Below are 72,089 nucleotides of genomic sequence, written 5' to 3'. Positions count from 1 at the left end.
TTTCCTACAAATAAAATTTGTGCATTTGGATAAGCAACTATTTTTCTTTTTCTTTTTTGTCAGTCGTGGGGCCTGAACTCTGGGCCTGGGTGCTGTCCCTCAGCTCTTCAGCTCATGGCTGAGCTGAGTGAGCCAAGCACCACTTTTGGCTTTTTCTGTTTATGTGGTACTGAGGAATGGAACGTAAGGCCTCATCCATGCAAGGCAAGCACTCTACCGCTGAGCTACCTTCCCAGCCAGCAACTATTTCTTAAACAATCTTCCTAGAAATTAAATTCTTGTGTTCAGATGTGGGAAAATTTGAGAGGTTGATAGACATTACCAAATATTATTACAGTAAACATTCCTGTCTACTATGATTGGAAGTGCTTGTACCTTCATTAATACCAAATATTAGGAAGTATTTAAAACTTTTCCAATATGTGGGCATTGTTATTCCTTAGTTTGGATTTATTTAATTATGTATTTAAGAACTAAATGAGCTCTGTTAGAAGCAAGAATAATAATACATAGTACTTGCAAAGCATTTTCCATGTGCAAGACACCAACTTGAGCAGTGAGTCAATTGCTTGAATCAGACAGAGACAATGTTATATTTTTAATTTTACATAAATGTAGAATAAATGAGATATCAGCCCACTTGCTCATTTCAGCAGGAGATTGACCTTATATTTTACATGTCGAAACTAACCAGGAACAATACTAAACTTCCAATCCAAGGGATGGAATGAAAATTCCAGCTTCAGTTCTTCCTCAATTAGGGACTCAGTCAAATAATATACTTAATAATTCACTGGTTTTTAAGCACAAGTATAGTTTCTCATTTTTCTTAAATATGGATGATACCTGCAATAATTAATTTCTTTGTTGTGTCCCTAAGCACTAAAAACAAGTGCTCGATCAACTATCTAATGGGAATTACAATGATAAAGGGTTTCATTTACGGGCCTTTGTACGTCCAAACCCATCTCATTAAGGTCTGAAGGGGAACAATTAGAGCAGGGTGGGGGATGGTCTGGGGATGGGTGGACCCGACAGCTCCTGGGAATTGCCATTTAAATTTTAATTTGTGGGACTTCACTTCAGATTTCTTCCCTTTTCACTTCCAATCAAAAATGCAAAATACTTTTTACTCGCTTCCTGCAGTCTTCTCCAACTTCTCCAAGCAACTTACACTGCTTCTACTCTCAATTAACCTGCGATTTCTCCTCCCGTTCCTTTGTGTTCTGCTGTGGTGCGAAGTAATGGAGAACTCCCCATTCTTTTCACTCTGGTAAACAAGGAGATCTTTTTACACGCTGACAGTGGGGTCTCAGAGGCCAGACTCTGTTTGTTCCAGAAACTTGTTCGTCTAAACCTCAAAACATTTCACCATATGCTCAGCTCACATGTTCTCCTGGCTGGTGAATTTAACCCATGCAAGACTCTTTTGCTCTGGGTGAACGCTGGAGCAGTAGCCTGCTGGTGAATGATTATGTATGGGGATGTAAATTCACAGGTCATTTGTGATGGCCTCTGGGTGCTGCACTGAATTGTAACAGACACCTCTATGTAGATGAAAGGTATTTGGAGTTTAGAGATGAAACATAATACTCAAGTCTGACATCTAGAGTTTTAGTTGACATTCAGATCATAATTGTAAAGGAAAATATGCTCCTAAAATTAACTTGTATTTGTACAGATATACTCAAAATCATTCCAAAATATTATTTTATGCAACTACATATAATGCCACTAAATAACATTGTAATGATAAAAAGAGATTGCAATTGACAAGACAATTAAAACAAAGGATAAAAAAGTTGTTACTAAAATATATGTCATTGAAGTGGGCCCTGAGAGGAGACTTGAGCTGGTACAGCTTCTTTCCAGGCTTTGCCTTTGTTTTAGGGATTTTAGAATACAAAAACAAAAATAAACCTTTAAACAAGGTTAACTACGCCTTGGCTCCAACCAGCCCAGTTCCTGGAATGGACAGAATACCTCTAGGTCCTCTCCTCTAACAACCTAACCCACCTTGATTGTTGAGTAAAGACTGACCCATAAAACAGATAGGTTGTAATCTGACTCCAACTGGCGACAGAATGGACAGAATACCTCTAGGTCCTCTCCTCTAACAACCTAACCCACCTTGATTGTTGAGTAAAGACTGACCCATAAAACAGATAGGTTGTAATCTGACTCCAACTGGCGACACCACTTGCTTACAGTAAACTCCTCCTATTGGCCACCTGTGTGTGCTATGGTATGACCATACAATCCTTTTGTGTGGTACCATCCTATTGGTCACCTGTGCATGACCAGGCTCGACCTCATAGATTTTGCCTTTAAAAGCCAAAGGATGGGGGCCGCTTGGGGTCACAGTATCAGCTCAGAGCCTGTGCTGCGGCCCAGGCCGGTCAGTGTAGGAACCTTCTCAATAAAGTTGCTTCTTTGTTAACAACTTTGTTGTGGTGGGCTCTGTCACTCTGGATGACTAGGTGGGCTTCCCTGCCTGAGTAGGGGGTCTTCCTACTACACCATGTGATTCTATTTTAATGCTAGAGATAGGTCACATGTTTGACTCTAACTTTCCTGGCAGCCAATACAAAGCCAAAACAAAGGAAATTTTAGAATACATATAAGGTGCAAACTGTTTAGCTTCTTCATAGTATTATACAATAACGTAATGCAACATTAATTTCTCCTGGAAGGAGATACTGCAAAGCTTTATAAAAAGATATTTTATGAGATTACAGTGATTAATTTCTTCAATCATTCTCCAGTAAACAATATTTTATTTTTGTGCTGCTACACCTCTTGAACTCAGGGCTTCATCTCATTTACTTGGCCTTTGTGCTCAAGGGAGAAACTCTCCCATTGAGCTATGCTTCCTGCATTTTGCTGGTTAATTGGACAGAGTCTCACAGACTTTTCTGCCCAGATTTTGCTTTGAACCACACACTCTAGGACTCACTTTTTGGAGTAGATAGGATTACAGGTGTGCTCCATCAGCTCTCAGCCTACAACTAATTCTTAAATATGCCTCCATAAAATATAATCTTTTAAATATCCATTACAATTTATTTTTTTAAAAAATAGGTTAGGAAGTGGCACTGTGGCTCAAATGGTAGAGCACTTGCCTTGAGCTGAAGAGCTGAGAGACAGTGCCAAGGCCCAGAGTTCAAGCCCCACCACCAACCAAAAAAAAAAATTAGGCTAGAGGGGTCAAAATACTGTAGTTATTCATCTTTCAAACAATTTTTTTCCTTCAAAAACAAAATGTGAACTGAATCAAGGTAAACAATGCATGTAATATTACTAACGTAATCCTCTGGAATGATACATGACACATAAGCTTCTGCTTGTGCCTGGGAAGTAAGAGTTCTCGCTTGTACTATCCAGCATAAATCCAGAAGACAGGTATGTTTTAGACATCAGCTAAACAGAAAGTAGAGCCACATTTTTTTTAGTGTCACTCAGAAATGTGTTGTTTATTTTGGGTTTCCATTATTGCTCCCAGACCTAAAAGCAACAACAGGCTACAGGGAGCAGGAATGAATCTCCATAGTGTAGAGGCAGTTGTAAAAGAAGTAGAACTATGAAAGAGATCTACCAGAGACTGATGGGATTACAGAGGCCAAGTGCATAAATTCTGTTCTTTCATATGCTATGGTCAGACAAAGCAGCCTCACCCCTATTTTTCACCATAAACATTGATCATTCCAGCATGATTAAAGCCTAGGCTGGTTTAGACTTGCCATTCTCCTGCTCTATTTCTTCAGTGCTGGGATTACTGGCATATGCTACTGTGTCCAGAAATTGCTTCCTTAAGTAAAGGAGGTTTTCACAGCCTGAGAAAGCTCTCCATGCTCAGCTCTTCTCCCACTCCATATATTACTCTGAGCAATTCTGGAGTATTTATATAATTCCTAATAACCACAATGAGAATATTGCCTTAAAGACCCTTTCCATGGCCATCTGTTCTTTTCTAGCAGAGCATGCGTGTCACAACCACTCTAAACCATCTCTTGCCATTTTCCTAGTCCACAGAAAGTCTTTAAATATTTGTTTGGGAAATGTTCATGCCTCAGAGTATTAGACTGTCTTCATCATCTGCCCTTCCTATCTCATCTTTCTGGTGGACTCTGACAGAACCTTTTAAAGCCATTTTTGAAAGCTGCATACTTCTTAATTTCCTTTCTGTGTCCCAGGACTGCTGGTTTACTGCTTTATCCTCATATTGTTTGTTTACTTTCTATTCTAATTATGTTTACATTGTTTTCTTACATAGGACACTGAAGTTTAAGACTATTAATGGTTTCTTAATCATCTCTACATACTCCTTGAATTCCTAAAAGATAGTTGTTTAGGAAGTTAAGATTCTTAGAAATGACCCACAGCCTTATCATATTCCCAATCATGAAGTAAAGTCTCTGAGATATTGATGGAATTGTATCCTTTCTGAGATAATTTATGATATTTTGAGCATGAATTAGATTATGATCAAAAGATTTATGATACTTTGGATCATGTTTCTGTGTAGAAAATGGTTTAGCCAAACATTTCAGAGTCTAGTGAAAGAGATATTTACAAGGAATCTGACTTAATTAAAAAATCATTCCCCCTGGCTAAATGCTAAACACTAAACTTGCTGATTTGGAAGCATTTCAAAAATATCGCAAAAGAGGAGCCAACAATGCTGGATAAGAAATGTATTCATTACCTTGCTCATGTAACTGTAACCCTTCTGTATAGTATTTTCACAATAAAGACTTGAGAAAAAATATCTAACATCACAAGATTTTATAAAATGTCTTATTTTTCCCATTCCCCAAATATTCAATCATTAATCAAATTAGGTATTTTTTTTACAAGTGGATCATGAATTGATATTATATTTTCACAGTCTTGAGAAATGGGCCTCTTTGCTGAACTATTGCCATGTGCTGGGTGATGTAATTTAAAGAGGAAGAGCTTAAACCAATCTTGTCATCTATCAAGTGGTTTTAACATCTTGAGATCTTCAACTATGAAGTAGGCACAGGGGAGTGGTAAAGATTCAGTGAGCTAGAAGATGGAAAGAGGGATGCGATATTTAGAAGGACAAGTTGAGAGACATACTGTAGTTGTTTATTCTGCATGCACGTGAGAGTTGGGAGCCCAGGCTCTCTGTGTCAGGCAGAGTCGCCTGATGGTGATAAAATCTGACATTAGCCTGTAAGAACAGAACAACCTCTACCTCTTTCTGCAAAATTACCCAAATGCTTAAATTCTCTCAGATACAACTGCACATGTAGACAGAGTCTGTAGTGTAGAAAGAATAGAACACTACTTTGAATTCAACTTTCAACCCTGCCCCAAATTGTAATCTACCAGAATCTGTGGTACTGTGTACCATTTCACTTCATTCTTCATAAATGTTATTTGATTACAATTATTCTTAATACATAGTTAAATACAATAACACTTATTTGTGTGTCTTCTGTTTTTACCTTTTACTGTTTTGTTGTTTTGAATGTAACATTTGTCTCCCACCCAGAGGTGAAGGAAATATCTTCTGCCTCTTCATTTCATCATCATCTTTAATGTAGATTTTAACATTTCACTTTGGATTGCAGAGAAAAAGAAATGGTCCATGCCAAAGTGCTGGTGCCTTTTCTGCTTTCCTCTCCCTGCAGCATAGATGCTGCTCATTACACCCTCTGACTCCTTAAACCTCTAACTTGACTGTCCCATGCTTTCCTCTTGGCTGACCTGATGATCAGTTTTTCACTTTTTCAACCTTTCCTTTGTGCTTTGTTTTTTGGATCCTGACACATTATCATGCTGGCTCATCAGTCTCAGATGGAACCTTCATATCAGTCAATATCTGAGAGGATAAGCACAGAGATAAATCAAGCTAAGCAGTTCACAGCCCATGGGCCTATGAAGAATGGAGTTCAATCTCCAATTTTAACTAAAAGGAAGGAAGGAAAAAAGGAATGAAAGGATGAAGAAAGGAGCGTAACAATTTTTCCTGAAGAGTAAGATGTAGAAAGGTACAAACTTAAAGGGATTCTTTAGCAAAGAAGGTAGTAGCTTTCCATAGAATGGGTAGAAGTGAAACAATTAAAGAGACAATGCATGTGATCTGCCTAAGCGCCCATCAACAGATAAATGGATAAAAGATTGGAAATGTGGTGTACCATATGGTCAGCTATTAAAAAGAATATTTATTCAGTCATAAAAATGAATTAAATTTTATGCCATTTTCAGGAAAAAGAGGTAACTAGATATCATCAAGTTAAGTGAAATAAGCTAGAAGCAGAAAGAAAAGTAATGCATTATTTCTTCTCCTACATGGAATCTCTATATCTTAAAAATTTTAGACCATAAAAAGGGACTAGGGAGAGAAATCAGGAGTGGGATGAGGGGGGGAAGAGAAAGGCAGGGAAGAATATTATCAAAGTAAATTATATATATATATATATATATATATATGTATATATATATATGAAAAGAATATATTTCAAAACATTAAAATATGTAAGATAGATAAAAGGGAACTGGAGAGAAAGGGATAAAAAAGAGATAGAAAATTTGGATGCCAGTGGTTCATGCCTTTAATCCTAGCTACTCAGGAAGTTGATATCTGAGGATACTGGTTTGCAACCAATCTAGGCAGGAAAGTCTGTGAGACTCTTATCTCCAATTAACTACCAGAAAGGCAGAAGAGGAGCTGTGTCTCAAGTGGTAGAGTGTAAGACTTAAGTAAAAAGAAAAAAAAAACCTCGGAGATAATACCTAAGCCCTGAATTTGAGCTCCAGAAAAAGAGAGAGAGAGAGAGAGAGAGAGAGAGAGAGAGAGAGAGAGAGAGAGAGAGAGAGAGAGAGAGAGAGAGAAAGAGAGACAGAATGGCAGTCACAGCACATTATATTGTGTGGACAGAAATATCATCATGTAATTTCACGTTTTAAAATCAATGTATACAAAATAATTTTTATTAAAATATCAAAGTAGGTTATTAAAATATCAAAGTAGGTTATTAAAATATCAAAGTAGGATAGAGAGACAATATAAGGAGAGAAAAGACACAGTGATGGAGGTGAATGAAATACATACTCTGCAAATGTCATAATGACCCTACTATTGCATAGAATTAATGATAGTAATAAATTTTAAAGGAAGAAATCATCTTTATAATAGACAGCTAGGCTACATTTTTTAAAACACATTTCTCCATTCCTGGGTTTTCTACTACTTTGGTCACTACTGATTAACCCTAATGAAGGAATCTCACTCAAGCTGGGACAATGAACCCTTGCCCCTAGAATTTAGCTTGAAAAATAAAGTGCAAGGAATGATCCTCATGGGGCTGAAGGCTTGCCAAGCAAGTGTGAGACCATGGTTTTGCTTTCCAGCTGTCCAAGTAGGAAAAGGGAATGCTCAGGAACTAGCTTACATAAGTTTCTTACTATAGACATGAAGGAGGAAGAAGCCTGTTATATATATGACCAGGCATCTAGCAATAGGTAGATGAAAGATGGTGAGGGTTAGATGTACTGTGGTAAGATCAGGATCCCATGGGATATCCCAATATATTTAAATGAGACTTTTATTTAACGTAGTTGATGTTAAATTAGGTCTTTGAAAACAAAAAAGCTGCCTAGGTCTACACATGCTCCAAAGAGACTTTTGAGGCTTTGCATATGTTATCCTCTTACGTGAGACTGGGTTCTTTCCTCTTCCACTTTTCCTTTCATGAGCCATCTAGCAAAACTCCGCTTCATCAGAGATGCCCACCCCCATCACCACTGCTGATATCAACCTCTTTCACAAGCCCTGGTTTCCACAGACATGGTTAAACCAAGAAGCAGCATCTCTTATTTTCCTTCATTTTCAATTAGGACAATGCTTTAACTTCTTTAGGCAAATTGCACCCAATTAATTTGGAGTCAGATTTGTTATATAGTAAAGCCACATAAATCATCATGTAAAGAATTTCATTAAAAAGTACAAACAAAATCATCAAAAAGTAAGAAAGAATATGTTACTAGAAATATTTCTTTTTTTAGATTTTAGAATTTTTATTGTAAAGGTGATGTACAGAGGGTTACGGTTAACATAAGTCAGGTCATGAGTACATTTCCTTGTGAACAGTCTCTCTCTCCTCGTCTTCTCCCAGGTTTTCTTCTCCCAACTTCCCTTCCCCTCCTACAAGTTGTATGTTAATTTCCAACGTAGTGTCTAGTGGGTTTCACTGCTGAATTTGTTCATCCTCTGTCCCTGTTTCTATGTTTCCCCTTCCCCTTCCCAAATCAGATAAACTTATATGCAAGACAAAGGGTACAGAAATCAAAAACAGTGACAGAAGGAATGAACCAAAGAAAAAAGGAAAGAAAAAAAGAAAAGAAAAAGAACCATAAACAGTAAAATAAAATAAAAACAACCTCTTGCTTCCATTTCTTGGAGTTCATTTTGATAATATCATTTTATATGATCATCTGCATATGGCTATTGAACCCTTGGATCCTCTCCTAGGAATATCCTTTATTCTCACTGTGTGAATTTTTAGACCATATTCATTGCAGCTGTGTTTGCCATAGCCAAGGTATGAAATCAACCCAGATGCCCCTCAGTGGATGAATGGATCAAGAAAATATGATATATATATATATATATATATATATACATGTATGTATATTAGTTCTATGCTTCCATCAGAAAGAATGACATTGCCCCATTCATAAGGAAATGACAAGACTGAGAAATATTTCCACTGACCACCTGATCTAATACTACCTAATAGGCATAAAGACAAAGAAGAGGTTGAGACAGGGGATCACCAGTTTGATGCCATTCTGTGTTTCATAATATGACCTTATCCAAAGGAAGATAAACAGACCTCAAATAATGTGCTGGGTTTCAATATCTAAATAAAAATAAATTTATAGCTAGTAGAATTCAGAATAATAATTGTGTCTTGGCCTGGGTTTTAAAATACTAAAAGCACTAACCTAAGCAAAAGAACATACTCCACCACACACACACACACACACACACACACACACACACACACACACACACACACACACACACACACACACACACACACACACACACACACACACAGAGCGCAGCTCAGCTCTGGCTTTTCTGTGGTAGCATCATGAAAGCAGCTGCTGGTCCCAGTGGTGAGTACTGACAATAGGAGAGGCTACCCAGCAGACGGTCAGCGCATTCACTCAAATGTCAGCGGTGTCATCATTAACACAGTACAGAGTGCAATAACTCCCAGCTCCCCATGGATAAGACTGTGCAGAAATAATTACTTGGACATCACATGTACTTCATCACTTCCAAATTAGATTTTACTAATCCACCGCTTTATTTTCAGAGTAATCTCATTAGTAGAATGGTGTTTCTTTTTTCTATTCCCTCTCCCTTCAACATCTTGGAAGATTTATTGCTTTAAACCAATAACAAGATTTAGTGATTAACAAAGAACATATTATTTGAAAATTTAGAGTGATGTAAGTAAAGCGATGGACATTGATTCCTCATTCTGTCTCATTCTCCACACCTCAATAAAGATTTTAGGGCAAAAAAGAAAAAGAAAAAGAACAAGTTATTTCTCCATCCTTTGATGTTCCTTTTGTATAATAAAAAACAAAAAAAAACATGAAATGATGCTGCTGATTGTTTAGAAAGGAGAGAAATGGTTAACTGATTACTATGCACAGATTTCCTTGTAAAAATCTAGGAGGAAAATGTCATCTAAGCTCAGGGGAATATTTGAGTTATATACTACATATTTATTGCTATCAATACTAAGATAAAGTGAATATTCTTGGTGCTTATTTCATTCATGCAGATCCAAAAGAGATGAAGTTAGAAAATGCTGAATTCATTGTCTTTCCTGAAGACCCTAATCTACAAATTCTAGACCATGAAAAAATAGAAATGTCTTGGTTCTTCCTCGAGATAAACCAGCATGGTATAGTTATTTAATTTAAAAAAGCCTTGACAGAATTACTGGAAAAATCCCAAGTTATGATGGAAAAGGCTACAAAAAAATGAGTGATTGATGATTGTTTGAATAAATTAATGCTGATAGATACAAAGTGGTAGTCTCAGGTCTTTTGCTGCTGTTATTGTTTTTGCTGGTCCTGGAGCTTGAACACTGGGCCTTGGCACTGTCCCTGAGCTTCTTTTGCTCCAGGTAAGCACTCTACCATTTGAGCCACAGTGCCACTACTGGCTTTTTTGAGTAGTGTATTGGAGATGAGAGTCTCATAGAGTTTCCCACACGGCCTGGCTTCCAACATCAATCCTAAAATCTCAGCCTCCTGAGTATCTAGGATTATAGGCAGGAGCCACCTGTGCCCAGATTTAGGTCATTTATTGTGTTTTGCTTTTTCTTTTTACAATAAGGGCATCTGAATGACCAGAAAATAAACACATATTTGCCTCTACTATGATATCATTGATGTGTTATGACTTCTACTCTTTTTTTGTTCCAGTTGGTTGTGGGGCTTGAACTCTGGGCCTGGGTGCTTTCCCTCAGCTCTTCAGCTCAAGGCTAGTGCTCTACCACTTGAGCCACAGCGCCATTTCCAGTTTTCTGAGTGGTTTATTGGAGATAAGAGTCTCACAAACTTTCCTGCCTAGGCTGGTTTTGAACCACAATCCTCAGATCTCAGCCTCTTGAGTAGCAGGCAGGAACCACCAGCACCTGGCTATGACTTCTATTTTTAAAGATTCAATCCATCATCTGGGCTATGCTTCATTCCTGATATCCTAGAATTTGCTCACTACCCTTATATCCTCTGTACTTGGATGCTGAGCTAGTTAACTTCTCTGCTCAACGAAGAAATCATAGAGCTTGGAAGATCTGGCTTTGTGTAGTAATTGATGCTGTGATTCTGAGAAGAGCTGTCAGCATCTTCAGGCTTTTATTTTCATGGGTATATGGTACCAAGTTGAACTAAAGCATTTCTATGGATGTTTAGAGTTCTAAACACTCCAGTTCTTTATTAACTCTCCAAATTATTTTCCCTGTTTTTTACAGAGTACATTTGAAGACCATCAGAACTCAAGAAAAAGAAAAGCAAATTAATAATGAATACCAATTGTGTGCCACAGACATAAAGAAAACTAGAGGTGGAGACTAATCCCAGCAGCATTCTATATGGTTTACTAGCTAGCACAAGGAATCTGTAAATAGTAGAATTATGCATAGTAGGTCTAGTCATGAATCCAAAAGTATAACTCACTAATTAGGACATTTAAAATACCTAATGGTAGAAATAGAAGCAACAATTGAAGGCCGTGAAGACTTCCTGGATACTGTAGACTAGGAAAAGTTTAATTTCTGGCATTGTACATATGAAATAGCCATATATGAGGAGATTTTAAAAAAAACTAACAAGCAACAAAAAAAATCAAAGAAAACAACAAAGAAATTCTGAAAGGTGTTTATTTTAACCTCTGAACTGTAACCTCTCTATATCTAAGTAGATAGCAACTGATGCTGGCATCATGGTATATATCAGTGCACTGAATGGCATCAGGTGAGGACTGAAGGATTATTCTCACTAGTTTGGTGACTACATAGTTTCTGGACACTCTATTGCCCCAGTGAAAGACTGCATTTTCATATCTGTCTGGTTGCCATGGCAATATGGCTCAGCTCTTTTCTAATTTTCTACCTTGGGTCAGTAAAACATGTCACATAAAAAAAAAATGCTGTTTTGCTGAAAGTTGTGGGAGATGGTAGAAACTTCTCTCTGACTTCCACAGTAACAGCAAAGCCACATCTGCCAAAGAAGCAGAGGACAAGAACCCCATAGGAATTTTTCCAAATATTTAGCACTTAGACATGGCATCTGATTGAGGTGTTAAATCTGGGGGAAACTACACAGGAGATAAAAATCAAGGAATCAGAGCCCATGATCAGGGGCCTCACAGGTATTTGAGGTCAGTGTGTCTTTAGGACAGAAAGACTCTTGAATAACTGTAGCCTTATAAATGCACCCAGACTTTTCTTAAAGAAGCTTAAAAATGATTTTTGGTTGTATTGATTTGAGAATTATAAAACACTCTGGAAGATAACATATAAAAAGTTATTGCATCAGTGTTTTATGAATTTCCTAATGCTGTTATGACAATGAAAACAAGCTGGGTGACTTAAAACAACATGCATTTATTCCTGTATGATTCCAGAAGTAAGGGCCACAAAGTAGAGTTCACTGGGTAAAATGTGGGTGCTGACTATGTGCCTTCTGGAGGATCTAGAATAGAACTTGTGTCTTTGTCTTTTCCAGCTTTAAAAGCTTTCTTCTCTCCTTGGCGTCAGCCACCTGCATTCTTCAAAGCCAGAATGCATGCTGCAATTGTATTTTGCTTCTCTAGTCCCTCTCTCTTTCTCATGTAAAAATCTTTAGCATCCTATTATGAGCCAATGTTCTGACATTCTCCAGAGCCCATGATTCTACCTATGATATCCTATATCCAATTTCCTCCATTGTTAAAATTTTATAGCCTGGTTCATTTGTCAAAACTAAGAAACTGACATTAATAATCAAAACTCCAAACATCATTTTTATTTCACCAGATTTTCCCCTAATGTGGTCTTATTTTTCCCAGCTTTACTTGGGGATACTACCAAGAAGTTAGTTATTGTGTCTCCCAGTTTCCCCTCGACTGGGGCAAATTGTCAGGGATTTTTATTCCCTGAGTCTCATGATTGCCCCCCTCCCCCGTTTGAAGAGTACCAAAACATGTAGGATCATAAGACAGCTCATTCCAGTCCGAGTATATCACATTTCTTCTTTCACTCTACAAGCAAAAACAGGGAGGCTTAATCTCTGCTTGAGTTGCCAGAGTCTTGTATTCTTATTTTGTTAGGGAACCCAAGTAAACTGCTATCATTGTATTTGAGTTTCAAAGCAGTACAAATTGTTGGTTCCATGGAAAAAAATGGAATAAACAAAAACCCATGAAGCCCTAGTTGCCAAAGCTAAGTAGTCATGGATTTCATTACAGAAATACATAGTCTTATTCATTACAGAAATATATAGTCTGATTAGTAATGATGTAATGTGATAAAAAAAATAGTATGATGCAAAGGAAATAGAATGGGAATAAGACGTGTAGGACTTTGAGCATAAGCTGTTATCATTGCTACTTTTTTCTATTTTTATATCTTTAAATTTTACATAAATCTTATAATTTAATATATTATTATAATATAAAACTATTTTATTGTAAAGAAACTTGGAAAATGTCAGTTAAAACTAAACATATATAAAACATAAAAATAATCCTGTTTTATTTAAAGCCCTAGTTTAAGATTGTTTCTGAAGAAAAAAAAGGCAAATGTAATTATATAATACTTAGTTTAAACTTTATTCATCTAGAATATTTCAGCAAATGTTCCATCTTTTAGGTGTACTAGGATGTACATAATTTATTTGAATGGTTTCTGAGTAGGAGTTTGAGTTTTATCCAAGTTCACTGACATAAAGACATCTTTAATTAAAATCTTAGTGAACATACTTAGCGATTTATGATTAATTTCAGTGGAAAACTTCCAGCTAATTTAAGCAGTATGAATGGACAACTAAAAATCTCAAAGGTCTAAGTGTAGTTCATGGTATAAGACATCAGTGTTGCTTGGATCCCACTTTATGCCATTTTTCATCTGGTCCTAGCTTGACTTTAGGCTGGTCATCCTCTTTGACCAGAGGGTTACACAGGCAGTGAAGAGACATTAGTAAGTAATGAAAAAGGAGCTCTTCAAGTTTCATTTGAGCACACTCAATTTGTTCAAATCAAGTAATATTTCAAGTTGATCTTAAAGGGGGTAAAAAGCATAGCCACCCCATAGACAGAGATGTACTGTCACATGGTCCTCAGAGATAAATTTACCAGTTAATATTTCCACTAGAATATATAAAAGTGACAAATGTCACATTGGTTTTAAAGATTATGTTTTCAAGTTTTTACATGTACCAATTGAACAGTAGAGAATGGTATTTACTGTTTTTATTTTACTGTTATTGTTATTGTAGAGGTGATATAAGGAGGGTTTACAGTTACACGAATCAGTTATTGAGTACAGTTCTTTTTGAATCATGTCTCTTCTTCCCTTGCCTTTCCCCATTTTCCCTCTGGGTCCCACCCACAAGATGTATAGTTCATTTTCACACAGTCTCTAGAGAACACCACTTTTGTATTTGTTAACCCTTTATTCCACTTTGTCTCCCCTTATTTCCAAATACAAACAAACTTTCATCTCATCAAATACTATTTTGTATGATCATATGCACATAGCTATGGAACCTTTGTCAACTACTCCATTGCATAAGTTATATTTAGTTTGATTATTGAAGAAGAGCTCAGTTTAAATTTAGTTTTATATTTAAATCTTGTGACTCTTTAAGCAAGCAAAATACTTCTCTAGCCTGTTTACTTATCTAAAGCAATAATTTTGTTCTTATCAAATTATTGGAAATTCAATACCTAGTATAGTAATATGTAGGATTACTTTGTAATTATAAGTATTTACTCAAAAGAGGAATTCCTTTCCTATTCATTTGAATGGTTGTCTAATCCAGCAGAGTAATAATAAGAGCTATGACAAGCTTAGAGACTGAAGTATGTAGAAGTATTCAGGATACCACATTCTAGAAATTTCTGGTACTATGGGTATCTCTCTATTAAAGGATTTTAAAACAAGCAGAAAAGGTCAGATAAGTTGATGTTAGGTGAAATGAACCCCACGATAAGTATTCTAATGTTTTTTCTTTCTTGCAATTGTTTCTAACATATTTATAAGATGATTTTTTGTTGTTTGTATGTCTCTCCCCAGCAGTATAACCCCTGCTTTCACTGTATTTGATGTTGGTACAATGTGTGGAGGGGAAGGGAAAAATCGTTTAAATAGGGATACAGGTGGACCCATTGAAACAATGAGATTTACAAGTTGTTATGTCGAAAAACGAACTTTACAACTTTGGCCGGGGTGCAGGTGAGGGGTGGGGGTGGATGGGAGATGGGAAGGGGTGGGAAGGGGAAACAAAGGAGGAGGCAACAATGCTTGATATGAAATGTACTCATTACCTTGCTCATGTAATTATACCCCCTCTGTACAGTATTTTCACAATAAAAAAATTTTTAAACACATTCTACAGGATGATAGGTGATTCAAATAAATAAATTATATATTGTAGACAGTAGACATTGATAAACATTTCATTAATGGAAAATTATATTCAATAAATATTTACTAATTTGAGTCACATCACCATTGTCCTTTGAAAGCAAACATTCAACTTTTAAAAAAATCAATATTTCAAGTTTAAAGGTTTTAAGCATTTTCTTTCACTATCTTGCAACTATTCTGACTTGGGGGCTAAGTATGCCTTTGTAGCTTTGATTAAAGTATCCTTTTTTTTTTAGCCATTATGTCCAACATGTCTTTGAAGGATATGAAACTTGTAGTAGTTTCATCTATTAAACGTATTCCTGAGTTGAAAAAGGACTATTGAATTCTTCATGTACAATTTGACCTTAGAAACTTTCTACTAGTGTACAAGGACATTCATGATAACTTTTGTGCTTTTATTCCTTTTACTATATTAAGAAGTGTTAGTTCTGATCAAAGATGTCAAGACTAAAGAAGAAAATGGAATCTGTTAATTTTGGTTAGTGCTCCATTTCTTTATTTATGTAATCAGCCCATGTGGATCAAACACATTTTAGGTACAAGCTGCACAATAAATCTGATCCATGAATTTTTAAATAACATTCCAATAAAACTTCACCAAGTACATTGATCAAGATACATTGTAATCATAAACTGTTTTGTTAAATGGCATCTTTTTTGTACAACTACTTAAAGATAATAAAAATTCAACCACCAAAATGCACTCAGTAGGTATTATAATTATCTGAATGCTCACAAACTATGAAATATGAGTTCAAATAACTTTCCTGGGACCACAAATAGAAAATTTTAGTTCCAAGGCTAAGACAGATCATATGCCTTCAAAAGCATACTTTTCATCAATATGATGAATGCAAAGGCATTGGTAAAATAATAGTAGAATATTTCTGGAGAGTCTACATATATAAAGTGATTAGGAGACTTAAAAATTATATCCTGATTTTAGTCCTATATAGAAAAGAGAATATGGATTAATGAAATGAACTTATACCATTCAAGACAAATGACTATATTTTTAAACATATGATCAATACAATTATATATACTCTATATTAGACAATAAATACCCAGGTAAAATTTTCAGGTATAAATCTGCTCATTTGTAGTATAGTATATTTATTAGTATTGTTTACTACTCCCTACGTTCATATGGACAAAAGTCCATTGGTACTGGGTAATGCAATTAGCTGTATAAGTCACTACGAACCCATACTTCAAGATGCACCTAAACCATCTGAGTGTCATGGATTTTGGATAACAATTTCAAACAATACAAAAGTCAAGAACTTTTTTTCTTTTCCTTTCTCCTCAACTTACACATTAATGACTTAATATTTCTTCATATCACTGAAGATAGAAAGATATTTTTCAGTGACAACATGACTATGTAATTGCGTAGAAAAGATTTCCTTAAAAGGCAAACCATTAACAGACTGTAACTATTTTCAGAGGCAATGTCTCAAAATTCTAAAATCAAAAGCAACTTTTAGTGAAAGAAATCTCTTGATATTTAATTGGCCCACCTTTGACATTTTGATTCATGAATTCAAAACTTTCATCCGTGAAAGCAGTGTTTTATAATTAATTTAACTCAGTAAGCTCACCAGGATGTTGCTCTATTGTGATTTTTCATGCCTGGTCTGAAGGTTCATTACACCAACTTCCAAAGTTTTCAAGTGATAGTAGTGTAGGACACTGAGCTTTAGCTCATTTTTTTTTTGTAGGTTAGAAAAAAACCAAATTTGTTTCTAAATACAATGTAGACCAGGCACATTTGAACAACCTCTTTTCAGAACTATAATGGTCCATAAGGGCCCCTGATGTCTAGCAGCAGCAGATGACCCATAATACCTAAGAGCAAGGTCTACATGTCCTGTTTTCTCCTTATAGCTCTCCTTCTTTCTTCCCTCAATGAAAATCTCTACCCTTTCCCCAACAGTCCAAATTAGGGTTAATTCCCTCACTCTAATTCTAAATTTAGAATGCCTCACCAGCTTGTATTAGTTCTAGTCCTTTACTGAGTCACACTTCTCTCTACCCAACATCTTATTTCAATATTTTTCCATTTATTATTAGTATGATTATATTACTTTTTTAGGTTCATAACAAAATACCATAGAATGGTGGCTTTAACAATGGGGATGTATTTGTTCAGAGCTCTGGAGGATGGAAGTTTCCAGACCAAGGTGTTAGCACATATTTCGTGTGTCTCTCCTTGGGTTGCAGATGCTTGCAGCCTTTCTCTATGCTCACCTGGTCTTTCTTTTTTATACATTTTCCTGATGTTTATATTTTGGTAATATTTTTTTTAAAAATATCCCTCAGATTAGATTAGGTCCCACACTTACTGGCTCACTTTTTCTCAATTACCTCCTTAAAAGGGCTATCTCCAAATAAGTCAATTCCTGTGGTATTGGAGATGAGATTCTCTGCACACACATTGGCCAAAGAGATAAACAAGCTTCAGCTCATAACACCAGGATAGCTTCTGCATTCCACTTCTAGGGCTCCCACTTAAAAATTCCATAAGTCAGGAGCCCATGGCTTACACCTGTAATGCTAACTACTCAAGAGGCTGAGATCTGAGGATCACGGTTCAAAGTCAGGCGGGGTAGGAAAGTCTGTGAGATTCTTCTCTCCAATTAACCACCAGAAAACACAAAATGGTGCTGTGGCTCAAGTGGTAGAGCGACTGCTTTTAGGAGAAGAGCTCAGGGACAGTGTATAGGCCTAGAGTTCAAGCCCTAAAACTGACAACCCCCACCACCACAAATTAGCCAGCTTGAAACAACAGAAATTTACAGTTTAATGGGCTACAAGAATAAATGCAAGATTTTGACCAGGCCATGCTTCCTCTAAAGTCCCTAGGGATGATACAACTTAAAAACTTAAAATATTCTTTCAGTGGATTCATATCCTCTTAGATGAATTAAGTTAAAAAAATCCTCATTATTTTCTTTGCATGCCATCATCCTTTCTTTTTTTTTTTTTTTTTTTTTTTTTGTCCGGTTGTGGGGCCTGAACTCTGGGCCTGAGCACTGTCCCTCAGCTCTTCAGCTCAAGGCCAGTGCTCTACCACTTGAGCCACAGCGCCACTTCCGGCTTTTTTCTTTTTGCTTATGTGGTGCTGAGGAATCAAACCCAGGGCCTCAGGCATGCAAGGCAAGCGCTCTACCACTGAGCCAACTTCCCAGCCCGCCATCATCCTTTCTACATCTTTCACACCCACAGAACAATGGTCTTCTCTCATAATTAATATGTTCCTTTGCTTACATAGCTCAGCCAACCCTTCAATTTCAGCTCAGACTTCTGGCTTCTAGGAACTATTTGTTTACCACGTCTTTAAAGAAGAAGTAACTTTTTTATTATATATATATATTATATAACTTTAATTATTATATATTTTTTCATTCTTACTCTTCATAATATTAGCTACCACATTTTCAATAATCTGATCTTTTATGAGGAAGCAGTAATTGAGTCTAGTTTTTATGCTACCAATTAAGGGTGATTGCTATATATCCAGGATTTCACACATGACAATTTTACTGTCAGTTTTCCTATGACAAATACTTGAGAAAATACATTTATGAGACAGTAAGGTTGATTTTTGGCTCATAATTTTCATGGTTTTAATTCATGATCAACTGGCCTCTTTGGTTTTTGTTTTGTTTTGTTTTTGTCTGTAATGAGACAGTGTATCATGGAAGAAAGCATGTAGGATATTAGATTACCACAAAATGACTTAATAATTTACTCACTTCATGATCGTAGAAAGGAAAAGAGAGCAAGGAAGGAACTGAACTCTCTCCATTTCCTTCCAGGACATACCCCTAATGCCAGGAATACCTGTTACTGGGTTCTAAAGTATTTAAAGTTCTGCTGCGTCCCAGTAAAAAAAAGGGCTGGCAACCAAATCTTTTAAATATGGACCTTGGGAATATGTTTCTCTGTAGAACACACTGAATGAACAGCTGTGAGGAAAATGTGCATTGTTATCCCTAATCTATAACACACTAAAGGTATTTAACACAAAGTAAGCAAAATGAAATATGAGATAATAATAAATAAAACAGTGCTTGCTTTGGCAGCACATATACTAAAATTGGAGTGGAGATTAGCATGGCCCCTGTGCCAGGGGCCACACAAATATGTGAAATGTTCCGTATTTTTCACTAGACACTGTGTTGGAAATGAACTGTAGAACTTGGGGGAGGAGGATTGAGAGGGAGAAAATGAGGCAGGGGGTGACACTGTGCAAAAGAAATGTACTCATCACCTGACTTACATAATTGTAATCCCCTATGAACATCACCTTTACAATACAATTGTTAAAATGAATCAATGAAAATATATTGTGGTTAAACTCTACTATACACAAAAAAAATCTATTATACTAAAGGAATGTGGATTTTTTTTCCTTTGAGAATTCTAACATATTAAATATCTAATTTGTAAAGGAATTTATGCCTCTAAAATAATCTGTAAACATTTCCAAAACAATTTTGGGTTAAATTTGGGAGAAAGATTTGTGTTGAGAAATGTCAAAACACAATTTTGCCCGATATCTCTATTCATGACTTTTACCATGTGATAAATTCTTACGCAACTTTTATAATCATGGCAAGTATTAATATTTCAAATCTTAGTCATTTGTAGGGTAAGGAGAGGCTGGGTAATTTAATCTAAAGGCAATAGGCTTCCATTTCCCTTCTGCAGAACTCATCAAATTATTTCCTTTATCTAAGTTCCTTGTTTAATAAAAATGGTTATATACACACACTTTTATACAAAAAATTATGAGCTTTCAGATTTTTAAATGGGAAAATGACTTTTTATAAGCCAAATTGCATTTGAATAAATTCTACGTAACTATATATAATTCATTTTATGGATATCCATAAAATGGATTTGGCATTGTGATGCATGTAGGTAATCCCAGAACTAGTGTGAATAAGTATAGACAGACAGGAGGCACATCAGTTAGAAATTAAGGCCAACCTTGTGGTAATTTAGCAAGATTGTGTCATAAAATAAATAACAGCAATTTATCTTTTTTGATTTAGTCTAATAAACAGGTAGCTTCCTAAGCCTACAAATTCTAATAATTTAAAAGGGAAATCTTCACTTAACGAGTAAATATTCACATTCATGAACTTTAAAAGTTTAATACTTTTATTTTTAAATAGCTTTTTAACAATCACTGGGACAGTAATGGTGGAAAATTTTGCTTTTAGGGTGAGTTTTAAAACAAAGTTTCAAACCTGGTGCCAATGGCTCATGCTTATAATCCTAGCTATCAGAAGGCTGAGATCTGAAGATTAAGGTTCAAAGCCAGTCTGGGCAGAAAAGTCCATGAGCTGTGGCTAAAGCCAAGCTCAAGCTCTAGAATGGGCACACCCACGCATGAGCCCACATGTATACACACACACAGACACATGTGCACGTGAAATATTTCTAACATTTTATCATTAAAGATTATGTTTGCTGAAAACATTTGAGACAGTCTTTATCAGAGTAAGAACTTTGCCTTCTATTCCTACCTTGCCAAGTCTTTACCATAAATGAGCATTGCATTTTTTAAAATATATATCTTTAGTGTAAAGCTACTGTACAGCGGGGTAACAGTTACATGAGTAAGGTAATGAGTCCATTTCCTATCGAGTATTGTTACCCCCTCCTTTGTTTTGCCCCTACCATCCCTTTCCTCCCCACCAACCCAACTCCTCCTTCCCCACCACTGGCAAAGTTGTAAGCTTTGTTTTCAACATAGTGTCTTGTACATCTCATTACAATGGGTCATCCTGAATCATTATTTCAGCATTTTGTTATTTCCCATCCCCTCCCCAAATTAGAAAAATGTATATACAAGATGCAGGACACCAGAATCAAACACAGTGACAACAGGGGTTGTACCATGGGGGAAGAACATACAAAGAAACAAAAAAATTACATAGTACATTATAAGTACATTAAAAAGAACAGCAACAAAGATAAAAACCTCTTGTGTCCCTATTTGGGGTTCATTTTGCTTAGCATCAGATTATATGTACATAGCTTTTGACCTTTTCTGCTTGTCCTAAACATACTAATTTTTGCAGATAAGGGAAACCATGGGACTTAGGTTTCTTTGGATCTGGCTTACTTCACTTAATATAATTTTTCCCAAGTCTTTCCATTTCCTAACAAATGGGGCTGTGTCTCTCTGATGAAGGCATTTTCTTGATCCATTCATCTACTGAGGGGCATCTGAGTTGGTTCCATATCTTAGCTATGGTAAAAAAAAAAATGCTGAGATAAACATAGTTGTGCTGGTAGGTTTAGTATGGCTTTTTTTTTTTTTTTACGGTGATCGTTTGGGTAAATGCCTAAAAGTGGGATTGCTGGGTCATAGGGGACCTCTATGTGAAGTCTTTTGAGGAACTTCTATACTAATTTCCAAAGTGGTTGAACAAGTTTACATTCCCACCAACAATGCAGTAGGGTTCCCTTTTGGCCACATCCCCTCCAGCATCTGTTGTTGTTAGATTTCTTCATTCTAGCCATTCTAACTAGAGTGAAGTGGTATCTCAATGTGGTTTTAATTTACATTTCTTTTATGTCTAGAGAAGCTGAGCATTTCTTCATGTGTCTATTGGCCATTCTTATTTCCTCTTCAGAGAAGTCTCTCTTTAAGTCTTTTTAGCCCACGTATTAATTGGGTGGTTGTTTCTTTGTGGATTTGTTGGGGGATTTAATTTTTTGAGTTCTAAGTATATTTTAGACATGATATTGTCTGTTGTATAACTAGTGAAGATCTTATCCCAATCCATGGACTTTCTATTGATCTTGCTTGTTATGTCCTTTGCAATGAAGAAACTCTACAGTTTCAAGCATTGCATTTTACAAATGCTCTTTCTTCATATGTTGAGATAATGAAATGTTTTCTTCTTCAGATGTTGTGGGAAGTTCAAATATCTTGTATAATTTTTTGGGGGGGTCCAGTTGTGGGGCCTGAACTCTGGGCCTGGGCGCTGTCCCTCAGCTCTTCAGCTCAAGGCTAGTGCTCTACCACTTGAGCCACAGCGCCACTTCTGGCTTTTTTCTTTTTGCTTATGTGGTGCTGAGGAATTAAACCCAGGGCCTCATGAAAGGCAAACGTTCTACCACTGAGCCACCTTCCCAGCCCTATCTTGTATAATTTTTAACCAGTTAGTAGATAGATTATATAATTTTTCATTTAAAGTCTCATATATCCTTCTTTGATTTTCTATTGTAAAGAGTTACTTCTTCTGTTTTGGTTTGTCTTTCCCCAATGTATGTAATTATGTATGCACATATGTATGTATATATATATATTCTTTTATGGATAACTACACAGTTGTTATTTATTGAATCGCTCCTAGAATTCAGATGTCAGAGTCTTAGGCACTGGGAAAATTGTGTAAAGTAACAGACATTTGTTTCCTAACTTCATGAAACATATGAATTATCATGGGCCATTTTGTGACAAGTAGACCAAGTGATGCTTAAGATTGTGATCAATTTTATGAAGTATATAAAGAGAGAGCTAAGACCAAGTTTAGTGGGTGTAAGACAACTTAGCGTGGTTAAAAAAGATGGCTAAGAGAAGCAAAGGTTGTTTGACCTAAGATCTTAAGATTGAAAAAGAGCCATTCACAGGCACTAGAAGGAGAGAGCATTCACACATTCTTTTCCATTCTAGATTTCTCATGATCCAGGAATTTTCAGATCATCATCCTATGTGAGTAAGGGGTGAGAGGACCCTAACGTGATATTAAACAGACAGAAAAGAAAGACAAGAAACAGAGACTTTTAGTCATAATAGACTTGTATTTAAAGATGTGAAACTTGGACGTTTATAAAAAGGAATATGGCATTTCTCAGTTCTGTTTCTGGAAATTTACAATAATGTCCATATAGAAAGTAAATTTACTCATGAAGGAGACATGGAGAAAGCAAACACAGAGATGAGCCCCAATACTAATTTCAGTAAGTGATGCTGGTCAGATCTACTTAAGTTCAGGAGAGTAGACAGACAGTAATAGGTTCTGCATGAGTTTAGAGTAAAGGAGATGAGAAACTACTCACAGTCAAGCATTTCACCATTTCTCTCTTTAATAGTAGGTAGAGTGTGGTAACTTTAACTGAATTGAGTCAAATACAGGGAAGTGTGTATATCCACATGTGATCTTCGGGAAATGATGGAAGTAAAGGCATTATCTTTCAGCGCCTTGTCACTGAGATGCCTGGAAGATATCCAGGTGAAAAAAATAAAGCCAAGAGTATTACAGAAAAGCCTACAACTAAAAAGAATGGCACATACTAGACAATGAAAGGTGGAAATCACCATCATCGAAAACATAAGATTTTTATTTTTAATCATGGATAACCAAGTTTTGAAACTCTACAGCTTTTTCTTCCTTGAATACAATATTCGTTGTTAAGCAAAGAATCTCACTTTACCCAGATAATGAGTCCTTAATAATGAGCTTTATTTAACTTAAGGGAAACATTACAGGCAGATTCATTCACTAGGGGAAGAATCAATTCAGAAGCAGGCGATTTGGTAGTCTTCAATCAGGATACCACCTGAGTCACATTGTGCACGTGATCTATCCTCGAATGAGCGAACCAGTTCTAAGCACATATGATGCTAATAGGATGAATAATAATGAAATATGTGGATAATAGTCTTGATTTTCAGAATTGTGTATTCCCTGGAGTTTTCTAGGAACTTGCAGTACATCATTGGCTCACAGATGTCTGGAAAGGCTCTTTTTGCCAAATTTCATACCAAGATTGGGTTTGCTTCAAGCTGTTCTGTTAGACTTGCCAGACTACCTCCTCCCTTCCAGTACAAATGTACCATTGAAAATGCACATGCCCCAAAGGGTAATTCAGTACAAATTTAACCACCAAATGAAGCTGTAATCTTTTTCCTGAGTCCAGCAACTATATACAATTTATTTTTTTCCATAAAACAAGGGCACAAGATTGTGCCTCACCTCGGAAATCTTAGAGTCCAAGCAATAGAATTGTCAAATAGAAAGAAAAAGGGACTCTGTCATGGAAGCACAGATACTAGCTTCTCTGTGCTTGTAATAAATATTTTGGTGCACTCTAGTGGTAGAAGAAGATAGGCCAGAAGACTTGGTGATATGCTAGGATTAGCAGTTGGGGTTATTCATTCTGAAACATTTATCATGGGTTGTGGATTTCAAAATACAATGAAGGAGATATTTCATGACAGGGTGGTAGTCACCCATGGTCTGGTCCCACTGGCCCTTCCCCACTCAGAAAACATCTGGGAGAAAATGATTATACTTTTTAAAAAATACAGGCAGAGCCCTTGCAGGTAACTAGAAATGCAACGTTGACTTAGATTCAAAGATTTTATTATTCTTCACAGGTCAGTTCATTTTGATCTTCCCATTGTGAAAGTAAGAGCAAAGTTTCAATAGAAGCCTTTAGGTCCTAGAATAAATCTCTGAGAAAAAAACAACACTGGTCATAAATTCAAATTACATATGAATACACACATTGGTAAGTGTTTGTGTTGGATGGTTTTATATTTGCCTGCAGCTTGTTGACCACAGCTCTGACTTTTTCTCCATGTCAATCAACCCAACATCTCAGTCCCATCTCATCCCCCTGGTCATTTCTGTCACCACTTAGTGTAGCTCCTGGTAGGAAGGACAGTTGGAGATGTCTGGTGAGTGAGCAAAAGTCAGAACATTCTTCCCAGCAGACTTACATTCATCATAATAGTGAGTTATATGCAAAGGTGTACATCACTTTGACATTCTTGCCTCTTTCCCCAAAGCTAATAGAAATAATTTTTGACACTTTTCAGAGATGTTGTTGCCTTAGGAACCAGGTGTCCTGACAGCAAAGGTTAATTCCACAGTTACCTTTCCTAAGACAGGGACAAGATGATCTCACTTGAACAAGAGAACACTCATGCTGACAGCTCAGGGTGTAAACAAATTAGTGTGTGTGTGTGTGTGTGTGTGTGTGTGTGTGTGTGTGTGTGTGTGTGTGATGTAGTAGTGTACGTGTAATAAAAGGTAAAAGGAATTAAGATCCGTCTACACATATATCAGCAGAAAATTCCCCAGGTTTGGAAAAGTGGAGAAGTGAGGTGGATATTTTGTGACCCTCATACTGGAAGTGAATGAAAAATACCTCTAGGTCTCAGTTACCTCATGTATAGAATAGAACTATCATACACATTCATTTGGGATGGAGGGAGCTATCTTCCTCTCTTTGAAAGAATAGAAAAAATACAACTTAGAAATCCTCTACATGATGGATTTTTTTCTATTCTCCCCTACTCATTTATTTTCATGTAATATCTGTCTGTCTATCTGTCTGTCTATCTACCTGTCTATCAGTATATGGATTTGTAGATGTTGGTTTTCTAATTTGGGCTATGTCCAATGCGTCACCATTTTAACTGGTTTGTGTATGTGTGTGGACTTAGCATACATTGTAGTATTAGGGGCTCTCATTGTGGCATTTGCACACAGGGTACCCTCAACAACGGTACCTTCTCATTCATATTTCCACTTTCCCCCTCCCTCTTTCCACCTTTTTCAAAGAGCATTTAGTGGCTTTCATTATGTGTAGTCTTTATATACATACGTAACATCCTTCAATCCACATCACCCTTAATATTCTTTTCTTTTCTTTCCACGTTCTGACTGATCTCCCCCTAAATATTCCTCCCTTTTACATTCCTGTCATTTTACCATTACTACTGTCACTAGCACCATCATCACGATCACCACTATCACTTTAGATCTATAGTCCATAGAATAACAAGGACATAAGGCATTACCTTCCACTTTCATGTCCTCACCAGCATTTGCTGCTGTTTAGTGTTCTGATGATTGCCATCCTGCCTGGGAAGAGATGGAATCTTAGTGTAGTTTTGATTTTCATGTACTGGATCCCAGAACAAAAGATGTCAAAGATGACTCTATGGCTAAAGGGATAGAACATTTCTTGATATATTTATTAGCCATTTGAATTTCCTCATCCTAAAATTGTGTCCAATTCATTTATCTGTTCAAGTGATTATTTGTTCTTTAGCCAATATAGTCAATACATCAATCCTTTATCTGTGGAATAGTTGATGAGGAATTCCCCCCATTCTGTAGATTGTCTCTGGGTTCTAATTATTGTTTCTTTTTAATGTCAGAGACTTTTTTTTTTTTTTTTTTTTTTTTTTTTTTTGTCGGTCATGGGGCTTGAACTCTGGGCCTGGGCGCTGTCCCTCAGCTCTTCAGCTCAAGGCGAGCACTCTACCACTTGAGCTACAGCGCCACTTCCGGTTTTCTGGTGGTTTATTGGAGATAGGAGTCTCACGGTCTCTCCTGCCCGGGCTGGCTTTGAACCGCGATCCTCAGATCTCAGCCTCCTGAGTAGCTAGGATTACAGGCGTGAGCCACCAGCGCCCGGCTGTCAGAGACTTTTTAATTTGATGCTGACCCATTTGTCAGTTGAGTCATCTCCGTGTTTTCAAGTCACGGAAAAATTTAGTTGCATATTCTAAACCTCAGTTTAAACAACAACAACAAAAAAGTGCTACAGAGTTTTGGGAAGGAGAATGACATAATCCCCTTTATAATCTAAAAGGACTCTTGTGACTGTAATATAGACAATAAACTATAAGAAGGCAAAAATATAAATGAGGAACATGGAAGAAAGATCATACTCTAGCAGGGCAGAAATGAAGGTAGCTTGAGATTAGGTGTGATAATAGAGATGAGGAGGAAATTCAATATATAATTCAGAGATTGAGTTTAGCTGTTTCTGTGAGTTTAGATGTTTCCTAGTGGTCTGGACTTGGAGCATTAAAAAAGTCAGGTGGTGTTTACTTTGTCATTTTTGTTCTGAGTATAGATAACTGGTGACAGTAAGGAAGGAGCAGTTTGGGGACACTTAATAGATGCAGCCGGAGTACAGCACAGATACAAGCAAAACTCTACTTAAAAGAGCAATTGCCTGGAAAAACTTGTTTTGACTGGTTTCCGTGGGGGAGTCAGCAGCATGATTCCAACACAGGCTCCTGGGCCAAGAGAGGCAGCTGGTAGCTGTTCCTCAGGCTCAAGCTTCCAAGGAAGGGTTCTCATTTATTTTTCTGAGTTTCTAGTCTCTGGGATTATAAATATTTCTCTCAGATGGCAAATTTTCTCTCGTTTTTCCTGTATACATTCAACGTGCATAGTCTTTGATAGAGCTAGCCATTTGGGAAAGAGAGCTCACTCTGAAAATAACACATCTACACAGACTCTTACACATAAATCCAGCTCCTTTGGCACTGCTGCAGGGTTCGTGACATCATGGTTAACATTCCTAAAACCTACCATACTTTTCGTAAGAAGTGTGGCAAGCACCAACCTCACAAAGTAACACAGTACGAGAAGGGCAAGGATGCTCTGCATGCCCAGGGAAAGCGTCGTTATGACAGGAAGCAGAGTGGCTATGGCGTCAGACTTCAGTATCTCAAGAAATCTATTTTCTTTTTTTTTTTTTTGGCAGATCCAATCCTTTTATTTTTTTTAATTTACTTTTATTTTATTTGTGAACATACTGTACAGAGGGGTTACAATTACATGGGCAGGATAATGCGTACATTTCTTACCAAGCATTGCAGCCTCCTCCTTTGGTTTACCCTTCCCATCCCTTCCCAGCCTCCCCCCTCCCCCCCAATCCCAATCCTTCTCCTTCCTCCCTCTCCCCCTCCCCCCCCCCCCCCCCCGCACCGACGTTGTAAAGCTCGTTTTCGCCATGACAACTTGTACTTCTCATTGTTGCAACAGGTCCACCTGTATCCTTAAACAACTGGCTTTTCCCCATCTCCTCCACAAGTTATACTGACATCAAATATAGTGAAAGCAGGGGTTATACTGTGGGGGAGGGACATACAACGCAACAAAGAGATAATCTTATAAATGCGTTAGAAACACATGCATGAAAGAAAAAAACATTAAAATACATATCTAAGGGTTCATTTTCCTGACATCACATTATCTGACCTTTTCTGCTTGACTCCTACATATACTAGATATTGCAAATAAGGGAAACCATGGGACCTATGTTTCTTTGGGCCTGGCTTACTTCACTTAATATAATTTTTTCCAAGTTTTTCCATTTCCTAAAAGAAACCTATTTTCTAACACAAAATAAATTGACAAAGCCGGGCGCCGGGGGCTCACTCCTGTAATCCCAGCTACTCAGGAGACTGAGATCTGAGGATCGCGGTTCAAAGCCAACCCCGGGCAACAAAGTCCGTGAGACTCTCATCTCAATAAACCACTAGTAAATAGGAAATGGCAATGTGGCTCAGGTGGTAGAGCGCTAGCCTTGAGCTGAAGAGCGCAGGGACAGCGCCCAAGCCCAGGGTTTAAGCCCCATGACCGACCAAAATAATAATAATAATAACAAGATAAATAAATTTACACTATTAATATAAAAACAATTTTTTCAATTTTTGGTAGAACACTGTTAGCAATGTGTACTGTCCTTTTGGAAACTAATAGATTAAAAGTTAGTACATTTGCTTTGATTCATCTCAAGCCTCTCCCTCCCTCCTTCTCCATACTCTTCTCTGGAATGTTTTATACTCCATGCAAGATGGCATAGAAAGCTGTTTTTGGATTTGGCCAGGTGATTTGATTTAGTTAGTGGAGTATTAATTGGTCCAGTACAAATGGATGTCAACAGAACTGATTGAAGTGCATAAAATGAACTATCCTGAGGTGCAAAATTTGATAGCATGCATACTTCCAAGAGTTAGTTGGGTCTTAGATCCTGGAGACTTGAAAATGCTATTAGATCTTTCTTTTGCATTTCTTCCAGGGGTAAGAGAATTTCTTCCAAGGTCATGAGAGAACCATACTGAGAGTTAACCAGGGAAATACAAAAGGCACGAAGCATAAAGCTGACCCACCAAATGTCATTAGGTAAGCCCAATCATTAGTAGAGAAAGCCAGCCAAGATTGGTCAACCTGTCGACTTCAGTGGATCTATTGAAGCATGAGCTAATACTAAATAATACTGAAAGCCCAGAGTCCAAGCCCCACGACCAACAAAAGAAAACATAAATAATACGGAATAATTAGATAGCTATTCAATAATTAGATAATACTAAATAATTCTCATTTCTGGCCATTTAATTGGTTTATAATTCAATAAATATATTTAAAATATTCTTGAGGGGAGTAGACAAATGAAGAGAGGAAGGAGAGAGAATGCATGTATATCCTGCAAAATTAAGGGATAGGTTGGGAGGGACAGGGGAGAATGATGAAAGGGCTGATGTTGATCAAGATGCCTTGTATTAATAAACTGCTTTGCTGAATGGCAATCCCTTTGTACAACTATTTCAAGATTATAAAAACATATTTAAAAGTACATACCAATTTGGAATGTGGCTTAGTGGTAGAGTGCTTGCCTAGCATGCATAAAGCCCTGGGTTTGATTCCTCAGTGCCACATATACAGAAAACCTGGGAATAGTGCTGGGGTTCAAGTGGTAGACTGCTAGCCTTGAGCAAAGGAAGCTCAGGAACAGTGCCCAGGCCCTCCTCCTGAGTTCAAACCCCAGGACTGGCAAAACAAACAAACAAACAAACGAAACCATGAATGGGAAATATACTTTAAATTAATGGTTGGCCAAAGGCTACTCCTCCTCCTAATACTATTTATGAAATACTAACAAAAATGCAAAATCATCATGATACTGTTATATCTTACAAATGTTTGTCACCAGAATCCCCCCCCCCGATCTCCACATCAGGATGGTTGTACTTGCTGTGTTTTCTTCATGCTCACTCAGCCCTATCATTCACACACGCTGCCTTTCACCACCTTCAGTAGTCTGCTAAAGTACTCTTATCAGAAGCCTTTCTTGTGCCACACACTAAATTATCACTACCCAGCTCTTGTCATCACCCGGCTGATTGTATCTTTCCTGGAATAAGAATGCTTCTAGTCAACTTCTTTCACATATTGTTTAATATCAAGACTGCTATAAATAATAAAATGGTTTTTGTTTTGGAAGACTCCATTATATATTGCATAAGCAGCATTATAGCATGTAACACTTACAACAAAGGGAAGCTACTTCACTTAACATGGAAATTAAATAATCTGGTACTACTCCATCCTGTATCAGTTTCCTTCTGCTCTACTAATAAGCTACCTCCTCAATATCAGTTATAATTTTTCCACACCATTTTTATTCTGTTTTTGTGTGAAATGTGTCTGTAAATTTTTACAGTAGAGAAAATAAAATTTTATAGTTTACTATGAACTATTATCATCCTTAGTGACTGACAAAAGAAAGCACTGTGTAGTTTCCAATATTTTTACATAGCAATGTGTCTACAATTTCTTTGCTTTTATGGATAATATAAGAGTAAGCATAATTGAGCAAATTGTCATTTAATTCTTTTGAAAAAGCTCCCTGATATAAATTATAAAACACAAATTTAGTCAAAGAATTATATAAGGTATTTTTATGAGTTTCAGATATCACCAAATTATTATTAATATTATTAATATCAATATTATTGCTTTTTAATACTAGTGGTCAAAGCCAGAGTCTTATGCATGGTAGTCAACACTGACCTTCCAACTGAGTTGTACCTATAGTCTCCAAATTATTTTTAAGTAAGTTAATTTATTATTCTGTGGCCATTGGTATATGCATAATTTTTCCACAAGTATGAAGCATTAGTATTTTGACTATTAATTTAATTGTACATTGGGAAATTTCTGTTTGATAACATATTTACATTTTCTCATTCAGTCTTCCCATTATTATGAATTTTTATTTGTGTTTATTGTCCATCCATCTATTGAAACCTTCATTTTCACATTTTTTTCTCTGGTTTGAATTCACGCAAATAATTTTTTAAAAAGTTGTCTCTGTTTTAATTTCACTATATTTAAAACAGTACAGTACAAGTTAAATTGCATATACAGAAGCTGATGCTGATTATAATTATTTGAAAGAGAGATTCAATTTCAGGAAAAGTATTTTAGATAGGCCAAAAATGGTGTACTAAATATGCCCCATTGAGTCTTCTCATGCCCAATTTTGTCAGGTTGACTCATTAAGCATGAAATTGATTGCTATTTGTTAGTAAAAATCAATACACTAGTACTTAAGAATTTGATTCTTATAATTAAACGATAAATGAGCAAAAGATATGCTTAACATGGTTTAAATGTTGCACAATGTATACATGTATCAAAATCACAACCTCTATTATATCTATAATTTTTATATTTTTCTATAAATTAAAATATTTTTAAAAATGATATTTAGCCATTGGACTGATTAAATAAGACTGAATTTTAAGTTTGATAATTGAAGCTTTTTTAAAGAAAGATATTACTGATTTTAAAGAAAGATATTACTAATATTTACATAGACATTTTTAACCCTCACTAAACCCATCTCCCAAGAATCTCTTTATAGTTGCTACATGACTACTTCCAAGATGTCATGGCAGCAGTTAACTACTTCACATTTTAAAATAACACTAACCCTTTTCTAAAACCTTGGATTTAAATGTTAATTAAGCAATTAGAGGCACAGGACACAACCACCAGATGATGCCTCCTGGTTAAGTCAGCAGACAAATGATGAATTTTTATTGATTGTCTTCAATGTTTTAAAGATCTCAAGCAATATAAAATAATAATAATAAACCAAGCAACAACCACAAATGCATCTGAGAAAAGAGTTTTAATTTTGTTGGCATGGAATTGTTGGGGGGCTTTTTAATTTTTTATAGAAGTATTGGTAAATATTATTGATAAAGAATAAACAAGATCCATTCATGCAAGCTTTTCATTTGTAAATCCTTTGCCAATTGCTTATTCAAGGAAATCCTTTAAAGCGGAACACCAAATTAAAACCAAGTCTGTGAAGTGCAAATGGAAATCTAGATAGGCCCTTAACATATGTTTGGACTGCATGGATGAGTAACATGAATGGCTCAGTCTGATGTGTCCCACCTCAGATGTGTTTTCCTTCTTTATATAATTCATACTAGATTGAGCAGTTCAAATTCCTCTCTTGGTCCAATTGATTGCCCTCCTCTTTATTGGCTCTACCTCTACCCACCATTGCTCTCTTCAGACTAAACTCAGGAAGGTCCTGATGTTATGCAAGGCTTCACATACTCCATCTGCCAAGTTTATGGATCACATATTTGTTTGGAGTAAGCCACATATAAAATAGTTTAATGCAAATTTCTGAGTGTAAGCACTTTTGGTTATGAAGAAAATTCTTGTTGATAGAAGACTTTGAGAGAATGCAGAATTGTTACTCCTGGAATTTACTGTGCAAATTCTAAATAGTAGTCTTAAGTGGCGGGGGGGGGGGGGACACTATAATGAAATAATTTTATTGCTTCCCTCTTTTTGTGAAAAAAAGAAAAAGTCTGATTTTCTAATTTTCTAATTCTAATGTCTAAAGGATAGAACACAATCTCTCAGTAATACTAAGCTTCTAACATGGATTGGAAGCAGAAATGGGAAAAAATTGTATTTCACACTCAGACCTACTGTTGTTAACTGCTTTAATTTCAATTAAATATGTGGTGATAGAAAGCTAGTGACTAACTCATGAACTTCAGAAATGAATTTTCATACTAGCTTGGAGCGATTGAGAGTTTTTGAACAGAAGTTACTGAGTTGCCTCCCGCAATTCACTTAACCAGACAGGGTTGAATATAGATTTATATAGCTGTCTTGTCCCCGGTAAACATCCTTCTTAGACATGGAAAGGTACAGGCACACAAGCCAACAGGAGGGAACCTGATCCCTAGAAAATCTGGAAGCTTTGCTTCTAGAATGGTCAAAGGCATTCATATTAAATGATTTCATACTGCCAGGCAATAGTCCAAGCTTTGTAGTGAATACAAAAATGATTATTATGAAAACCTGATCTCAAGGAGTTTTCAGCGAGGCCCAGCAAAAGGATCCAAGTGAACAGCTTCAATGACTGAATCAAATCTAATGAGTGTTTCTAATGAGTGTATCAAATCTAATGAGTGTATCACTTAATGGTATTGAAAAAAATACCATTAAGGTATATTTTGTAGGTCTACCCCTATGTACAATATTATCACCCCTATGTACACTATTATCCGTTTTACAGCCTTTTGGAATGAAATACTATTGGCTAGATACAGATACTAATGGAGAAAATAATCAGAAACTCAAACCAACAGATTAGTGTATTAAGCAAAAACTAAAATTTGGTGGGACCAGTGGAGAGGGAAGCAAATTATCAAAATATCAGTCCAGAAAGAGATTCCATAAATACCATTTGTTTGTCTCCACTAGTCAGATTGCAATAGGCTGTCAGGACTCATGGTGCCCTAATTGGAACCAAGATGAAAATTAAAATAAATAAATAAATAGAGATCTTCATTTTCATCTAATGTTCTTTAAATATCAACTGCAATGTCTAAGTTCTAAAATTAAACTTTCAAAACTAGTCAGAATTGGGAACAGGATTTACTTGAGTTTTCTACTAAATGGTTTTTGGAAGTAGAGCTCAATTAATAGGATACCATCCTTTACCTTCAAGGATAGAAAGAGATCTTGTCTAATAATCTGACTATATGTTCCAAAGCAAATAAAATGTGATCTTTTTGAGTAGGCAGTTCAGAAAGTGAGCAGAAAAAAAGCTGAGAATACTTCAATTCATTAACTTATATACTAACTAGCTGAAATATGCCTGATCCTGGGTTGAAGGTTGATAAAGTACCCATGAATATTACTAGCTCAAATTCCTAATGTCTATTTGTATAAGAAATTAAGCCTTTCTCATAGGCCATATCAATTAAAGGAAAAGTTGATTTCATATCTTAGCTATGGTAAATAATGCTGTGCTGGTAGCTTTAGTATAGCTTTCTTTGTGATTATTTGGGTAAATGCCCAAAAGTGGATTGCTGGGTCATAGGGGAGCTCCATGTGGAGTCTTTTGAGGAACCTCCATACTGCTTTCCAGAGTGGTTGCACAAGTTTACACTCCTACCAACAACGCAGTAGGGTTCTCTTTTGGCCACATCCCCTCCAGCATCTGTTGTTATTAGATTTCTTGATTCTAGCCATTCCAACTGTGATGAGGTGGAATCTCAATCTCAATGTGGTTTTGATTTTCATTTATTTTATGGCTAGAGAGGTTGAACATTTCTTCATGTGTCTATTGGCCATTCTTATTTCCTCTTCAGAGAAGTTTCTCTTTGGGTCTTTAGCCCACTTATTAATCAGGAAGTTGTTTTTTGAGGATCTGTTGTTGGGGGATTTAAGTTTTTGAGTTCTAATGATATTTTAGATATGAAATCCTTGTCCGTTGTATGGCTAGTGAAGATCTTGTCCCAATCTGTGGGCTTTCTATTGATCTTGCTAGCTATGTCCTTTGCCATGCAATCCCATCTGTCCAAACTTTCTTTGATTTGTCATATTTCTGGGTCTTTATTAAGAAAATTTTGGCATGTGCCAATGAGTTCTAGAGTTTCTCCTCAGTAGATGAATGGATCAAGAAAATGTGATACACACACACACACACACACACACACAATGGAATTCTATGCCTCTATCAGAAAGAATGACACTGCCCCATTTGCTAGGAAATGGAAAGACTTGGAAAAAATTATATTAAGTCAAGTAAGTCAGGTATAAAGAAACATAGGTCCCACGATATCCCTTATTTGCAATAAATAGTACATGTCTAGGACAAGCAGAAAAGTTCAAAAGCTATATATATGCAAGATGATGCTAAGTGAAATGAACCCTAAGATAGGAACACAAGAGGTTTTATCTTTCTTGCTGGTTTTTTTTTTTTTTTTGGGTCCAGTCGTGGGGCCTGAACTCTGGGCCTGGGCACTTCTGGGCACTCTGGGCTCTTCAGCTCAAGGCTAGCGCTCTACCACTTGAGCCACAGTGCCACTTCCGGCTTTTTTCTTTTTGCTTATGTGGTACTGAGGAATCAAACCCAGGCCCTCATGCATGCAAGCCACCTTCCCAGCCCCTTGTTGTTTTTTTTTTTTTAATGTGCTTAACATACACCATGTGATTTTTTTGTTTCTTTTGTATGTTCTTCTCCCGTGGCATAAACCCTGTTTTCACTGTATTTGATTCTAGTACTCTGAATCTTGTATATAATTTTTCTAATATGGGGAGGGGAAAGGAAATAACAAAATGCTGAAATAAGGATACAGGTTGGCCCATTGTAACAATGAGCTGTACAAGCCACTATGTTGAAAACGACCTTTACAACTTGGGGGGAGAAGGGAGGAAAAGGAGTAGTTGGGAAGTGGGGAGGGAAGGGATGATAGGGAAAAAACAAAGGAGGAGGTAACAATGCTGGATAGGAAATGTATTCATTACCTTATTCATGTAACTGTAATCCCTTTATACAGTATTTTTACAATAAAATACATACAAAAAAAGAATACACCCAGAAGAAAAGGACCAGTTGAAATCAGCAAGGGACTACACGTGGTTCTTCCTACACTTGAAATGAACAGTGATAATAATAGCCTACTATCATAGAGCACTGACTCTGTACCAGATTCTATTCTATTTACTTTACAATTCTTTATGCATTTAATCCTAAAAAATCCTATGGAATTGTATTCTTTCCACTTTATATATAAGAAAAATGTAGTATAGGGAAGAGAAACAATACATTCAATATGACCTAACATGCAAGGATCAGACTGTGTCCAGTCTCTGGACAAAAACCCTATGGCTCACCAAGAAAGAAGATAGGAGAGTATGAGAGAATGTAGAAAAGTATTCAAATGTTCTCTCTCCTCTTCCTCCCCTTCAGGCTGAGGCAGAAATCCCTCTGTGTTTCTCTAGAAAAGCAGAGCAATGGTAAATGTAATTTCCTCATCTCCAACATTCACAGTCCCTACAGGCTCTTACTATCAGCTGTATCTTATGACTAATGAGACAGGCAGAGTTGGAAGGAAGTTCTAAAAGCTTCTCTTATTTTCTGGCATTCGCTCAGGGAAGATGCTAACAAAATCCCTGTTTTTACAGCAACTTTGTTTGACAGTTGGCTCATTTTTAATCTGATTTCTGCATTCTGAGTATGTCTCTGTTTTTGAGTTGGTGATCTCTCTGTAGATAAAAAAAGTATGAGAGGAAGAAAGAAAAGAAAAGGAGGAAGGCAGGAAAGAAGAAAGGATGGAAGGAAGTGAGAGAGATTCAGTAATTATCCACCTTGTTTTCTTCTTTTTCCTGAAAACTTGCCTTCAAAACCCAAAAGCTTGCTGGGCTGGGAAGGTGGCTCAGTGGTAGAACACTTGCCTTGCATGCCTGAGGCCCTGGGTTCGGTTTCTCAGCACCACATAAGCAAAAAGACCGTAGGTGGCGCTGTAGCTCAAGTGGTAGAGCACTAGCCTTGAGCTGAAGAGCTGAGGGACAGCGCCCAGGCCCAGAGTTCAGGCCCCACGACCCGACCCCCCCCCCCCCCCCAAAAAAAAAAAAAGCTTATTGCAATCCCATTTGTCCAACCTTTCTTTGATTTGTTGTGTTTCTGGGTCTTTATTAAGGAAATTTTGTCCTGTGCCAAGGAGCCCTAGAATTTCTCCCATTCATTCCTGTAATGTTTTCAGGATGTCTGCTTTTACTTTGAGGTCTTTGATCCATTTGGAGTTGATTCTGGTGCAGGATGATATAGCAGGATCTAGTTTTAGTTTTCTACAGGTGGTTTTTTTAACCAATTTTGCCAGCACAGTATACATCTAGGATAATCTTAGCAGATGAGCAGAAAAGCTCAATAGCTATATAGATATGACCATCTAAGATGACGCCACGGGAAGTGAACTCCAAGACATGGATTCAAGAGGTTTTTCTTCATTGTTTTTGTTGTTGTTAATGTACTGTATGATTTTTTGTTTCTTTTGTATGTTCTTCCCTTATGGTATATCCCCTGTTGACGCTGCATTTGATTTTGGTACTCTGGTATTGTATGTATGTTTATTTGAATTATTGAAGGGAAGGGGAACAACAGAATGGTGAGAAAAAGGACAAGGTGGAAACCAATGCAAAGTGATATTCACATGACAATACGTTGGAAATGATAAGGGTGGGAGAAGGGAAAGCAGAAGAAAAACGAGGGAAGGGGTAACAAGTTTGACAAGAAGGTACTTATTACCTTCCTTATGTAACTGTAACCCCTCTATATAACACCTTGATGATAATTTTTTTAAATTAAAAAGAAAGCATAGAAAAAAAGCTCTCCAAAAGTTTGGAGTAAGTATTCAGACAATGTAGAATAGTGAACACCCTAAGTGAATTCACCAAGAAAATGAAGAAAATAAAGTGTGATTTTGGACTTGTGAAATTCCGAAACCACATTCTACTGGAATACAGTCTAGGCTGCTTCTATATTTTAAGTATTAGTTATGTCTTTTTTCTTCCTTTTCCTATAAAGATTTTTCTGTATATGTGGTCTATAAATCAAACAGTTGCAACATTAATTACTTCATTAATTAATTCATTACTTCACTATATGCATCTAACATTAATGTCAAAAAATACCTAATTGTCACAGAAATATTCTGACCCTCTATGGTCAGTTCTGAGCATATGCGTGAGTGGGAAATGACAATTTCTTATGGTCTATATTTGATGGGTGATAAAAGGCAACATCTAGCTCCAACATACCTTGGATTAAACAAAAGTAGCTTTGATTTGGAACATCTAGTTTTCTGTCTCATTCAACACTTTCTGTCTCCTGATGCCTATTCTCCCCCACTTTCCAATACCAATCACTCAATTTCTGACCCAGTATTTGAGAGGTTAGAGGTGAATGGTGTTCGGTGACTAAATCTAAGCATCTGTACTGTGACAATAGCTCTTCTAAGATTAATATTTCTAGTTCTCTTTATATGGATCAGGAAAACAAGAGTGAGCAGGCTTAGTGTCAATAGATACCGTTTTCCAAAGATGGCCCCAGGTCATACTTAATGTCTCAACATTAGTATTTATATCAATTATTGATAAAGAATGCCTTCACTGCAAACACGAGCCATCTTCCTTGTTTGCATGTCATAAATGCTGGAGCTCTGTGGCTCTAGTAATTCTAATTCTCATGCCCTTGGATGCTGCAATGAACATGTTTGTGCTGATGACTTTACTATAACCTTGTTTATGTTCAATTGGATAAATGCCATTCACAAAGATATGGAAAAACTTGGAAAAAATCATATTGAGTGAAGTAAGCCAGATTCAGAGAAACAAAGGATGCATGGCTTCCTTCACTTGTGACAGATAGAATGTGCCTATAAATATGTAAGTTTGGATGAAGTACAAGTGGTTACAAATGAATTATCTGAAGTATCATAGGCTTCCCGGAGAGTTCAAACAGTACAATTTTTACAAAGATTGGGTCAAAGCCCAACAAAATAAGCACAAGAAAAAGGACATGCAAGAGGGAGATGGGGTCAAGGGGAGAGGAGTAGACAAATGAAGGGGGGCAGGAAATTAGAAGAGATTACAGTCAAAAATTCATTGTATATACCACAAAGAAGAAAAGTAAGGGTAGCAGTGAGAAGACAGAGGGTGAGACTGTTGAAGGGAATGACTCTGATCAGGATGCATTGTATTCATAAACTGCTTCATTAAATGGCACCTCCTTAGTACAACTACTTAAACATAATAAAACTTTTAAAAAGATATTCTCTTTATACACATATGTATATATGCATATGTTTGTGGTATACTCTATATGTTTATATATGTATATGTATATATATATATATATATATACTTATATAATCTTTTATCTCTTCTAAAGAAGGGACTCCTTTAAATGTCTGGCTGCATTGGAATTATGGAATTATCTGATATATGGAAAAGCCTTCATTTAATCAAAAAGCTCATAAATTTCTGTCTTCTATTTCCATCTTTGAAGAAAGAACTGAGAATATAAGATAAATAGGAATTTACTGTTCTTAGGTAGCTCACAATAAACAGAGCCTGAAAGGCACAAATTAAATGTTGCCCAATGACAAGTGCTAATTGAAATGACAACATTTCAAGGGAGGCTAACCCTTTTAATTCACGGTTGCTTTGAGATTATGATGGTCTCTATTAGTTATTGGTTACTATATAACAAATATCTGCTGGAATGAATAGCATTTATCTTATGCAATTTCCGAAAGTTAAGATCCTAAAAGTTCTTGGTTGGGTGTTTCTGATTCAAGATCTTTCATGAGGTTTCAGGATAGATCTCAGTTGGACTGAAAACTTAAAACCTAAAAGATAAGTATGGGAAGGGGTGGGCTCAGCAGAGTGGGTGAGAATGTTGGAAGGTATGCCATTGATCAAGACGCACGGTATTCATAAACTGCTTTGGTGAATGGCAAGTCCTTTGTACAACTGCTTAAAGATAATAAAAATATTCAAAAACCCACTTAACTCTAAGAAAGATAAATCCAAGATCATTCATTTTATCAGACTGTTCAAAAGGAACCCCCCCCCATTGGCAAGAAATCTCAGCTACATGACCTTCTTCATAAGAATGAAGAATGATCATTCTTCATAAGAATGATTATGTCATCATAGCTTCCCAAAGGTTGAGTGGTCCGTGGAAGAGACAGAGGAGAAAGTCATTATGGTTTTTATGGCTGTCAGAAATGACACGCCCTCATTCATACAGTTTTCTATTGTTTATTCAAACCAATCCTGGTATAGTGTATAAGAATACACAGAGTGTAGAATCCCAATAGACAGAAGTCATTGAAGACTATCTTTGCAATTGACTACACCATTTTTCATTCATCTTCCCAGACAAGTGCATAGATTCTGGGCTAAGAAGTGTGTAATAATACTGAACCAAGTATATAACTGAGCCTAGTGGAGGTAGAAAATTTAGCCAAGAAGATTCATATAATTACAACTTTGCACACATAATGTTCATTTAAATGGTGGATGTGGTAGACAGTTGAATATTCCAGAAACATGATTAAACATCCACACACACTCACACTCACACACACACACACACACACACACACACACACACACACACACACACACACACACACACACAGAATCTCTGTGTTCAGAAAAGTACAAGCATCTCAGTATGATTAAATCATTCAGATCCTGAAACACATAGGAATGGGCAAAATAAAAGAGGAATTTAAAAGACATGCTGAGGAGGATAGCTTTTATAGTTCATTCTAGAGACCCTGTGAAGCCATACAATGACCAATTTGTATTTTATAAATATGGTTCTATCATAAATGTGTGGAAAACAGTGAAATCAGTTGGGAAGCTAGTGTGTCTTTACAGTACAGAGGACAGAAATGATTATGATGGGGAGCCTGGGAATGAATTGTCAGGACAGAGAAGAGAGCTCATTTTCTAGGGATTGCTCTGAGATAAAATATAAACTATACAGTAATTTGTGGGAATGAAAAAAAAACAAATATGTATATATGGAGAAACTGAGTTTTTGCTTTGTAAAACTGTAGAAGTGAGAGCTTGAGAAAGCTCTACCCAGGGAGATGCAAAACAAAAGAAGAAGAAGAAAAGAAAAAAAAAGACATTGAGATCTCTTTAGAATTTGCAGGTTACTCTGATACATGTTTATTTTTAAAAAACATATTCAGTGGTAAACTAGTCCAAAAAAAGAGAACATTATATTCAATACAATGTTCCCCAAATATATTTGAATAGAACCTTTCTTTTTGCTTAACTCTTGTTAACCTATGAAAAATTTAGAACTTGGGGTAATTTTTACACTTTGTAACAATTGACAGTTTTTTGCCTTTTATCCACTAACTTCCTTCATATTGACCTTCATATTGGTGCATTCTCTGGAACCAATTTTGACTTGAATTTACACAGAAAACTCAAATTTAATTTAAACACTTTATTTTTTAGTTATTTAGGTACTTGCAGTGTCATCTTTCAGAGCTAATACACAATAAAGTATTTAAAAGTGTGCAATAATGTTTTAACCTTCAGCTACAGAATGTATCCTAACTGGAAAAATAGATTTTCCAAATGTTAAGTCTAACTCAATAGTAAAACTTTTGCCAGGTATGGGAGTACATACTTATAAGCTTAGCACTTGGAAATCTAAAGAAAGGGGATTTTGAGTTTGAAGCCAGAATAAGACACAAAGCAAGACCTTATCTGCCCCCAATCAAAAGTGACCTAAAGTTGAAATTTAAAAATATTTGCCAACAAAGGACTGCCCTGTGTTGAGATTTTTTTTTCAAACAGTTAAGACATTGTGGCCCTGATGATAAATGATGTTTCAACCTATATTTTTCAAATGAATGCTGCTGGAAAGAGCGTGACAACAGGCTTGAATCCAGTATCTTCTGTGTTCTGAATCCCCAGCTGTAAGCCAGAGAGAATTTAACAAAGTTGGAAATCTACCCTAGTTCCTAAAACTGAAAGGAAGGGAATCCTTTGCTTGTAAATAAATAAATGCTGGAAAATTCCCAGGGGAAGGTAATTTGCTTCTAGCCCATAGATTTTTAAGCCTCAAATTTCAATTGACAACCCTGAAGAACCAGGTCTGTAGATGGAGAAGCTATGGAGTTTGAGAATTTAGCTCCAGAGGAAAACTCATTGCTCTACAACTTAGCCAGTAACATAAAGGTGTGATTATTTGCTCATCTAGAAAAAAAAGCAAGGTAATAATGCCTAGTATATAGGATTTTGTGAAAAATAAAAAGTTGGCTTGCTCAACAAAGACTCCAATATAAGCTACTATTATCAGCAATAAGGCAGTTCCCACAAAGAATTCTAGATCACCTAAATGCAAAAAATTATATAGATTTCATGATTGTAATAAAATAATGACAATTGATTGGATTTAAATGGTGTTGTAGAGTATGCAAGCACTTTCATCTGTCTAAGCTCATTAATAATACAGCACAAGTCTCTAGAGAGAACCGACTGTGCTAGGGATGCAGTGTCCAGCCGCTGGTGGAAAACTGGTAAGCACCGCCAGCCAGGCAAATTCAGGACCTACAGCCATTAGTGTGAAATAACAGATGGTGTCTCATTTTTTGCTATAGGCAAAGAGCCAAATGACATGACTAAATAGAAAGACAGCCCCAGAGGACTGCATTTGGTCTCCTACTGAGCATGGAGCCTGAAAGGCAGGGACATTTTTAATAACCTTTCTTTGACAAGCTTAAAGCCATTTAATGCCTAAACCTGTCACACATATCCAGCCTCTAGAGAACTGCATAACACACAGTTTCACCTCCTCCTAAGGAAAAAAAAAACTTATAAGTTGCACACATACATAAAATACATTATATAGCAATGTCACCAAAGCAACTTTCCATTTAAATAAAACAGCATTGCCCTTCTCATTGGTACAGACTCCTGGACCCTGCCCTTATTCTGCACTTGAGAGTAGCCCTTGTTCACATAAAACAACAGTCTCAGTTGTGCTTCTGTCTAATTAGAAGGAAATACATTATAAATTATTATGTAAATTGTACCTGCAAATGAGAAAGAACAACATGATTATAAACCTATCATTTATTTTGGATATTGGATTTCACTGTTTTCGTCAAGTGAGATAGCAAATAAATGATTATTTTTTGTCAGTGGTTTTTTGAAGTGAATTTGATAGATAGATAGATAGATAGACAACAGATAGACAAACAATCATCATGGGAAAGGTCTTTATTATTCTCTCTATTGTTATGATATTCAGCAGTTATAGACAAGTGATTCGGCAAAAAAATCACTTTATCAAATTTTTTCTAATAAATTCTATTTGTTTTCCAACAGATCAGCTCGTGGGCACATTAGTGTGAACATGCATTTGATTTCCCCTGGAGCCCCTGGCTTTGTCTTGTCCCAGCTGCTCCATTTCCATCTCATCACCAGGCCATTTTATTCGCCTCACTGTTTGCTTTTCCACAGCTATGTGTGAATACAAGGAAAGGGATACTGTCATTCTGAGCAGTGGTTTGAAGGTCTGAATTTAAACCTCACCTTATGCATACACTTATCAGGGGGAAGAAGACAGGAAAAATAGTTTGAAACATATGATTGTGCTGTTACTTAACTACGGTGTGAAAGAAATCACAGATAAAGACTGCAGGGGGCAAATTTATTTTGGTAAAAAAACATTCATAATTGTACTTTGGGAGATGAATTAAATAACTATACTCTTTGTTTCTAAAATAATGCAGACTAGCCGATGCATAGTTTTCCTGTTAATCTCATGTTTGCGTTTATTTGTAAATCAAGTAAAATCATAAATCTCATGAAGAAAGGGCTTTTGCACATCTGCTTCAATGTTTCCATGACCCCCTACATGGTTAATGTGCTGTGTAACACAATGAACAGTAGGAGCTGGACCTGACTATATGAACACTGAGAAACAACTGGAGGACATTGGAGCACACCTCCTGGCCATCCCAAGTAAGTGTGTCATTGAAAAGTATGGTCCCACTGATGGTATAGCTACTCAAGCTCAGTCCCCCATTAGTAAAATCCCACCAAGTCTACGATTTGCTGTCTTTTCTTGCTACTTTTTCCTTTTAAAATGATGTCTGAACAACACCCATGGTTTTTTGATACTCTGCCTTGTATATCCCGAGCAGTTTCCTCTGTTGATCAAGCAAGTTCCTTTCTTTCTTAAGTACTACTGATAGCTGTGTTAACCCTGGGACTCCTGGTGCAGACTAGACAGAAAATCTTCAGAAAATGGAATGCTGAGACTTCTGGAGCTAGAAATAATTTTATGGATTGTGGGATAGCTCAATGGTAGAAGACTTTCCTGACACTTGTAAGACATTGGGTTTGATCCTTAGCATTTTACACACACACACACACACACACACACTCATGCACATACACAAATGTTATTTTTAATTAGCATCAATCAGTTATGTGAAAAGGGGGTTTCATTTTGACCTGTCTGTTATGCAATCTATCTTGATCATTTACCCATTGCATCATTGTTCTTCCTCCTATCTCCCTCTTTCCTAAACCAATCACAGCAAGCTGTATTGTTCCATTTTCACCCATGGACATAACATTTTTTTTTTTTTTTACCAGATTTGTACTCTTCACTATCTCCGTCTTGTATCCCCAATCCTTCCACTAGAAGCTATAGAGCTATACCATAGAGAGGAACTGTGATTTATTTTTTTCTTTTCTCCTCTTTTTATTTCTTGTACCTCAGTTTAAGGCAAGGTCTTATACTCTTGCTTATCTAGGTTACTTATTTTTGGAGGTTTATTATTTGTGCCACATTTCCAGGATTTCTGCTAGTTAACTAAAGATGGAGTTTCATAAACTTTTCTGCCTGGTTTGGTTTTGAAACTTGATCCTCCAGGTCTCGGGCTCCTGAGTAGCTAGGAATATAGGAATAAGCTAGCAGTATCTGGCTCTAATATGCCTTTTCTTAAAGTTCATGTTAATTGTTCAAAGAAGCATGAGTATAGGTTTATTTTTTTTCACCCAGTCATGGGTACATATATGTATATATGTGTTACATACATGTTAATCTTAGGTCTAGCATCTACAAATATGAATGCTTTATAAAAATCATTCATTTGCTTTGGAAGCTTTGATAAAATAATTAAAAAGAAACTGACAAGCAAAATGAGTGAAGCTTACTAGCTCTTTTTTGCATATAAAAATAAATACCTGGCCGGGTGCCAGTGCCTCATGCCTGTAATCCTAGCTACTCAGGAAGCTGAGATCTGAGGATCTCAGTTCAAAGCCAGCCCAGACAGGAAAGTCCATGAGACTCTTATCTGCAATTAAACACCAGAAAACCAGAAGTGGCGCTGTGATTCAGGTGGCAGAGCAGTAGATTGAGCTGAAGAGCTCAGGGGCAGTGCCCAGGCTGAGTTCAAGCCCTACAACTGACAAAAAAAAATCATCATAAACATCAAAATAAGCATTCCTATATTAACTAAAAAATACTACTGCAGTATGATGCACATCTATATCGCATCATTGGGGAGGGGCGGGGTGAGGACAAAGATAAAAGCATAGCTAATAGCCCTCTCCATATCTTTTCTTTTTTTTTTTTTTTTTTTTTTGTCGGTCGTGGGGCTTGAACTCTGGGCCTGGGCGCTGTCCCTCAGCTCTTCAGCTCAAGGCGAGCACTCTACCACTTGAGCTACAGCGCCACTTCCGGTTTTCTGGTGGTTTATTGGAGATAGGAGTCTCACGGTCTCTCCTGCCCGGGCTGGCTTTGAACCGCGATCCTCAGATCTCAGCCTCCTGAGTAGCTAGGATTACAGGCGTGAGCCACCAGCGCCCGGCTCATATCTTTTCTTTATAAACTAACACAACACTAAGAATTGCTTTATGAAAACAAACCTAGCTATAAAAACAGCAATATCCATTCCTTTCTTTATTTTCTTTATTTGTTCTCATAAAGTCCTAGTGACACACTTCTTTATAAGAGTATGCTTTAGACTTCATACAAGTTAAATATATTTTTCATTGGAGTCCAGTCCCACTTAGAGTAATGTTTTCTCTTCCAAATAGTTTAAAGAATTTAAAGTATTCTGAAGACAGACGAAACCTGTATGTACTCACCTGTATACTACTTGCTTTAATACAGCCCCCACAGGGTCTGGTAATGGTGGGGATATGAAGAGTCAAAGAAGAACCAGAGTACACTCTGGGAGTTAAAGTCCAGAATGTGTTGTGGGTAACTGCACCAAGTTCTGCTCAAACAACATCTATCTTATACATCACATTTTCACACTCATCACTTATATACTGATTGTGATAATATTGACATGCTACGGAAGATAGAATTGGCCTTGCTCATGAAAAATAGGGGGTTGATGTTTTGGTTCTTTCCTACTGCTCCTCTGGGAGAAAGGCAAAGTCTTTATAGCTGATGTTTAAGCTGAAGTAAAGCTTGGCTGTCATAATGGACAGGATTTATTATGATGAAGCCTCTCATGTGAATTTGTGTTGTTTTGAAGTTGCAGAGCACTTAATATAATTTTATCCAAGTTTTTCCTTACGAATGGTATAATATCATTCTTTCTGATGGAAGAGTGGAATTCCATTGTGTATATATACCACATTTTCTTGATCTATTCATCCACCGAGGGGCATCTGGATTGATTCCATATCTTGATATTAAGCAAAGTAAGCCAGATCTTTGGAAGGGTAAGTGGGGGCAGGGAAAAGATGGGAAAAATGGTAAACAAATCTAGCAGTGGTCCTCTAGATACTATGTGGAAAATGAACTACACAGCTTGTGGGTGAGGAGGGGAGGGAATGGGAGAGAGCAATGGTTCAAAAAGAAAAGTACTTATTACCTGACTTAGGTAACCACATCACTTCTACAATAACTATAAGATAGTTTTCAGAAAAGACATGATCCTGTGAAAATTAATAAAAGTTAAACGCTCTTTTTGGTAAAAATGAAATGAAACAAAATAAAGTTACAGAGCAGATTCACATCTACAATTTACTCAACCTTCCAGGATGATTTTGCTCATTTAGTTGGTAGGTATTTATTGCAGCCTTATGCTCTACAAGGGCTCTCCCAAGTGTTTGGCTTAGAAAAATGAACTAGAGAGAAAAATATCTATCCTCACACAATGTGTGATACAATAATAGGAAGGAAGAGTTTGGGGATAATTGGATACTCATAAAATACCAAGTGAGATGTGATAACTCTTAAAAGGACTATGCTTAAGGGACTTTAAAACAAAAACTATTACATTCAGTTCCTTCCCTCCCCCATCTGTGTCCTTTAAGTTTGAACCTAGAGCCTCACAAGAACTCTATCACACCCCTAATCCTTTCAGCCACACCTCTGGTTTGTTTTTCAAACAAGAACTCATACAGTTTGCCTAAGCAAAATTCTACCATGATCATTCTAACTATTCTTACCACAAGCAGCTGAGATTACAGGCATGCCTCACTTCACCCATTTTTTACTTTAAATAGGGTCTCACTAACTTCTTTTTTGCCTAGGTTGTCTCTGAGTCTCCTATCTTCATTACATTCATTTTCCAATGAAAAAAAATTGATATTTAATTGTTATTACCATTACAGTTTAGGCCAATTAAGCTCAGTTTTAAATAGTTCTGAGTTAATTATGCATCTCAGGGTATAATAATAGAAAGTGATGAATCTAGGGCACTAGTGATGACTAAAATACTGTGCATAGAGCACTTAGCATTGGTGCCTAGAATACAGCCCTCCTCGGCAGTCTTCCACATGTCAAGCATTCTCCAAATTTGCATAATTTTCTTTAATCCATCATAAGCATTTTGAAATTAGAATATAGTGGTTCTTTTGTCTTATCTAAGGTCATCCAGAGACCTATAGCAGCGAGGATAACCGAATTTTGGCTTGTCCTCATATAAGTATTCAACAGTTTAGGGGGATGATACTAAGGTTTGAAGTTAGAATACTATTTGCTTGCTCTGCTTCTACTCTACCACTTGAGCTTGGCTGTGTGTGTGTGTGTGTGTGTGTGTGTGTGTGTGTGTGTGTGTGTGTGTGTGTGTGTATGTGTGTATGTGTTTGTGTTGGTCCTGGGGCTTGAACTCAAAGCCTCATTTTGTTGATTGTTTTTAAACAGCTGTGTTTTAAAACTCACAGCTAGAGCTCTGTCATTGAGCAGAGCTGCACAGCTTTTTGCTGGTTCATTGGAGTCTCCAGGATTTGTCTTCCTTGCTCTGGACCTTGATCTATAGGTCTCAGCCTCCTGAGTAGCTGGAATTGTATGCATGAGCTGCTAGCCCTTGCATAGTCTGATTTTTACTGGTTATTTATTGAGATGGAGTTCCATGGACTTTTCTACCTACCCTGGGCTGGTTTCAAGCTGTGATGATTCTGGATCCCAACCTCCTGACTAGCCAGGAATATAGATGTGAGCCATTGAGACTCTATGATAGTTCCTTTGTTGACAGATCTTTTATTATTCAAAGATATTCAGGTAATTTGTTGACTCCTTTCATTAAGTAGAACACTTGTACTCATTTCCAGTTTTCTCCTGTATCTTGCTGATAGTACTGATAAATCATTTTGATTCTAAGTTTTACTTACTCATCATTATTTTTACTTTTGTGTTTTCTTGACTTATATGACTAGTTTTGTTGTTCCTGGTGGTGATATTTTGATCCCAGGGTGTTATACTTGCTTAGTTAGCTTCTTCTACCATTGAGCTATACTCACCTCTTCTGCCCAGCCATTTGTTTTAGAGTTTGTTTATGAGATATGGTTTCAAACTTGTGGGACTCTTATCTGTTTCTTTGAAGTATCTAGGATTAGAGTGCCACAATACCTACTGTATTAAATTTGTAATGTCATATTCTACCCACATCTTTTTCATTACTTAGCTCTTTGTATTTATGTCATACTTGAATGAATATATATTCTACCAGCCAATATTGGCATCCGAGAGCTGTTATAAACCCATGACAGTGAATGCAGAACTGGGACATGTTCTTCAAGGTCATTCATGCATTTGATTTGCCCAGTCTTATCATTATTCTATCATTCCTTAGAGGCAAGACTTCCAAACACAGTTCAGTCAGACAACTCTCTGTGGCTGTCTATTTGGTGTCAGTTTTTCTTTTCTTTTTCCCTTCATATTACTCCTCTGAGGAAAACTTGCATAGCAATTTTTCACCTATGTTTCACAAACATCCATGATGTTCAAAGACTGAATGTACCTGAAAAGTTTAAATGAGATGCATTAGGAACATGAATGATAAGTATGATTCAGAAAAAAAAATCAAAGAGACAAATTCTCAGAGTTCTGTGCATATTAGGTAATCTCATTTGGCTTCAGTTATTCATCAGTAAAATAATACTACGTAACGTACAATTTGTAATGAGAAAGAAATTTAAAGTTAGTCCCAGATACTTATTAAAATGTCTTTTTCATAGCTCAAAGCACTGGAACATTTTCCTTTAAGTGCTTATGTACACGAATAGGATTAACTTTTTATGCTTTTTAGAATGATCATAATTTTTTGAAAAATATTAAAATGATTATTTTCAGGATTGTGATTTCAGGTAAGCCTCTGTTATGGTCCTAATTTAATTCAGTATAAATCATTAAAAGTTGCTTACAGGTTATAGAAAGGTTTTTTAGGGTTATCAGATACCTCACACAGGTTTCCAACACTAAGTAATGTATCTTGGTGAAATGATCTGTTGTAGAGTCAGTACTGACTTTTTGTGCAAATCAGGGTGGTGGAGTTTCACTTCCTAGGATCAAACTCTACCTGAGCTACCTACAAGTTAATAAGTTGCTTAACTACAGTGAGTCTCCACCAATTTATAAATCATGAGACATGGAGAAGATAATAACACATACTTCACAGGAGAACTATTTTTAAGACAAGTAAATATGGTGACGTTGAACAGACAGTTCATTTCTTGGGACAAAGAACATAAGAAAACACTAAGCACAAAAGTCCCAAACCTTCATCGCTGTTGAGAAGGTGGGATCTTTGTGTCACTTTTGTCATTTATGAAGTTAATTATCTCTCTTATCCCTTGTCATCAGGTGAATGTCTTCCACCAAGATTCTTCTATAGAATGGAGTTTTGAAATGTACTTATGGTATGGCTTAGCAAAACAATAAGCCTATTTTAGCCCATATTGAAGAGTATCTCAAACGGAAAGGAACTGGTCTATTATTCTGTTAAACAATCCATAACTATTCAGTTAAGTGAGATACAACTTATTTTTTCCATGTTATAAATCCATTCCTGTCAAATGTCATAAAATGGCATATTTCATCATCGTTGATCGTTGTGCTTAAGAAGTTTATTCCAGATGGTCTTTGGAGGTAATTAAGTACAGTTTATAGGTTAGCAAATATTATGTGGCATGTGTGTGTGTGTGTGTGTGTGTGTGTGTGTGTGTGTGCTGGTCCTGCAGGCATTGTACCTGGTCATTTTTTGCTCAAGGCTAGTGCTCTTCCACTTGAACCACAGCTCCCCTTCCAGTTTTTTTGATAGTTAATTAGAGATGAGTTTCATGGACTTTTCTACCCAGGCTGACTTCAAACTGTGATCTTCAGATCTCAGCATACTGGATGGAATAAACCACCAGTGCCTAGTGGCAAATATTTTCTTTTTAAGTATTTCCATGTGAAACTCCTGTGTTAAATGAACAGGAACCGGGTTGAATTCTTAGATGTTTCCTTGGGAATCAGCCTAATTAATGAGTGGAATTGCATTAGCAAAACCCTGGCATTATTGATCTGCACAGCTCAGATCCTGCATGAGCTAACTTGTAAGCATCGCATGTGGAGCATTATCTGTACCATTGCCATTTCTTCTTGTTGCAAAACTGTAACTAAACTGGTGTCCTTAAGTCAAAGGTTGATAAAACATTGTTTTCATGAGTCAACATGCCATGGTGTAATTAGCATTGTTTACCTCCAATTCCATACGCAGAACTTTGTTGAACCAATAAAGAAGTTGAGATAATAGAAAGCAAATATTCTTATTCTTTTAATGCTGTAATTTATTACTAGAATGTATACATGACATTAGGATAAATAGGCTGGGTGTCACCACAATGATCAAACCAGTTTCTTAAATTTTTGTTAAAGCTTACTGTATGAGAAACATTACATTAATCCATCAATTAGCTTTCTGTCAAGTGCATTATCATTCTTTTATTCCCCTATAGATTATTCCATAAGAATGACTGAGTCATTGTTCATCAATGCACCAAACAAAAAGAACCCCAATGGAAATGTTCTATGTTACACCCACACAGATCACAAGATTTATGTGCTGAATCCACATTATCTCAAAACATGAATTTATTTGAAAATACAGCCTTTGTAAGTGTGATTAGTAAAAATGAAGTTTCCCTATAGTGGAAAAGGGTAGGACCCTAATTGAATGCATTTGACGTCCATATTAAAAAGGATCTTTCCTGGTTACTTGTGTCTTTAATCCTAGAAACTGAGGAGACTGAGTTGGGGCCATCGTGGATTGAAGCCAACCAGGACCAAAAGACCTCCATCTTAGCCAACCAAAAGCTGAGTGGCATATGCCTATCAGCCCAGCTATGCAGGAAGCATAAATAAGAGAATCACAATACAGGTCTGCCTAGGCAAAACTCAAGATTGTATTCAGAAAATGATAAAAAAAAATACTAAAGGGCTAAGGGAGTGCATCAAGTTGTGTAGCAACTATCTCAAAACACAGGAACCTGAGTTCAAATCTCAGTATGGGAATAAAAACACCATTTGCACCCACATGTACACACACACACACACACACACACACACACACACACACACACACACACACACACACACAGAACATGCCACTTGAAGATGAAGGCCAATAGTGGAGTGTTATTTCTACAAACAAAGAAATGTTAAAAGTTGTTCATCAACCACCAGAAGGTGAAGGTTGGGAATATAGCCTTTCCTTATGTCCCCCATAAGGAACAAACCTGGACAGCACCATGATCCCATATGTTCGGCCACCATATTTAAGACCCAGTGTGTGGTGCTTTGCTCTGCTTCCCTGGGAAACAAATAATCCCAGGAACCTCCTTCATCCCTTACCTGGCTTCTTTGTTATGTATTTGTATTTTCCTTTTTCCTGTTCAGTGAAATCTGTTTTTCAACTCTCTTCATTCCAGGTTGTTTCACTTTTTACTTGTTCCTTTTGAAAAATTTACTTTTATTTTAACATACAGGATATTCATATATATTTTTTATTCTACTAATATTAGAAATCTATATTGAAAAAAATAGCAAAGCCTAACTTCACACTTCATTCTTCTTTCACCCCATAGAGAGAGATTCTTTCAAATTTTAGCCCTTTTGTTCCCTCCTCAATAAATTTGTAACCCAATTGAGCATTTAAAATACATATATATATATATATATATATATTCACACAACATTTGTTTAGTTTCTATGTTCTGTGCATCTGTCTTTGGCAGGGAACTTGTAAAGGTACTTCATTGATGTCACTTTTACTTTATATAAAGTTAGATACTTATCATCATTGAGGGGATAGGTGGGGTTGGAAGAGATGACATTGAGTAAGTTGCACTGTATTCCTGTTAAAACTGTTTTGTATAACAACCTGAAGTTAATATTTAAGGTAATAATTTTAAGATAATTTTATGGAGGAAATATAGCATTCAGTATTAAGAAAGTATATCTCTCTATATAGATCCATATATCTATAAATAGATATATAGAGAGACTTCTGTATGCATAACTCTATAGAGAAACATAGAAAAGTACTGAATGACATTTTAAGCAATTTACATAGCATAGTTAAATTGAAAACATTATAATAATATTTACTCTCATCTTTGAATGTGATGCATTTATAGTATTACTTTATGATTTATCACTTTGACTGACACTATTTTAAACATATCAATTATTTCATCAAATAGATATTAACAACTTTCCCCAGGGTCAAATATGTTCATAAACCAGTTTTATTTAGTTTTAGAGTTTCTACCTTTTTTGTTAAGCTTTCCTTCTCTACAGGACACGAGACAACTCATCTCATAAAACCTGGGATTTTTCTTGTCGGCTCACTACTCTGTTTGCCAGTTCCTTGGTTCTTATCATTTTTGGTCTCTCGGTATAGCTCCCTATTCTTCTCAAGAACATGCTACATTAACTTCCTCAGAAGGGATTCAAGAAGAAAACAGTGTACTATCATTTGTTTGAAATGTCTTTGACATTATACTTGATTAATGATATGGCTGAGAGTGTTGGTATCTTTTATACAGGAGATTTTAAGAACAACCTGCTCCATATATTAAGAATTAAAAGCCACTTTCGAAGGGCAACTTGGTCTGTAGGTGCCTCCCTGTGATAGAGAGCCGATGTGTTTCCTCCCGTCATTGATTATTGCAAGCAACAAAAGCTGTTTGTACCAAAAAAGACAACAGATATTAAAGATATATTAAATGTACTAAAATAGCTTTTTCTTTTAATTTTCTTTCACTGAATCTTTAGAACTCTGTGTGTGTGTGTGTGTGTGTGTGTGTGTGTGTGTGTGTGTGTGTACTTTTTACTTTATACAAATGGAAGAAATCGTTTAAATAGCCTTGTCAAGTTATGAGTACTGGGATTTGAAGCCAGATCGATCCAATTCAGCCACATTGATCTAAATCTAATATATTTTGATTTTTAAGACCCTAGTGCATTCACTATTTCACTTTGTATTTTGTTCTTGCACAGGCAGACAGTACATAAATTCGATATAGAATACTCAGAAACTGTCTGATTCTTCTGGTCTCACAATATAAGGGAAATAATGGTCTGTTTTATAAATAGATTTCAAGTGTGTCTGTAGATTGAATAAAATACTTTAATACTATGAATGATTATTAATGAATAAATATGGAAAATAAAAGCTCTTTCATTTTAATGCTGATGCTTGAAATAATTTGGTAGCATAAGTAAATCAATGATTTTAAATATAAAGTAATAGCATTTTAACTAATCAAAATTTTCCTCTTCTTTAAACATACAATTACCTGTTCATATTTTCACTAAGGAACAATTGAAATTTTTGCATGGAAATCTGAAATAAGTGTTTTTAGACATCTAAGATACTTTAAATGGGAGCCAAGGTCCAAAATGATAAACATCAGCATTGAAGGCCAACCTATAGAATTGCAGTTATGGGAAATCCAATGTTATCCCCTTCCTTACTAAGAAACTCTTCAGCCACAAAGAGAATTCAAGTCAAAGTATAACCTGAATAGAACAAATATTATATCATACATTTAATAAAACAATAAGTTATAATTAACAAAGGAGTATTCAAGAAATTGAATAGAGAACAAATCCACACCCATAGTACCCAAACTCAACAATGGAGAACCAACACTCAGTAGAGTGGAATGCTCATTGCTTTGGCCAGAAATATTGGCAGGAAAAGTAATCTCTGTTATGAGAAAAATATAACCCTGGGAGAGAATTTTCCAAAGGCTTATGCCAAGGTCTATAAATGATACTATTAATTTCTGTATAAATATATGTTCTAGAAAAGGTACCTTGGGTGATTAGATATGAAGACCTGATTCATTAATGACATCCAATAACTAACAGCTGTGACATTTTTACCAAACAATTTATCAAGAGTTATATTTCACTTGTATCCATTGGCTCTAACTAGGAAGTGTTAAGTTATTAGTTCTGAGATTTTATAGACTTGTTTTAGTAGATTCAATATGGCCAAGGGCTGCAAGTTGGTATTGGAACATTCTAATGTAATGTTCCACTGAAGCTCAATTGAAAATAATCTCAGAAACAAGGTATTATAATTCATCTATGACTGTGAGTTTGGTTTAGTTAGTGAGAAAAAAGTAGTACCAGGGTAAGGTGCTGCCTTTGAATTATTACTTACTGAATAAATTATTAAATATTATTAAAATAATGAATGAATCAGTTATTCATTTATTAAAACAGTACTTATTGAGTAACTACTATAATGTTATATGTTGTTGTTGACTCTGGAAGAGCAATGGAAAACAGGAGAGATTAAACATCTATTGCTGTGGAGATAATATTCTAATGGTTAGAGTTAAGTGTTGTACAGCAAAAAAAAAAAATAAGAGAATTTGTGGCAGTAATACAAAAAAGTATGGGATATAAACAAAATGATGTGATGGAAACCATCACTTCAAGACGTATGAGTGGCCAACTGAAAAAAAACAGTGTTAGGTCAAGAAATGATTGTATTATGCTCTTCTTATATTAAAAAAGACATTAAACATACAGTATATATGTGCAAATAAAAGAAATGATTGTACCAAGATCCAAGTGTTATAAAAGGAAGAGTCAGATAAATTGACTGTAGAAATGACACTGACTTCCTGTTATTTCACCTCTAGCATAATGCTTGCCATATTTACCTTAGTTGAAAATTTTTATTCAGCTCTGGCTTTTTAGATCTGAATTTTGAAACTTGAATGCATAGATCTAGCCCTCCTTTCTAGTTTACCCTTAGAAAAGTTGTGTTTGTACTGCTACCGCAAAGTCCTTTATCTAGGAAAAAAGTTTCAAATAATTAAAGACTTCTAGACTCTACATGTGCTTCTTCTTGATTATATAAATAGATGTTTATATTGTTTATAGATTTTTATCTTTGCTGTAACACTAAGATTATAGTGATTATCAAGTTGTAGAAAACACTGAATAAATTTTCTAAGAGTTTAAATAATGACAGATTGACTTGTATACCTAGAAAAGCACTTTGATTTGCCAAACAATGAAGTATTAATGACATTTTACCAAAGGGGAACAAAAGAGTTGTAATCCAGTATTTTACTTCATTAAATAGTCTACCTATGGCACAAATAATTTTTAACCAAAAGCAAAAAATCAAACCTTAAGGTTGGGAAAGGAGGACATGATTACTTTTTATTAATGGACTCAGTTTAGGCATTCTCAATTTTAGTTGTACTGTATATTTGGAAGTTCTAGAGGAATTATGCTTGTCTAATATGTGTCTTCTTAGGCAAGAAAACAGATTCATGGTTGAGATCTGCATTTTAAAACATATCTCTGGATTATACAGTATTGCTAGTCATTAAAAAGGCCGAAATCCCTGCTCAAGGAGTTATTAGAGAAGTCATGAAAATTAAAAGATGTTCTAAAATTCCCACAACTCACTGTGGAAAGGATAATGATTAGAAAATGGTTTCATTAATCATTCATATAATTTCCTATAATGACTAAGAATGTGGTCTACTTAGAAATTAGAACATTCTATATTCCTAGATTCTAATAATCTTGTCGGTGACATTTTCTGTATCTTTCATTTTTGAATTTCAGGTTCTCATCCATTCTATGTCGACACTGAGCATAGTTTAAATTTAACATAATGATGTAACATTTTTCACTTCCTTTATATTAAATGAAATAATAAAATGTCATCGTGAAAATATGATTCTGCAAGCATTTAACTACGCTTGATGTTGGAGCAGGGTTCTGAGACTAGAGTTAACCATCTCCTATTTTCTAAATTCCAAACTCATTTTCCAGTCTTCTCTGTATAGTGATTTCTAATAGATTTTGGAAAGGTAAGTATGAAAATTTGCCCCTAGAGTTCCTGATGCAATACTAGTTTTGGCAATCAGATGAACTCTGAGGACAGTGAAAAGCTTAGGCACATATCTTATTAGTGGAGATCCAAAACAGGGAGCACAGATCTAAAACCAAAGCCAATGTTTAGTGAGACTTGAACTCAGGGTCTGGGCACTGTCCCTAAACCTCTTGGTGCTCAAGGCTCTCACTCTACCAACTGAGCCATAATGCCACTTCCAGTTTTTGAGTGGTTATTTGGAGATAATACTTTCACAAGGAATTTTCTACCCAGGCTGGCTTCAAACCATTAGCCTCAAATCCCAGCGTCCTATGTACTTAGGATGATAGGCCACCAGCACACGTGGCTCTATGTTTCTTTTGGAATTATCCAGATTTCCATATTATTGTTAAGCAAGGGTTTCCTAGAGACAATAGAGTGATGTCCATAGCAGCAATGTAGATGAAGCAATACAGAATACCAGCACGTGATATTATGATACAATGATACCAAAATTACTCAGCCTTTTGACTGAGGAAGCAGCTCCTCATTTTGCAGTTTTCTTGGAGGCTTTCTTAAAGAACCAAATCTAGAGCTTGAACTTCCAGCTTTTGTAGTGATGTTATTTGCACCCAACAGTACATCACTGTCAAAATGGCTATCATCAAGAAAAGAAACACCAGATGCTGTCAAAGATGCAGAAAAATGTAATTCTTACATACTTTTGGTGGGAATGTAAATTATTCCAGCCATTGTGGAAATCAGTATGGAGACTCATCTTAAAGCTAAATATTATCCTACTCTACTATCTCTGGGTATTTATCCAGAGGAATGCTAGTCAGTATACAATAGAGATATCTGCACATTCATGTTCATTACAGTGCTATTCACAATAGACAAATCAGCATAGATGTTCATTAACCCATGAATACAGAAAATGTCGTACATAAATAATATATTGTACGTAGGTGTACAGACATGTACACCAACAAAGGAGTATTTTTCAGTATTAAAAATGAAAACATTAGACCGAGCACTAGTGGCTCACATGTATAGTCCTAGCTACTCAAGAGGCTGAAATCTTAAGATCTCAGTTTGAAGCTAGCCTGAGCAGGAAAGTCTGTGAGGCTTTCTGAGACTCTTTTTTTTTTTTTTTTTTTTGCCAGTCGTGGGGCCTGAACTCTGGGCCTGGGCGGTGTCCCTCAGCTTTTCAGCTCAAGGCTAGCGCTTTACCACTTGAGCCACATCACCACTTCCTGCTCTTTCTGCTTATGTGGTGCTGAGGAATTGAACCCAGGGCCTCACGCATGCAAGGCAAGCACTCTACCACTGAGCCACCTTCCCAGCCCGGCTTTCTGAGACTCTTTACTCCAAGTAACCATTAAAAATAACAGCAGTGTAGCACTAATCTAGCACAAAAACTCAGGGAGAGCACCCAGAACCTGAGTTGAAGCACTAGAACAGCACCCTCACCACCAAAAGAAGTCATGTCATTTGCAGAAAGTGGAATTGGAAATCAGCATGGTAAGCTAAATTAGCCTGACTTGGAAACACAAATATCATGTTTTTTACCTCATATGTAATCTAGAACTAAAAAAAGAAAACAAAATGTAAATGTAAAAGAGAGTGATTGGGAGGAACTAGTATGAAAAGGGAAGGGGAAAGGGAAAGGAAAATATGTGGGAGGTGAATATGACTAAAGTATATTATATACCTGTATGAAAATAATGCAATAAAACCAAATGAACACTTTAAAAAGTGAGGAGAGATGGAGGAGAAGATAAGAAAAACAATGAAAGAGAAAGTATCATCAGTGTACATTATATGTGCCTATAAAATATAATGGAACCCTTTTGTGGGATTAATATATGCTAATGAAAATAAATAAATGTGTTCAACTAAAACTATTTCTAAAGTTTCATGGATAAAATCGGCTATTAAAACCTAAGTGTTGAAGGTTTCTAATTTTAAAGGTGGAAATATTTTATTTCATTAACATTTTCTCCTTTCTTTCTTTCTTTCTTTCTTTCTTTCTTTCTTTCTTTCTTTCTTTCTTTCTTTCTTTCTCTTTTTCTCTCTATCTCTCGTTCTTTCTTGAGGTCACTTTATAAGACTGTTGGCTTAAAATTTTACTCATAATACCCATTCAGTCCTTAATTTAGGTGGTGGTCATGATATGAAAACAGCTTCGATATGACACAAATTCAATTTCAAAAAGGGTTGTATTCCTTACATGGAGAAATTCTCAACTCTCCTCCCACGCCAGGAAAATATCCCCCAAAACTTCCCAAAGGGAAATATATAGAGACACAGGTTTAAATGTTAAAGTTGCAGACACTGATTGGCCTTTACTGCTTACTGTCTATGAGCAGGTTAAGTGCACCTATGTGCAAACCATGCTTTTGCTTAGCCAATCTGAATCTTGTTTGCTCATCATAGTCCCTACCATTTCATACAGCTTTCCAGGTGTCCCCAGATGCTACAGATTAGCTTAGAGTAACATTTTGAAATGAGGTAATATAAAACATAGAGACTACATAAATATCAAATCTTAAGTTGATTTTTCCAAAAGATGCTTATCAAAACTACATTGGCACAGGCGTATAATCACAGCACTTAGGAACTTGAGGCAGGAAGATTTCAAGTTCAAAACTTGGGTTAACGTAGAAAGATCATGTCAAACGAAGAACACACACACACACACACACACACACACACACACACACACACATCACGAACACCAAATAAAACAGTAGCAGAATACAACACTAAGTGATAGCAGGCTCATGACAAGGTAATAAAAATAGTATCTATTTTACTATTGTTTGTGCATGCAGTTTTTTTAGTTACTTATTGTGACATGGACACGGTAATAGTTATTCCTGACTTCTTAGTGGCACTACAACACATACAAAAAATTTATTCTGAGGCTTAAAGAAAGAAGAGAAGAGAATTCAATTATTTTTCCAGTGTGATGGTGGTTTCATAGACCCTTGGCAACTAAGATTTGAGTTGTGCAATAGAAAGAAACAATGTTAGTGAGCCGAATATAAATATCTACTCTTGACAAGACTATATTTTCATGAATCCTTGACCTAGTTAGACAGAAATATCTTTAGAACTGCCAAGCATCCTAGTTTAACCACAAGGGAGTTAGCAATAACAAGTATAGAAATAAGTAGGACTCCATTACTTCTTTTAAAAAGTAGCCTCTTATTGAGTTTTCATTTTTGTGCTATTCTACCTTTACATATGTGTGTGGGAGGGGAGAGAGAGAGTGAGAGAGAGAGAGAGACAAAGAGAAAGAGATTTTTAATCTGGCCCATCAAGATGAAAATAAGCCGTTCCTGTTTAGTGTACAATGGTGGTACCTGGTTAGCCCAGTAACATATACTAAAATGCTAACATCCTTTACACTTGATCTTAGCCAAAAGGCCGAGAAGCGATACTAACATCCTTTAAAATGAGTAATTTAAGCTATGATGAAAGATCAGACACTACATTTATTAATAATTTTAATGGTTTTAGAACACATTTTACGTACAAAGATACATACTCAGCAGATTTAAATTTTTTCTAGATAGACTTTTCCATCCACTCTGTAGCTAATGCCATAGCTTAGAGTATTTTTCACATTTACAATTTGGCTGAGTCTTATCATTTATTTGACTCATTTAAATTCTGACTATAAATATCCTAAGGAAGGTATCTCCTCAAGATAAAGCTAGTTAATAAAATTTCAGTAAAAGTTTATGAAATAACTGTCAATTGAATCCCCAGTTAGACATGGCAACAAAAGCTTTATCAAAGTGATTCTCAAACCACTGTAAGTATGAGGACTCTGTTAACACTCAGATTATGAGCAAAAACAAACAAAAAAATACCTAGTATACATACTGCTATCCCTCAGACCACATTTTCATACATAAAGTTCTATCTCACTCCCATGGGGTTTATACTGTGAGACTATTCAGTGGAAAAACTAAACCTGAAATATAACGCACAGGCCCTGAGTTCAAGCCCCAGTATCGTGTGTGTGTGTGTGTGTGTGTGTGTGTGTGTGTGTGTGTGTGTGTATTTTAGTTCCATATCTACTAAAGAAAAAAGTTATCAGGACCTCATCTCAACTATCAAACTAGGAATAGTAATGCACATCTGTATTTTTTTCTGTATGGGAGGCATAGATGGGAAGATTGTGGTCTGGAGGAGGCCCCAATCAAAAATGTGGGACTTCATCTAAAAAAACCTCACAATAATAACAGAAGGAAGACATGGCTGAGGGGATGGCTCAAATAAGCAAGCATGAGATACTATTCAAAACCTACTACTATGGAAAAAAGAAGAAAGAGATAAGAAGGAAGGAGAAAGAAAGAAAATAGAACAAAGTATTTTTGTATATATACATATATACAATGGAGTATGGTTTAGCTTTTTAAAAGATGAACTATACTCATTTGCTGAACTCAGCAAATTAAGGCAAGTGTAGAAAGAAAAACGTCATGAAATTTCACTAGCACACAGTGTATAAAAAATGTTTATTAGACACTACGTTGGGAATGAACTATATGATCTGTGGGGGGCGGGGAAGAGGGAAAAACGGGGAGACAGTGAGGGAGAGAGTGACACTGTTAAAAGAAATGTATTAAACACCTGAATGTTAAAATAATTTTTAAAGTATTTGAAAGCGTAAGAATAGTACAAGGATGTTATAAGAAGTTGAAATTTAGAAGACTGGATAGATTTTGGTCAAAGGTCCCAAAATTTCAGTTAGGAAGGATGAGTGAGGTAAAGGAGTCTTCTTATTAATTGCATTTAATAACATGTTTAATATTTGAAAGTTGCTAAGCTAGGGGCTGGGAAGGTGGCTCAGTGGTAGAGCGCTTGCCTTGCATGCATGAGGCCCTGGGCTCGATTCCTCAGCACCACATAAGCAGAAAAAAAAAGCCAGAAGTGGCGCTGTGGCTCAAGTGGTAGAGCACTAGCCTTGAGCTGAAGAGCTGAGGGACACCGCCCAGGCCTAAAGTTCAGGCCTCACGACCGGACCCCCACCCCCCAAAAAAAAGAAAGTTGCTAAGCAAGTGTATTATGCTTCCATCACAACAAAATAATGTAAAGTGTGTTGAATAAATTGATTTAGCCATTCCACAAGATATATGTGTATCCACACACTGGATATAAATAACCTTGCTAATTAATTGAAAAATTAAATAATCTGGTAGTTCATGGCACAGATCTATAATATATCTATATCTATAAGCAATAATATCTATAACATCAGGAGCATATGGTTTGGTCAAGGAGTTCATTAGACCACAAACAAGTCAGGTGTGGTAGTTGGGCTTGCAATTCCTGTTATGGAAATGACATAGATATGAGTTTAGTGGTGTGAGGCCAGCCCTTGACAAAAATCTAGAGATCCCATCCAAACAAAACAAAACGAAAAAGAGCTTAGTGGTGTGGCTTAAATGTTAGAGTGACTGCCTAGCAAGTTCAGGTCCTGAGTTCAAACCCTAGTACTAACCTCCCCAAAATGAAAGCAAGGTAGTGAACAACATGTGAACCTTTTCAAAGAGAAGCGAGTTCTTAAAACTGTAAAGCTATTTGAAAAGATTCACATTAGATTATCTAGAGAGTGAGAACTTCTCAAGCATGGAGAGAATAGGTATAGGTAACCATGTGAAGACGTATTTCACTACTTTTGCTTTATAAGTTAATTTGAATTATTTCTGAAATTTGAAAATGAAAATATTAAGAACATCAGCCAAGTTGTGAAAGATAGCCATATACCTGGTGCCTCAGAAGAAGGTGGTCACTGAAGGTCTTTCTGTGGTCACACTGTGTGATCCAAGGTGGAGAATGTGCAGACCCAGTATGCACAAGAAGCAACACCGGATGACTCACAGCTGGGCTTGCACACGCAGTGGCAGAAGCCACCTTTGCTAGTGTTTGTGGACTTCCCATTATAAACATGCTTATTAGCTACAAGTCATGCATTTTATCTTAAACTAAAAAATCAAAGAAGGAAGTGTAGCCACCTTCTTTGCTGTTTTTAAATGATAAAATGTGATAACTTTGGCAGAATATATTAAATGCATTTTATATAAGAAAGGGAAATGTGCAACTAATATAAATAAGACGTTTTATAACTTATTCAATTTGTAGTTGACTACTTTATATGGTTCTACCAGATGCGCCTGTACTAATAACTTATAAAAATGAGAAAATAACTAAATCAGCAGGAGGGATTTATTTCCTTAGTGAGGGAACCATAGGCCAGGTAAAATGTAAAACAATCTCATCCACCAGTGGTTGCTGTGAATCCTCTTTTCTGCTTAGTAACAGAACTCAGAGATCAGAGCCTACAATCCTAGCTATTAGAGGAGGCTGTGATCTGAGGATCGTGTTTTGAAGCCAGATGAGGCAGGATCCAGCAAAAAGTAGGAAGTGGCTCGGATGGTAGAGTGCCAGACTTGAGTGCAAAAGATAAAAAATAGAGCCCAGATTCTACTGTTCACGCCTCCTATGGACACACACATACCTACAACCTGTAGCTCAGTCACACCACAATGGCACTGAGGAGTCTGCACTTCACATACAAATCAGTAGGACAGCTAAGTAAAGAGTCTTCCTGTTATTGGTTTGATTACCTGACAATGTACACAAAATGAGATGCAGCTCACAATACACATCTGGCAGGCCTGCTGCTACTCGTTCATCCCAGCAGACTTAACAGAAATTAATCAGCAAACTTTGTGCCCCAGCACTGATTCCAAATCCTCCTCAGCTCAACCCTCCAGGCAAGCACTATCAATCAAATACAATGCTGCCAATGTGGCTGAAAATAAATTTTAAAAATTCAATTTGCCATTTCAATCTATTACGATGTCTTTTTGTGGATCAAGATATGCAGCTCATTTGTTGGTTTTGATACTCTGTAGCTTTGATAATTTTTATGGTTTAATTTTCATAATCTAGGAAAGTAATAGGAGAATACAATTTAGTAGAGAAATATTTTCTTTGTAATTCTTACAGTATTTCCGCCCATTGCCCTTAGTATACTACAAATTAAATGAAATTGTAGGAGTATAATGATTCATCAAGTATCTCTTTAGGAATCTAGATTGAAAAAATACCTTAAAATATATGAATTATTTTAAAAATAATATTGTAATTTATACTTTCAAGGTTAGAATGACCAGTCTTTTTCTTTCTAATTTAAAATTTTTCATGACCAAATATTAACTGTGTTAGAGCATCAGCTTTCAAAGGCTCCTGACAGAGAAGCCTCATCTGTGAATGTCAGAACTAAAAGTAAAGTTTCATGAGTTTTGTTTTGTTTTTTAAATACTGTACAGAGGGATTACAATTACATGGGCAAGACAATGAGTACATTTCTTTTTTTTTGGGGGGGGGGGTCCGGTAGTGGGGCCTGAACTCTGGACCTGGGCACTGTCCCTCAGCTCTTCAGCTCAAGGCTAGCGCTCTACCACTTGAGCCACAGCGCCACTTCTGGCTTTTTTCTTTTTGCCTATGTGGTGCTGAGGAATCCAACCCAGGGCCTCAGGCATGCAAGGCAAGCACTCTACCACTGAGCCACCTTCCCAGCCCAGTACATTTCTTATCAAGCATTGTTGCCTCCTCCTTTGTTTCCCCCTTCCCATCCCTTCCCATCTCCCCCCTCTCCCACTTCCCCACTCGCCCCCCCACCCGCCCGTCCAAAGTTGTAAAGTTCGTTCTTCGACATAACATATTGTACATCTCATTGTTGCAATGGATCCACCTTCTCCTCTACAATTATACCTACATCAAATACAGTGAGAACAGGAGTTATACCATGGGGGAGGGACATACAAAGAACAAAGAAATATCTTATAAATATATTAGAAACAATAGCAAGAAAGAAAAGACATCTGAGTCCTTATCTTGGGGTTCATTTTACCTAATATCAACTTTGACATGCTCTGGCTTTTATTATTTTGAACATGAGCATAAATCATTATAAAGCATTTGTATTTGGATAATCTTTATTTTTAATACCAGAATGTAAGAATCAGTAACTTGATAAACATCTGTATGCAAAATATTAATTACATATGCACAGGCAAATAAGTCCCTAAGTAGGATTTTATGAAAATTAATAAATCAAGTAAAAAGTTCTTAGTAGGAAAATATAAAATACATAACTTAGGTAGCTGGTTACATTTCCATTGCCAAAACTAACAAATATACCAAGTCAACTAGTTATAAGCCTTATAAGTGCAAGTAGATATGACATTTTTCTATAGCTTTATGAAACAACCAAATTTAAATTTCATAATTTTATCTTGCCTTGTTTGAATAGATAACAATTAAATGTTGACAGTTCCATGAATAAATAAATCTTAAAATGTAATAAAATTTTTAATTTTATTAATTGGCTAATTTCTTATCCTGACTGGACTCTTAGATCATAGCATTTATTGTAATGTATTGGTTGGCTGAAGTAAGAACTAAATGCATGAATGACACAAGTATAAAGAAAAACTTAGCTCACTATCTAAACAGATGTAAGTTTCTACAGTTACTAAATTTGAAAGATAGGTATATACATTATGCACTGATTTATAAACCTTATTTGGTATATTTATTGTGCATATTTGTGCTCGGCTCATTCTTCATTTCCTTCTAAATTACCAATATAACTATCAAGAACCTTATAGAATCCTATTTTTAGCAACATAAAGATTACGAATAAAGTTAATTCTGAATGAATTCTAAAATGTGCTCTCTTTGAGTTAAATTCACATATTGGCCAAATTTAATGTGATGGTAACTCAAGAAATGGAGTAATTGAGACCATGTCTTTTACTTGTAGAATTTTGAATATTTCTCTTCAGTCACCTCTTTAAGAATGTTAAAGTTGTAGTCAGGATTATGTGTAGACAGCACTCACACTCAACATTGAGTTATAGTGATGAATGGCCTGCATGACTTCACAAAAAATGCTGCCTTTAAAATACAGAAGAGTTTGACATGTGGTATATACTGCGCTGGAAATTTGGGACCAAAAGAGTTTTCATAAATTCTGCACTAGGTGTTAGTCATACATATTCAGCAGAAATATATCTTCTCTCACATCATCATTTTTCTTTCTTGGAATAATAGACATAATGATGAGAAAGTGACTCAGAAACAAAGTATATAATAAAAATATATTTATTAATTAAAAATTAGAATGCAAAGTCCAAATGATGTTCAATATATTTAATATACTCTCAGATTTCATTTAAAATATTATTTATATTGAAAAACTGACTTGGTAATCCTTTTTGCTAGACGGATAATTACATTAGAGTCAGAATTAAGCCAATGAATGGAAATTCACTGCCATTAATCTAAATAAAAATCTTTATAAATTTGAAAGAATATTTTTAATCTACAAAAGTATATCTCATATGTAATTAAGGCATTTACAACATTGAAATTATCTGAAACATAGCAAGTCTTGAAGTTAATAAATGGATATGCTCACTGGGGTGTTGGAGAGTAAGACATCACTTTTTGTAAACAATCCCAGAAAAACAAGATTTGATATAATTTAGTTATTTACTATTGAATTAATATACTGTAACAAAATTACAGGAAATAGTGAATTGTACTTATTTTGAAATTTATTTATGACTTCAGAAATATTCTACTTATTGTGATTGGAAGCCAAAAAGAAAAATATTTTATATTTCAACATTCTCAGATTTGTTATCACCATTATTTTTTCAAAACCATATAAAGAAAAAGGCAATCAGAACACAGGAATCATTGTTATAATAACAAAAGAAGTATAGTTTTGAAAGCCTTGCTTATCAGCTAGAAAGGGCAAACACATAGAATTATATTGAGAAATGACCATAAAAGCCAATTTGTAATCAATATCTACCTAAATGTACCCACAATGGTAACTGAGGGTAATTAGTCACGCAAATATATCTGAGGGCAATATCCCATTTTCTCTGTGTTTCTTTCCCTTCTATATAAGTAAATTTGTGTTTATATACATATGTATATACAACATATATATGTGTGTGTATATATAATGTATAATGGATCTATCTATAATGGTTCTATAAAATATTTTTGCTTTCAATTTTTCATTTTTTCCACACTTGCATGCGACTTTTACACATTTTTCTACATTTATTAAGATACATTCATTTACAAATTAAATTATGAACTCTAGTAGCAAAGTTCTTAGTGATAAGGCAAACTAAAGTTTCAATGATTCATATAAATCTGTTCAGTTTATGTCAGTGGAAGAAGTAAATTTTCCAGAAATAGGAATGAATCATCTCCCTAGAAAAGTGGTGTCAAGTAAAGATAATTCTATACCACTTTTAAAACCACTAGTATTTTCCCCATTTCTGAAAACGGATAATTCTACATGCAAAAAATAGATCTATTCTAGTTGCTTTTTGATAAGCCACATCTCTCTGCATTATTAAGATTTCTTAAGAACTTATATTCTTTTGTTTTCCATAATCTTTTTTGGGGGTGTGTGTGTCCAGTCATGGGGCCTGAACTCTGGGCCTGGGCACTGTCCCTCAGCTCTTCAGCTCAAGGATAACACTCTAACGCTTGAGCCACAGCGCCACTTCCGGCTTTTTTCTTTTTGCTTATGTGGTGCTGAGGAATCAAACCCAGGGCCTCAGGCATGCAAGGCAAGCGCTCTACCACTGAGCCACCTTCCCAGCCCCTCCATAATCTTTTAATCTAATCTTTTAGCAATTCTCAGCATATTCTCAACAGTACTCAACATATTCAAATTTTTATCTTCCCATATTTTATAAAGTAACATGGTCATTTATTTGAAATCTTAATGATCAAGAACATACTTTCTTATTCACCATCTGAAAATTAACAAATGTTAGAATATCACAATTTGAAATGATCTTTTCTTCATCTATTTGTTTCATATATGTGCTTCACCCAAATTAATTTTCCTGTTTTCTTCATTTGATTAGGTATTTCTTTGGGTGGTGGTAAAATAGGCTTTGTCATGTTTCCAAGACTCAACTTTAAGATCCTGATGACTTTGCCCCCCAAGTGTCTTTTGTCTAAAAAAGAAAAAAAAAGAACACATAAATTCTATATCAAAGAAGAAAACTATAATTAAAACCATTATAAGCCTTAAACTGGAAATATTTTACAACACTTGTATGTGTAACAAAAAAATCTGTGTATATTTTACCAACAAATTGAAGATGTAATTGAATATTTCAACCATTCTGTTTTTTGGATGTTGCATATGTTATTTTTAATATCACTAACCAAAGAAGATCTATGTGTGTATGTGTGTGTGTGTGTGTATGTGTGTGTGTGTGTGTGTGTGTGTGTATAATTTCAGCTGTTCAGTGGAGTAACCTGCAGCAGCCACATGTAACTGTTTGAATTCAATGTAAAATTAATTTTAATAAAGCAGCTCAGTTGAATTGACAGATTTTAATAAAGTTACCCAGTTGCACAGACATATTTAGGTCTCTTCATAAGCACATACAGCTGCATATACACACTGGACAGATTGTGTTATCTTTGTCATAGAACAATTTGCCGTTACAGCATTGTTTTTCAATCTTGGTATAGAGAGTTGAGAGAAAGCCTATCAGGAGTGGAGAACATCTAGCCTGAGAGCCACATCAAGATTCAAAACAATAATGTGGCACATGACGGGACAGACAGGCCTACTTATCAGTGTCCAATGGCTTTGCTGCCTTTCTTTCCTGATCAGTTGTATGGCCCATGAATGATGATCTCAATATCCAGTTGCCCCAGGCAGAAAAAAAATCCTTGCCCATATCTACAGGGTACTTTTTCTAAAGTCATAAGACCTTTTGTCCATCAACCCTTCAGTGCCAAACACAGCTGTTAGGGTGCAATTATTTTCCATTTCTTTAGGACTTATCATGCTTTTAGTTTGCTGTGGTACCTACTTTTTTGATACAAACATTTCCCTCTTGGTATATATGTATATATGTACATATGTTTTTTGGTTTTGTTTTAGTTTCTTATTTGTTTGATAGAAAGCACATAATATTCATCATTACTTGCTGCCAGAGAACAAGAAACCTGATTAGTTAAAATTAGAATGTCATCATGAAGGGGAAAAATAAATTAGAATATTCAGTGCACTTCATTTATTCAGGGTTTCCTGTCATTTAATATAAGATTTTCCTGCCAAGATCTGAAACCCTTCTTAGTTTTATAGGTTCTTTCTTTCCAGATGACCTATTATGATAGTTATTTCACACGTTTCAGGTCTTACTTGCTTCCCTTCTTTCTCACTTTGAGGGGTGACTTGTGTAATATTTTTCATTACTGAGGTTAATACCATCTACCCATGCTTTCACCTTTAATGCTAGTCATTCTTGTCAATAACTCTTGTCTCCCTCTTCCTGCTGCCACAAGCTTAGTGAAGGGCCTGTTTCTGTTCCATAATTATTATGCCTTTTGTCACTTTTTTCATTCTGTCAATCCTATTCTTTCCTAACATATTAAACCTCAGACTCCTCCCTAGCTTCATTTTCTATCAAGTACAATTATATGGTTCCAAATAACAGATTTTCCCCTTGTCAATTTATTTATTGAAAAATCATAGGTCCCTTGATAAAAGAATAATTGGATAAAAGAACAGAGAATAGTAGAAATTACTCAACTTGAACAAAAGGAAAAGGAAATAGACACGGGATGTGGAACAGGAACAGAAACTTGAGGACCTTTGAGACTAAAGATATATATCATCATCATCTCAATACAGTCTAGGAAGGAGAGGAGATGGAATGGAAAAAAAATACTAGAGACATAATGGCTGACACACCTTCCAAATTTAGGAAAAGATATAAGCCTACCAATCCAAAAAGCTGTGCAAAATTCAAATAAGACAATTCCGTAGAATTCAACACAAAGATATTGTTAAGTATCTATATTCATATCAAATTTATTTTTGTTACACATACCAGTATTGGGATTTGAACCCACAGCTTCATACTTTCACTTTTTCCATCTTCTCAAGGCTGGTTCTCTATCATCTGAGCCACATCTTCTTTCTTTGCTGGTTAATTTGAGACAAGATTATCATGGACTTTTCTGCCCAGGCTGGCTTTGAACTACAATCTTCAATTCTCAGGTTCCTGAGTAGCTATGATCATAGGCATATGCCATCAATGCCTGGCTTATATCAAAAGTCTAAAAACTACAATGAAATATAAATATTGAAGCAGTGAGAAACAAAGGACATTTTTCCTCCATAGGGGAAAATCAATTCAAATGATACGTTCATCATCAGAAACCATAAATAACAAGAAGGAAACCTTACAACACTATCAAAAGCTAAAAGAAATGTCAGTCTTAAATCCTTTATCTGGCTAAATTTTATTTGAAAAACCCATTACATTGCAGAAGTTCAGTTAATACATTTTCTCTTCTTCTAAAATAGGACTAAAGAAAGGTTTTTCAAAGTCATGCTTTGTTTTATTGAAAAAAATGTTTTTTAAATTTATATAGTTTGAAACTTATAAAAGTGAAATTTTCATGATTGCTCAGACATGTTATATGATAACATTTATCCATAAATAAATTTAATTGTATGATAAAATTTAGTCATAAAGGAGTCCTTTTGGTTTCTTTAGTTTCAGTATCATAAAATTACTGGGTATTTTTAAATCGTCTTTTACCTTAAATAATGCCTTTGAATTGTAATATAATAGTAATTGTAATATGCCACTCACAGAACTAGACAATGAATATGAATATAATCTGTTTAACAAATTTCAGAGACCATATCATTCAAATATCTTGCCTTAACTAACATCTGTAATGACAAATAATGAAATCATTTTGAACCTACAGGGGCCAATTTGCTGGTGCACTGCACAAGGTCTGGTGCTTTCCAGCTATAATTAGGAAATGGTGCTATTCTTGATGAGTTTTGGTTACTACAGTAATTCCACATGCAACCTACATCTGCTGACTAGTGAACTACATCGTGTATCTTCTGTAAATTACTCTTGTTAGACACTTGTAATTTACTTTATGTTTTCAACAATAATTTCAAACTGGCACTGTCAGAAACCCATGGTTTTGCAATTACTGGAAAAACAAAGAATATACACATACAACCCATATTCATTCTTGCTATTAATATTTAGGTAAACTACTGAATACTTTCGTGAGTGGTCTAACAATATATACATTACTCTATATTTCCCATTTCTAAAATCCAAAAGCGAAAACTTAAACCCTTCCAGCCAAAAATGTTTGCTACAAAACAATGAGATCTCCTTATCTCTAGAAGGGACTATGAAACAATTCATAAGCTGCAGTGTTTTTCCTATTCTTCATTTTAATAGTTTATCTATTACTGAAAAATTACTTAAAACTCTGGAATTCAAATCCATTAACATTTTGAAATGTGCCTAGAATTAACATAGTACTTTCATCATATTTTTCCCTTAATATGGCAACATTGGTTGAAAGCATAGCACCAAGTTCTTATTCTTTTCAGACTTATTGTCAATACTCATAAATACATTCATAGCCTTACACAGAATACCCTACAAAAATATTGATATTGTGTCAAATGCTTGGTGCAATACTGAATATGTAACAGCAGTCCTACAGAGCTTTAAACAATTATGGATCCAATATTGGTCTGAATATATATCTGTCATATACATATTACTTTGTATATGCATGTTTCAAAAAATATAACAATTTTGGCTCCTAATATAACATATACATTAACATCAAACCAGGCATGATTCACATCTAAACACCAAGATCATGAGTTGAAGCACAGCTTATACATAATATATAATATATATATAATATATATAATATATAAACTGGGTAGTAAAATCTTCAGCACATTAGGTCACACCAATATATATGATAAAATGTTTGTTGGATGAATAAAATTTTGCAGCACAAATATAAAACTAAAATGTCACATAGAAGGCTAAGAAGTGTGTTTATAAAGATAACCACATACATTGTCTTTACAATAAAGGCAAATTTATTTTACATACTGGAGAATCCAATTTCATATAAAAATTTAAAATTAAATTAAGTCAGAAATTAAGAGATTATAATTCAGGTCTGATATACTGTTTGTATCATTATAAAACTATAAACTGATTTCTCACGTTATTTACCCATATTTAGATTTCTGAATCACTGTATAAACATTGCTAAGATTTAAGTCTTGATCACTCATGAGAAAAAAAAGCTAAAGCCACATGAAATTATAAAAAACTAGAAGCTCTTAAACCAAACCTTAACATCAATATTGAGTAATGAAGCTCCAAAAGATGGTTAAAGACACATTCATTATTGTAATGATTCAAGTTACTTTACCTGAGGGCCACTATATTTCTAAGCTAAAAGGGCAATCTTAGCCCACCATGACAATTAGCATCTGATAAATGGTGCAGTGCCATACCTCTAATACAATGATTGATCATTTCCAATTTATTCCTGAGAGAAATCAATGGCTCCTTCCTAGAGTGTTCATATTAATTTATGTTAATAATCAATACTTTATATTCACAATTTTCTACAAAGATGGTTTTTAGTTTTATATGTTTTTAGTTTAATATGTTTTTAGTTTTAGTTTAATATGTTTTTAGTACTGTTTCTGAGATCTAAAAATATGTAAAAGGGCTAAAAATGGAAACTTAAACTTAACATTGATGATTTTTGGTAACACTGAAGAGTAACAAGGTTTAGACTATTTTTTCAGCTAAATTGTAGCTTGAAAATGGCACCATCTATGG

The 72,089-nt window shown here is 35.7% G+C and overlaps 2 pseudogenes; one reads left to right on the top strand and one right to left on the bottom strand.

The window, feature by feature from the left end:
• Window positions 1-19,269: 19,269 nt before the first annotated feature.
• On the top strand, window positions 19,270-19,367 carry LOC138834250 (U6 spliceosomal RNA; annotated as a pseudogene).
• Window positions 19,368-59,627: 40,260 nt separating this feature from the next.
• On the bottom strand, window positions 59,628-59,736 carry LOC138834271 (U2 spliceosomal RNA; annotated as a pseudogene).
• Window positions 59,737-72,089: the final 12,353 nt, after the last annotated feature.

This window comes from Dipodomys merriami, unplaced genomic scaffold (assembly GCF_024711535.1).
Source record: "Dipodomys merriami isolate MVZ:Mamm:240054 unplaced genomic scaffold, mDipMer1.0.p SCAF_21, whole genome shotgun sequence".
NCBI classification, from domain to species: domain Eukaryota; kingdom Metazoa; phylum Chordata; class Mammalia; order Rodentia; family Heteromyidae; genus Dipodomys; species Dipodomys merriami.
Note: the sequence above shows the minus strand (reverse complement) of the source record. Positions and strands in the feature narration are given on the sequence as shown.